The following is a 71,684-nucleotide window of genomic DNA, read 5'->3' as shown; positions in this document are numbered from 1 at the left end:
GAGGTAGGAAGGGAAGTTTTCTCCCCATAAGACTTTTTATTTGGGAACTTTACAAAAAAAAAAAAAAAATTCTCCTAGAAACCGCCACCATTGGTCAGGGCCACATGTGACCAGTTAAAGTTGCAAGGAAAGTTGGCAAAAAGAATGGATTACAACTGGGACCTCCTGGTCCCTTCTCTCAGGATGGGAGGAGAAATCTCTGGTTCCCTAACATCACAGGATCTCCAGCCTACCATGAAGGGAGGGAGGATAACGGCAGTTGCTTAGGCAACAAACAGTTAGCCATGGCTGCCAGTGATTATGGCTTTAAGGCCACTACACTAGTCCCAGAAGTCCCTGGTACATAAAATGGCTATGACCCACCAAACCTGACTGCCTGCTTAGGGCAGCCCACCAGCGCTGTGTTGTTGGTAAGCACCTACAAACAGAGCACTTAGGATCCCACGAAAGAAGTGCTGGGAAGGGGGCACCTGAGTGTCTGCCTTCAGCTGGAGTTGGGATCTCAGCATCCTGGGATCACGCATCTCTTTAGTCGGGCAATCTCCCAGTCCTGGGATCAGCTGGGTTGGGCTCCCTGCTCAACAGGGAGTGTGCTTCTGCTTCTCCCTCTGCCCTTCCCCACTCCCTCCCCATGCTCTCTTGAATAAAATCTTAAAAAGAAATGCTACGAAGAATGAAATCTAGCCATTTGCAACAACGTCAATGTAGCTAGAAATCATTATGCTAAGTGAAATAAGTCAGAGAAAGACAAATACCGTATGATTTTACTCATATATGGAATTGAGAAACAAATGATCATAGGAGGGGGGGAAAAAAAAGAAACCAAGAAAGAGAGTCTTACTGATAGAGCACAAACTGGTGGTTTACAGTGGGATGGGGGAAGGAGGGGGAACAGATGATGGGATTAAGGAGAGGACTTGTATTGAGCATGGGGATGGTACCTAAGTGATGAATCACTAAATTGTTCACCTGAAATTAACACTTCGCTGAAGGAGCTGGAATTGTGTAAAAAAAAAAAAAAAAATGCTGTCAGGTTGACCCTTGCATACCACAAATTTGAACTGCTAGGGTCCACTCTATGCAGATTTTTGACAAATATAATGCCATACTGAAAATGTCTTTTCTCTTCTGATTCTCAACATTGTTCTCTAGCTTACTTTAAGAACACAATGTTTTGGGGCACCTGGGTGGCTCAGTTGGTTGAGCAACTGCCTTCGGCTCAGATCATGGTCCTGGAGTCCTGGGATCGAGTCCCGCATCGGACTCCCTGCTTGGCAGGGAGTTTGCTTTTCCCGCTGATCTCTCTCCTCTCATGCTCGCTCGCTCGCTCTCTCTCTCTCAAGTAAATAAATAAAATCATTTAAAAAAATTTTTAAAAAAAAGAACACAATGTATTATACACGTAACATACTAGACGTGTTAACTGTTTAGGGAAGATTCCTGATCAACAGTGGGCTATTTATTAGTTGTTAAGTTTTTGGAGAGTCAAAAGTTACATGCTGAGGCACCTGGTGGGGGAGGGGGGCTCAGTCAGCTGAGCATCTGAATCTCGGTTTCTGCTCAGGTCAGGATTTCAGGGCCCTGGGATCAGGCTGGGCATTGGGCTCCCAACTCAGCAGAGAGTCTGCCTGTGGATTCTTTCTTCTCCCTCTGCCCCACCCCTGCTCACACATGTGCTGCTGAAGACTTTCTCTCCCTTTCCCTGCCCATCCCCCACCCCCTCACACTTTCTCTCTCTCAAATAAATAACCTTTAAAAAAAAAACAAGTTATATACAGATTTCCAACTGTGCAGGGGGTCAGGAGTTAGTACCCCTAGCCTCCCCACCCCCAACAGTTCAAGGGTCAACTGTACTTTCTGTCAGAAGTTGCGAGGCCCATGGCTGGGGGCAAGTAGCCAGCAACCCGAGTGTCTGCATCATAAGTCTCTTCTTCCTAACTAGACAGTCCCCAGCCTATGACAAGTGAGCCTCAACGTGCCCTACTCTGACGGCAATTCTTATTTTCTTCTCCAACAAGACTAGGCTCAACCCCAGTCACTACTTCCACTTCCTTTGCATCTGAATGTCAGGGGCTCACCCTGAGGAGGAAAGGAGAAAGCCCCAGAGAGCCTCAGGCAGATGGAACTCCCCATTCGTCCTGACGTCTGATCGAAGCACGAGGGCAATGAGCCTTATGCTGTCCTCACCACGTTCTAAGTATGATGGACTGTACTGGAAGCACAACCCTTGAGTAAGAACTTGAGATCAATTGATCTGGAAACTTTCTGAAAAATCGTCTCAACCTGAGAATGCCAGTCTTTCTTCACCATTTGGAGGACTTATTTCTACCAGCCGTTTTTCAAAAGTCACCACTAGCCAGAAGTTTAGAGCATTCATTTCCCAACTCGAGCACTTTTATGCAAACTTTTCCTCTTCCTAGGCTTGAGAAGCCCAAGGAAAACACTGATGGCATGGGCTGAGTGGTAAAGGCCTGCCCCACCAGAACGCAAGCTCCATGAAAGCAGGGATTTCCACCTGGTTGGCTCATTCGGTGGCCCCCAGTGTGGGGGACACCTAACCCAGTGTGTCCACATCCGAAGCGTGGGTTGAACTGATGTCACAAGATGACGGTCCTTGTGCTGTAGGTTATGTCCTGCATCCCTCTCCCCTGGACAATTAAGGTATTGATGGAGCTTCCTTCAAAATCAATGGCATGCCCTGATGAGAAATAGGAATGTGGAAGGGAGGAAAGCATGTGAGCCAAAGCTATCTATTTAGTCTTAAGTGGAAACTCTCAAGAGACACGTACCGAAGATGCTGGTGGGAGGCTCCAAGTCACAGCTCTCTTCAGGAGGAGCTGTGTCATGCTAGGAAGTCCCTTAACATTAATAATAGCAAATCCTTACACAAATGCCAGGCTTTATTCAAGTGCTTTGTGTAAATCACCTCACTTCATCTTCAAAACAGGCTGTAAAGCAGACACTATTACTATCATGTCCCTTCAACAGACTGGAAAACTGAGGCAGTGAGTTCAATGAACTGTCCAATTTCACATATCCAGTTTGGGTCAGAATCAGAATTTGAACCAGGCAATCTGGCTTAAGTATCTGGGCTCCTGGCTTCATCACTGTGCCCACATCAGCCTCCCAGAACCTCTAGAATCCCCTTTTCCTGTCAGGGGGAGGCCCAGGTGGGGTAGAGTGAGGAAAGAGGGATCAATAGCCTCCCAACCTCCTCAGGTACCCCACTATGTTCTTAAAAGAACTCCCCCCGGGCTAGCCAAATCCACAGAAACAGGAAGTGGAGGGGTGGCTCCTCTGGGCTTGAGGGAGTGCGGAGGAAGGGAGGATTGTCTTCGAAAGGGGTTACAGTTCCAGTTTTGCAAGAGGAGAAAGTTCTAGAGATGTGTTTCATAACCACATCAACATGTGCTCACCCACCAACCCAGCAGGGAAGGCTCCTTCTACCCTCACCCTAGTGGCAAGTGGGGCTCTACCTCTGGGCCACAGACACTCCTGCAGGTGCTCAGTTTCCCCCAGCCTCTACCCGTGCTGGGGTCGTTACAAGAGCCCAGGACTCCCAGATGGAACAGTAGAGGGACCAGCTCAGAAGAGACTCCAGCACAGAGAAGCGTTAATGACACCCCATCCTTCCCTATCCCCCGGGTCCCTGCACAGCATGGTTCTGAGCCTAAGGATCAGGGAAGGAGTGTATGGGGGCAAGGCAGCCTTGGCCATAAGCTCAGAGCAATGAAAACCAAAGAACTCCAGCACCAAAGCAAGTGAGGGCATTGGCACATCTCTTTCATTAAAAAAACAAACAAACAAACAAAAAACCACAAAACAAACAAACAAACAAAAACCACCTAACTAAAAGAACAATTATCATCTTTATGAAGTTCTTAGCATCTTCCTTAGGTCCTCAAGTGACCTACTTCTTTCTAGCACACGTATGTCCCACCTGTACCTGAAAACTAGCTCAGCTCTCAGGTTATATTCTGACCCAGATTACACAGAGCTGACCAGGAGGAGGCACAGATCAGGAAAGTAAGGCCCCTGAAAGGAAAATCCAAGCTTCCTCCTTTAGATCTGCACCAACTCTCTGGCCCACCACGGGAAGTTATTTGGTTACTCATCCAGAGTAACCCATTTCTCTTTGTTTGGGAACATGGCGATTATACTCACAAGAGGGAATAAATAAGATAAAGGACATAATGAGCACTGGATTTCTCATTTGGTGAGCAGAATGAAAATCATTTGAACATATCCCTGTGGAAAAAAATAATCAATTTTTCATACACTTGTTATAGTTTCATAAAATATATCGCGCACATATTTTTAAAAGAAGATGGCTTTTTAATGATATTTAAAATATATGGCACAGCAAGAATTATTTAAAGTGCATTTCTGAGGCCCGAAGTTTGGTACTCCCTGCTAAATTATAGATGATCTGGATAAGTCTGTCTTCTTGGGATAAATGTGAAACCTGGCTCATCCTTCTATAAAGCTCATATGACGGAACTCGATTGGGGCAGTTATATAATTGGGATAAATCCTCCCAAGATATTAGACCTTCTGAACCTCTCCCAGTGAGCAGTTGCCCATTGGCCTGTGTGACACTGAACTATCTTACCCTAGAGGACAGCAAGCCATGCACACACAGAAAAAGTCAACACAGAACAGAGCAAGAGGAAGCAGAGATGAATCCAACCGAAGTATGAACACCGTTCATCCGAGAAGTGTTTCCTGAGCGCGCAGCAGGCCCAGGAATGCAGGGATACAGGATGGAGGTGGTCTGGGGTCTCGATCCCTGATCCAAGGAGATTAACTTCATTTTCAGGAGCAAATGGCTTGATTTCCCACATTGGTGAGCATGCTTTCAACAGGCATACATGTCCAATCTAGTGGAAGACGATGCCTCGTAAGCATTTCGTGTTGGTCTACAAAAAGGCAGGTAAGAATCGGAGAACCACGTTATCCCCACAACTGCAGAAAGAGGCATCTTCAGAGTCATGGTAGTAAGTCACGAGGATCTTGTCCCTAGAGCATGGGCGGCCCCATTTATCACCGTTCCAGAAAATCAAAGTATTTTCTCCACTCTCTGCCGAAGAGGGATTGCCAGACATGTATCTGGCTCTATGTGTTCATGCACATGACTGAACGGGTGGATGCATGGATATTTAAAACCTATCTGAAGCAGATCCAATATACAAAAACAAGTTTGGGGAAAAAAAAAAACTTGGCTTTTTTTTCTATCATGTAACAGGCTACTTAAACATTACACTATTTTTGTGTCTAACATCTTCAAGAAGCTATAAGACATTCAACATCAGAACTGATGATGTAGCTAAGAGGAAGGGACATGCCCAAAACGAAGGTCACATCAAATATAGGACCCCAGCTTTAAAGCTTCAAGAGTTTACAGAAGAGAAAGGCACTCCAGGACCAGGTTGACAGAGAGGACAAGAAGTAGGGTGCACTGAGGACATGGCACGATGGTAGACTGGAGATTACTAACGACGTGGAGGTAGAAGAACACAAGCAAAGCTTTAGCAGCAGAAACAAGCATCCTGTTTTGCTGAGAGCTAGGACAGCCCTTGTCCTGACCACAGCTGCAAGGAAACAGGCTCATTATAGGGGAGCAGCTTGTAATAGAGGAAAGGGTTAACAGGCTGCCTGAGAAGTTGATTTGTTACATTAGGGAATCATTTTAGGACCTTAGAGGAGGAGTAACAGGGTGTTCCAACAGTAAGGAGAGAACTCACCCCAAGATTGCCTTAAAGAACACGCACCCCTTGGGAGCCTGGGTGGCTCAGTGGGTTAAGCCGCTGCCTTCGGCTCAGGTCATGATCTGAGGGTCCTGGGATCGAGTCCCGCATCGGGCTCTCTGCTCAGCAGGGAGCCTGCTTCCCTCTCTCTCTCTCTCTCTCTCTGCCTGCCTCTCTGTCTACTTGTGATCTCTCTCTGTCAAATAAATAAATAAAAATCTTTAAAAAAAAAAAAAAAAAAAAAAGAACACGCACCCCTTGACACAGAGTTGGGGATCTCATTTGCACTCAACTTTTCAATATCCTGTCTCAGTGGTTCCCAACTTACACGCCACAGAGTTATGGCAGAGGTCCCCGAAGTCCAATAAGCATTGCCTAGAAAATGACTTGCTCCCGGAACATTGCCACTATCTGGTTCTAATAAACGTAGATACAAGGGGAGATATAAAATGCAAATTTACTCAAAAGCAACAGTAACCAGAATTGCCCCCAGGCACCAGCCCGTGGCTGCACGTGGAGTCACTTTGACAACAACCCCAATGTCAATGGCACCAATCTCCCTGCTCATGCAGTACCTCGGCCTCCATTAAAATGCCCCTCAAAACAAAATAAAACGCCCCTCACTTTTCTAGTAGTTTCCAGGGATTTTGCTTGTGCCTGCAAACAGGTTCATTCTCTCCAGACAGCCACTGGGTGGCGCTGCGTCTGCACAGCTCCCTCTGGGGCTCCTTCCCGTACCCCTTGCCTCAGACCCCAGCTAGACCAAAGCTGCGGGATGGTTTATACAGAATTGGGGAAAACGCTGCACTCCTCTTTTGAACTACCATGCCCAAAGCAGGCGTATTTGTGCCACACACTATTTTACCAAGGAATTTGGTCTTAAACAAAAGGAGTGCTTCCAGGTTTTACTTAAAGCCCCTAAACTAGAAATGAAAACTGTATTTGAACGTGAACCCGGTGGTGGGACAGATCCCATTCTGTGCTCATCGTTGTCTCCTGTAATCTGCTGTCAAAATGTCCATCCCTCCTTGACCCAAATTAAACTTCTGTGAGAGTGAAAAGCACCCATCTGGCACAGAAAGGGTTAAATTAATTACCCAGTCCTAGGGAAGGAGATGAGGGGCTGTTAAAAACAATGAGGTTGGCTTTTAAGTACTGCTCTGGAAGATTCAAGTTGTATTAAATGAAACAAGTCAATTGAAACCGGTAACCAAAGAGTTAATAGGGCAGGTGGGCACAGCCACAGTTGTTTTACCAAAATTTGCTCATTCTGGGAGTGCAGTCTGCCACCATATTTCTCTAATATTCTTGCTGACACCCTGATAACCAAGTATTAATTTAGTTGTTTTGCAGAGACTCGAGGTTTCATCAAGAAGCTGGCCAGCACCGGTCAGGACCCCTGACCATCTCTCTGAACACAACAAATTAAAGAAATCCTCCCCTGCTCATTAACTTTCTTTGTCTGAGTTTGAGTCACATAGCCTCTGTCCCTTTTATCCAGACCGTTTTCCACTTGCCTTTAAAGATCCCGGAATCTCCCCCTTCCCAGAGGGAGACCTGAGGCTTGCCTTCCATATCCTCCTTTGGTTGCCTCTCCAATAAACCCGGTCCTTGTTTCCTATTCCTGTCTCAGTGACTGGCTTTTGCTGAACAGGTGGACAAACGTGGGCGTGGTTCCACCATCAGAAGACATTAGGTATAGCATGACCCCATTTCAAATGGAGGGAGGGGGGGTGGGCAGGGAGAGAGGTACACATGGATATTACATGTCAGGAACAAAGTCTATTATAGTACTGACAACCTTTCCCCCCAGCCCCATCTAAAGAGAAGTGGTTTGTTACCACCCTGACCCATCTCGAACTTATTTGGGAGACAAATACAGACAAGTGCTGGAGTTCTCAGTTGGCCTAATTGTCTTCAATTGCTTAAGACCTGGACCGTGGTAGGGAAATCTGGCTGAAGTAACATTTAACCATCTACTGCTTGGTCATGTGCCATATGACCCAACCACAGAGTCTGCTAATAAACCCTTGACCAAGATCTAGAACACCACTGAGGTTTGGGAATCAGATTGCTTTCTTTTGAATGTTTCTGAGCTACCTATGAGAGGAAGATAAGAAGCCTAGTTGAAAGGTACCTGGGTGGCTCAGTGAGTTAAAGCCTCTGCCCTCGGCTCAGGTCATGATCCCAGGGTCCTGGGATTGAGCCCCTGCTGAGCAGAAAGCCTGCTTCCCTTCCTCTCTCTCTGCCTGCCTCTCTGCCTAATTGTGATCTCTGTCAAATAAATAAATAAAATCTTAAAAAAAAAAAATTCTAGTTGAAGGCTACAGGTGAAAGAAAACAGCCAGGAAAGACATCCCAGAAATTGTGCCAGTGGTTACCTCTGCAAAGTTAGATGAGGTACTAGCGTACGTTGTTACAATGAGTATATATTTTATTTATGTCTTTAACAGACGTGTCTTTTACTCATACTTGGGACAGGAACTTGGGTGAGGCAGGTAGGGTGCAGAATTTAAGGAAACACTGGCTCTCAGGGTCTTGCCAGCTCACAGCTGGCAAACGCCCCTGTGAGAGATGGCTTACTTAAATTTAGCACCCTCGTCCCCCTGTTTGCTTCACCCCTGTCCTGGCCCTGCTCACCTCTCTCCTAGTTCATGCTCATAGTTCTGAATCTCAATTCAAGCTGGATGCCATCTGCCACACACATGACATACAGAGGAGGCTGTCATTTTCAAAAGTATTTTCACATACATATTTCACTGATTCTTCACAACAGTCTTGGAGGAAAACAAGATAGGTGTGAGAATTCCCATTCTATAGATGCAAGATTAGAAAGGTTAAGGCACCTGTCCAAGGTCAGACTGCTCAAGTGGTGGTAATTTCAACCCAGTTCAGCTGACTCATTCCAACGATTTCCCATCCCCCTAGTGTTTCCATGATACCAAGCACACACACAAATTGATATTGTTCTTCCATCAGAGAAACATGAACCTCTGAAGTGAACCTAAAGCAGATACTCTTGTCTTCCATCAAATAAGGCTATGCGTCCCTCCTTGACCCCTTCCAAACCACAGCAGGAAGAAGCCCACCGGAGACCAAGGCACCCTCCCGCCAAGATGGCCGCCCCCCCACCCCAGGCGCAGCCCCTGAGTTCTCCATTAGAGCCGCCTTCCACGAGAGCCTTTAGGCAGATCTGTGGCTGCTGGTTGGCACCAGGTGTGAGCCACAGAAACAAACACTCTGGAAGTCTGGGGGAGGGGTGAATCTGCACAGAATACGTGAACCTAAGAGAAATCTCGGACTTAGAAAAATCTAACAGGAATGCACGCCGCTACTGGAGGTCAGTACTTGCTGCTTTTCTCCTCAAAATGAGCAAAAGGGGTAATATAGCACCAGTAGCCGCTAACCTAGAAGCTCAGCCAGGTGGCCTGGCTACCTGTATGTTTGCTTAGGGAGTGAGTTCAGGTGGATGCTGAACCACTCTGTCCTTCCTGCTGCATTTTGGAGTACTGAAGATCTCAACACTGCATTTGATAAAACCGAAGTCCATCCCTTGCCTTGCCCTCTGAGGATTTGTTTTTCTGGGTTCCCAACTGGTACTATCTTTTAAAACTGAAGTCAACAACAACAAAAACAAAATTAAGAAACTGAAAAAACACTCTGGCTTGCTAATTGTGTGTGTTTTTTTATCCATTCGCGGAGGCTCTGTCATCCCTGGCAGAATTCATCCTGTTCTTGTTGACCTACTCCTCTAAGAAAATGGATATATTTCTCTCTGGCCTAGGGTTTAGGTAAGGTGTTTAGTCAAGTCTTTGCCTCCCTCTTCTGTTGAGAACAGAAATAACATGCCACCAATTCAAATTCCGTATTTGAGAAAACTTAGAAGGAAACTCTACCCCAGGATGTTTTACATAAGCAGTGTAAAGTGTATTTAAGGAAAGTGGGGTATTAGTGTTACCCACAGAACACTCAGATTAATACTTCCCAGAAAAAATAACCTTTAAATCAGATCAAATTAGGATAAATGGCACACTACCTGAGTCGTTGAACAAAATCGATGCAGAGACTCCTTGATCACTGGACTAAAAGGTTCAAGATTGATTTTTCTCCCCCTTTTAGGAAAATACAAAACTCCCTGGTAACCCAATGTATTACTGGAGTCCAGTATCTTGCAAGAATTTACGTGGCAAAGGCATAGCATTCTTTCAACAGCTCTACCGATGGCTGAATTTGCATGATCTCACCAGGCAATGATTCTTAAAAGCATTAACCTCACAAATAGGGGGTAAAAAAGATTCAAGTTTCCTGCTGAGTATGAGAAATCTCAGTAATGAATTCTTTTGCAAACTCCGTTATATCCTAAAATAATCAATTACGACCTCTTGAGATATTCAGTGATATACAGGGAAGCCTGAATTTATAAAGGGCCCCCTACTTTCCAGAACGTAATGGCAGATTCGTTTAAGGGAGTTTTTCTTTCTGGGGAAGATGCCCGTACACCATGGACTACTAGAAGTTTCTGCTGGGGCCCCTGCCACTTAATGATGAGCTGTATCCACAGTGGGGTCCCCCAGGAGGGGGGCCACTAGCGAGCCTTGTGTTAGTCACTGTGCATATATACAACGAGTTAATGATTATCTTTGTCTCTCAGGTTAGGAAATAGAATATAAAGGAACTTACCAGGGCATGTGGGTGGCTCAGTTGGTTAAACGACTGTCTTCAGCTCTGGTCATGATCCTGGAGTCCAAGGAACTAGTCCTGCATCAGGCTCCCTGCTCAGCAGGGAGTCTGCTTCTCCCTTTGACCCTCCCCTTCTCGTGCTCTCTCTCTCTCAAATAAATAAATAAAATCTTTTAATAAATAAATAAGTAAAGGAACTTACCTGATGTGGCAGGTTAGGGGAGAGGCAGAGCCACAACGCCAATCGACAGAAACTCAACATCTAAGCTCTCGACGGCAACACCTATGGCCTTTTAAAAGCTCTGACGTGGCAGGAAGGCATACCTGAGACCAGTATTTCTCCAGGGATAACAATCACCTGGGAAGCTTGTTTGCTATACCTCCCCAAACTCCCTACCCTAGAGATTCTGACTCAGGAAGTCTGTGTTCAGCCCAGAAATTGTGCTTTGAACAAATGAGCCAGGTGATTCTTATCCTCAGAGAACTATGGGAGTGGCCTTAGACCAGTGGTCAGCAAGTTAGACGGCAAGAGTGTATTTCTGGCTCTGTTGAACCCATGGTCTCTATCACAATACTTTGGTTCTGTCACAGTAACCAAAGTAACCAGAGAAATGTCATCAATGAAGGGCATGGCTGGGGTGCAGTATTTTATTTGCCCAAAGCAGATGGCTGGCTCTAGTTTGCTGTCCCCTAACATAGACTCTTCATAATACTATTAAAAAGACACATGAATGCTTGCTATCTGTCACCTTACTAAGGTTGTTTCTCAAATGGCAGCTGATCCAATGGAAATCTCCCCAACGCCATGACACGTCACCTACGGCAAGGGATGAAGACAGGGTTTGGTCTTCTCTCCCTCTTCAGGGAGCTGTACTTTTAATGTTGGAGGTGGGTTAGCGACTAACTCTGTCGACACAACTCATGACATTAGGGGAGGACATTCAGGGGTCAGGCACAGGCCCATAAGCAAAGCTTTCCCTTCTGCCTAGCGGGATGTGTGGTAGGTAGAATTCTAAGATGGCCTCCAAGTTTTCCAGCCCCTGTGGATTCACCCCTTCTTCCCTGCCACTCTGCAGGGATTTTGCAGAAGTATTTAAGGCACCAAACCAGGTGACCTTGGGATAGGGACATCATCCTAGTGGGCCTGATCAAATCGATGAAGCTCTTTAAACCTGAGTCCAGAAGTCACAGAGGAGTCAGAATCAACCTGAGAGGAAGAAACAGCTTGAGGGAAGAGTCTCCATTGCTGGTAGAGAGAGGGCCACGAGGCAGGATCAGTGGGTGACGTCTAGAAACTGAGAGTACCTGCCTGACAGCCAGCCAGGAAAGGGGTCCTCCCGCCCTACGACCTCAAGGAAATGAATTCTTCAAATGACTCATGAGCTTGGCAGAGGACACTGATCCCCAAATGAGCGCCGAGCCCTGGCCAACACCTTGACATCACCTGGGTAAGACTCCAGCAGAGAGGAGATCTAGCCATGTCGTGCCCGGCTGGGCTTACAACCTACAGGAACTACAAGAGAATTAAGGAAGGCACAGCAGGCTGCTGAGTTCGGGCTCATTTGTTACACAGCTGTAGAAACCTTATAGAGAGACCCAGGGCTTTCATGTCTCCACTACGGCTGGCGATTTTTAAGTCCAAACATTTCTGGATTTAAATATAGGTAGAGGTGTCTTTTTACAGCCACATTCATTCATTGTGCCCAGATCCTCCTATGACCCAGGCCTATGTCCACTGCCTGCCTTTCAGAAATATAGTTAGGGCTGCCTGGGTGGTTCAGTTGGTTAAGCATCTGCCTTTGGCTTGGGTTGTGATCCCAGGATCCTGGGTTCGAGTCCCACATTAAGCTCCTTGTTCAGTGGAGAGCCTGCTTCTCCCTCTGTTGCTCCCCCTGCTTGTGTGCTCACTCTCTCTCTCTCTGATAAATAAATCAATAAATAAAATCTTAAAAAAAAAGAAAAAGGAATATAGTTAAAGATGACTCCTGCAATGATGTTTATCCAAGATCAACTTGCAGGTTTATTTCAACACACCTGTCCTATGCAAAGCATCAAATCAGATATTGGGCGGTGGATGGGTGATAGGGGATGACAAGGTAAATAAGAAGTTTACATCCTGGGTGAGGGACAGATGTTTGAAAAACTAACTGTCAGGCAGGCGTTATAATTGAAATCTATTTATTTAGACTCAATTACAGGCGTTTAGAAAACAGGACAGTTAATTCTGATCCAAAAAAATGGAATTTACATGAGAGGCCACTGTCTAAGCCACAGAACAGAAGTGCACAGTATTTTAAAGAAGTAGAAGCTGGGGCGCCTGGGTGGCTCGGTGGGTTAAGCCGCTGCCTTCGGCTCAGGTCATGATCTCAGGGTCCTGGGATCGAGTCCCGCATCGGGCTCTCTGCTCAGCAGGGAGCCTGCTTCCCTCTCTCTCTCTGCCTGCCTCTCTGTCTACTTGTGATCTCTCTCTGTCAAATAAATAAATAAAATCTTTAAAAAAAAAAAAAAAGAAGTAGAAGCTGGTTGTAAGTGTAAAGGAGACCGGTGGTGGGGGTGGGCTTTAGATTATGTTCTTCCTGTAAGGGACCCCAAGGACCCCCCCCCCCCGATCTCTTCCTGCATCCGGGGATTTAGTAGCTCTGACCACCACATAATCTTTCAGGGCACCTGTTGTTATAGCCTTTATTTTTATTTATTTATTTATTTGTACTCTTCCATCAGAATGACTGATGCTCAGCTGAATCTAAAGGAGCATTTGATTTCTAAAGGTGTCCTCTGGGGATGCCCCTGCCTAAAGGCATGAAAAGTCACTCAACATCCACAGATCATTCAGCCACAAGGGTAAGAGCCACTGTCACCTCATCCCACTTTCAATAGCCAATGTCCTCTTAAGAGTCTCCCTAGTGCAAGATACAGAGGTGGGAGAGGAGAAGGAAACGAGGGCGTGTGGCTTAATACAGTGGAATTTCTATTGGCACCGGCTCCCGAGCAACCTTTTAACAGAGACGTTTAATTGATCTTTATGGAGCAGAACCTTCCCTTCTGCTTATAAAAGAAAGGATCGCTCTTCCCCCTGGTTCTATCTGGAGGTCTTAATAGCCCCTGTTTTCTCTTAGAGCAGAGACACTTAACGACCGGGAGCCCAGCATAAATAGAGTTTATTGTCCAAAATACAAGCCATGTTCTCATCAGGCTTCACACCGAGATCGCCGTGCTTGGAGGTGCTGACTTTTTCAGCGGCTTTTTCCTCACTGACAAGTGCATTGTTCTTGCCACTCCGGGTCTGCTGTCAAATTAACAAATGCCTTCAGCAAAATAATCTATAGGCCCTTGCCAAAGACGCTTGAGGATGCCCTAATGTATATCGATTGGATTCCCTCCTGCGGCAGCTCTTGGATGAGGCCCAAGAGCTGAGCCATCATCATTTGCCTGCATCGTGCGTGAATACTGCACAGGCAGGAAGACGATCATTGCAACAGACCCAGGATTCAGACATACCTCCCCAGTCAGTACAAAGAGAACCACTGCTCGGTGAGCTATGAAGAGTGATTGAGAGGAAAAGGAATATTTTCTAAGTTCCTTTTGTTCATTTTTGAAGGGATTTATTGATATTAGCATTACTCCTTCAAATAGCCTTCAAACAAGCAAGTATTTCTATTTCCACGTTAGCCAGGAAATTTTGTCGTAAACGTTCCTACTAGTACAGTATTTAAGGAATAAACTAGAGGCTAATACTTGATGCCATAGAAAAGCATTATTATTTGGGGACTGGTTCTAGGGTTATGGATTTTCTGGCTCTTTTTTTCTCTCCCCCTTCTGGCTCGCCTTGCCCCCCCCCCCCGTCACCAGCCCCTCCCTCCTCAACCTCCAAGCTGTCATCTTGGCACGGTAGGCACCGTGGCCATAATTCCTGAACCAAATTTTGGAAACTGTTGTGTGGAATATACAAGTGTTCTTAGAGGGACAAGAAGACAGAATTTTTGAAATCATCACTCTCCAGAAAAATCTAAGATATGTGATCACTCTAATCGCAAGGCTCTAACATAACCCCGAAAGGCTACCAAAAGAAGATGTGGGAGGGAAGGACCTGCCCTTATTGACATACGAATATCTTTTTTTTTAAGATGTATTTATTTATTTGAGAGAGACAGAGAGCATGAGTAGGAGGGGGAGAGGGAGAGAGAATCACCAGCAGACTGAACAGAGTGTGGAGCCCTCTGCGGGGCTCAGTCTCAGGATCCTGAGATCACGACCTGAGCCGAAACCGAGAATCCAAGGCGCCACCCCAGGTGCCCCAACTCAGGAATATCTTTAAAGCAGCCATAAAACCTGGATCTGAGGTCTTACCTGAAGCATAAGGGGGAGAAGGGAAGAGGCTTTATCCCTGAGCTGTTGGCTTTTTTCCCAGTGTTAAGATATAACTAATGCATAGTGTTAGTTTAAGTTATACAGCATGACAACTTGATATATGTATATTTGTGAAGTGACCACCACACTAAGTCTAGTTAATACCCATCACCTCAGGGCACCTGGGTGGCTCAGTCAGAGGAGTTTGCTGCTCTTGATCTTGGAGCGAGGAGTTCAAGCCCCACACTGGGTGTAGAGATTGCTTAAATAAATTAATTAACTTAAAAAATCCATTACCTCACATTGCTGCAATTTTCTTTTCTTGGGATGAGAACTTTTAAAATTTATTCCCTTAACAAATTTCAAAGAAACAATACAGTATTAATCACAGCTATCATGATGTATGTTACATTCCCTGGGACTTGTTTTATAAGTGGACCCCCCCCATACACACACACCTCTGACAACCACCAGTCTGTTCTCTGTATAGAGCAGTTCTGTTTTTTGAGATTCTGCATTTAAGTGAAAACACATAGACTTTTTCTTTCTCTGGGTTATTTCACTTAGCATCATGCTATCAAGGTCCATCCTGGCTTTTTCAGTCGGTATCACAGTCAAACATTTCAGGACCATGTTCGTGTTATTACCAGGCCCTTGTCAGGTGTGGAGGGCTGAACCGTATCTCCCCAAAATTCATACTAAGCCCTAAACCCCGGTACCTCAGAATGGAACTGTATTCAGAGTTAGGGACTTTAAGGTGGTAATTAAGTTAAAATTAGGCCATTAGGGTGGGTCCTGCTCCAATCTGACTAGTGTCTCTCTAAGAAGAGGAGATCAGGACCCAGAGAAACCACAGACGCCCACAGAAGAAAGGCCCTGTGAGGACATGGGGAGAAGGTGCTTGTCTGATAGCCAAGGTGGGAGGTCTGAAAAGTTCCTTCTTACAGCCATCAGAAGAAACCAACCCCGCTGACACCTTCATCTTGGACTTCCAGCCTCCAGAACTGAGAGAAAATAAATGTGTTATTTATACTACCCCAGACTGCGGTGTTTTGTTATGGTAACCTTAGCAAACCAATACAGTGCCCCAAAAATGAACGTGGGAGAAGGTCTGGAACATCTGGCATGTGACAAGCACTGTTCTGAACACATGTGCTGTGCAGGGGGCACTATCATTCTCATCCCCATTTTACAGATGTGGAAACTGAGGCACAGAGAGGCTCGGTGAATTGCCTAAGGCGATACATCTGGTATGTGGAAACACCAGAATTTGAACCCAGTTACCAGCCTGGGAGTTCTGTTTTTCCTCAAATTTCTGCCTGTATCCCCCAACTGATCATCTACAAAACCTTCCAGAAAATCCAAATACCATCCAAGACTGGTCTAGGAGGCAGCAAAGAAGGCAAATCTGAGGATACTATGCCCCTCTCTTGAGAGGCAAGGAATCCCCACTTGGAAAGCTTTGGAGAGACAAGGAAAATTGGTTCCTCTAGAAGCCCCATGGGATGGAAGGAGATACGTGGGCCTGGTCAACTGAGGGCCAAGAGGTTTTCCCCACAATGGCTGTTGTCCCAATCCACAGCCCTGCAGGGATACATCCGGCCCTGAGCCCTTGGCTTCCTTCAGGCCCACTGGCCCTGACAGGCACAAGATGTGGAGTCAGAAATGGCTCATTCCCTCTCCAGCAGCTCTTTCTCCAGAACAAGCAGGGACAAGATGCCAGACTGAGAGGCAGGGAGGATTGCCTTCATCCTCCAGACCAGAGTTTCTCAGTCCTGGCTCTAGTGATGGTTGGAGCTAGATCTTTATTTGTTGAGCTGGGGTGGGTGGGGGAGGGGGGACAGTTGTCATGTACACTATAGGTGTTTATCAGCACCCCTGGTCCCTACCAACTAGATCCCAGTAGCACACCACCGACTCGTGACCACCAAAAATGTCTCTAGACATTGCCAAAGATCTCCTAAGGGACAAAATCACCCCCACTGAGAAGGATTTTCTATCCTTGAAGAGAAACAGAAAAAGATACTTCCTCAAGACACTTATTTCCATCTATTAGAAAGCTTTCATAATAATATATGCAAATGTTCTACATCTATGATATTGTATAGTGCACAACCTGCCCAAATGCCCATGGCAATCCTCCTTCTCTCCCTCTCAAGTCATTCTCAGGAGAATGAGACTAATCTGCCATACACTTGATCATTCCTCTCCACTTCCTAGACTCTGAGATACCACAAGGAAACCAAGGGCTGACTATACTGTCAATATCCTTTCTTCCTGACCTAAGCTCGGGGCTGGGTTTGGGACTGACCTTTCTCCACCCTGAGGTAAAGATGAAGAAAATAAAACCTATACTAATCCTGATTTTCTAGTCCAGCCGTTAACATGACAGGCATGAGGCGCTAATAATCCTTTTTCTCCCTCATTGCTGAAGCGATAGATAAAACAATTTTAGAGCTGTGTTCCCCTATCCCTAAAGCAGGAAGTATTAATTAGGAAATAAAGCAGTGACAGGGTGTGCGTTAATGGGCTATTAATGCCTGCCATGGGTGCCCTGCACGGTCTGGAGCCAAAGGCCAGACAATTTCCACCGCCCAGTACGCACACTAATAGCCAATTAAAGTCTATCCTAAATCGGCTCCTTTCTCTTGGTCAGGAGTTTTTTCCATTTAAAAAAGTGGTGAAGTTTCCAAGTAAACATGCATTTGCTTTAATGCATGTTCCTTTTCTCGTCTTGCAATAAAAGGTGAATCTACCCACTGGGGATCAGGGGAAGGAAGAAGTGCAAGAAAGAACAGGAATGACGGGGGCTGACGTTCTTTTTTTTTAATGTTTTATTTATTTATTTATTTATTTTAAAGATTTTATTTATTTGTTTGACAGAGAGAGAGAGAGCACAAGCCAGGGGAGTAGCAGACAGAGGAAGAGGGAGAAGCAGGCTCTCCACAGAGCAGGGACCTCAGTGTGGGGGGTCGATCCCAGGACCCTGGGATCATGACCTGAGTCAAAGGCAGATGCTGAACCATCTTAGCCACCCAGGCGCCCCTTTTTTATTTATTTGAGAGAGAGAGAGAGAGACCAAGCAGGGGGAGCAGCAGAGGGAGAGGGAAAAGCAGGCTCTCTCCTCTGTGCAGGGAGCCCAACGCGGGGCTCGATCCCAGAGCACTGGGACCGTGACTGGAGCCAAAGGCAGATGCTTAGCTCGACTGAGCCACCCAGGCGCCCTGGGGAGTGACATTCTGACCCTGAAAGCAATCCTTTGGGCCTGGTGGCTAGAGGCAAGGGGCACCTCTCTGTAGGTTTATTTACTTCCCCTAGAAGAAGGCTCACATGCTGTAGGAGATTTTGTTCTAGAGAATACTTAGTTCTGTTGACACCTTATCTCCTAACAATACTTGTCTCCTGGTAGAAATCAGAGCTAAGGTAACACAGACTGGAGGGTTACTACGTACCTGGGCTATTTATCTCATTCAATCCCCATAACGGCCCCTGAGAGATTACGGTGATGGAGAAACAGACACAGAAGTTTAAATAATTTACCCAAGAGCAAACAGCCAGAGGGCAAGAGAGCCAGTTTTTAAACCCAGACTACCTGCCTCCAATTCCAGGTGTGGGGAACCAGAGCCACAGCCTACAGGTTACCTCTGCTCCCCTTGACCTGGTGGTACAGGCTTGTGAGGGAGGTGGGTTATAGAATTCCCGTTACAGAAGTTTTCTCCTTCAGCAGCAGACATCTGGCCCTCCCAGGAGGCAGCTGCAAAGGCAAGAGCTACAGCCTGGGTATTTCAAGAGCGACCCCCGACCACCACCTGGGAGCTCGCTGGAAACAGATGCAGACCCACAGGAGAACGATCAGGTCCCCTGTTCTAATAAGATCTACAGGAGAGTCATACACTTCTTAAAGTTTGAGAAGCATGAAGCTGGAGCCCAAGTATCCCATCCCAGGGCCAAGTTCTTCTCTGCAACTAGTGAAAAGGAAGCGAAGATTCATTCTACACCTTCCACGCCTACTCTGCCTCAGTCACCCGGATATAGCACAAGCTCATCGCATCCTCCCCAGGACTGAAAATGATCCTGAGGGTCAGAGTGGTTAAGCACCCATGGTGAAGAGGGCACACTGGAGCCCAGAGCCCCCATCAGAAGAGCCCCTCTGCACAGTGCCTCAGCCCAGCAGCCCAAGCTGTGGGTCTAGGAGGTCCTCAGCAGAGCACAGAGCAAAGGTGAGACATGACTTCTTTTTGTGGAGTCTCTGACTTTTGAGATTTAGAGAAGAAAAAGTCTTTTTCTGGGCTGGTTAAAACAGTATTACCAGGGAGTAAAGAGAGGGTGTCTCCAGGCCCCTTCCGGACTTAGAATTTAATGCCTATTTATTGAGAACCTCTCGGTGCATTTGCTCAGCACTACATCAAAATGGAGTTGTTCTCGGTGCCCTAAAAGCTTATGATCTAAAAAGGCCACAGAAATGGGGGAGACATAAAAAATGGCAGAACAATACAACAGCCTTAATCAGACCGTCTTTGCTTTTCTTTGCTTATAAGTCACCGGCTTTAAATTTAATATAGTGTCATGTCTTTATTTTTCTTGAAGTTTTCTTAAAAGACCATATAAAGATTTTCTTCCATGGTAAGACTTTTATATTGTATTTTTCTTAAAATGGAGTATGGTACATTTACCCTTCATCAGATGATTGCTTATAAGTCACCTTGCTTTATTAAGAACACTGCTAGAGGCTTCTATGCCCCTAGTAATAAAAATGTATTTTCAGGCCCATTCAAACCAATGAAAATCTGAGTTTTCAGAGCACAAGATAATGAAAATTCTCTAGATCAGTGTCTTTTACTACTTTTAATCTGTTAACAGACCCTGAGTGTCTCAGATGAAAGGTACTCTAGCGTGAATTGCTATCATTAATAGCATTCCATACAGGTAACTCTTGATTATTCCAATTTCTCACAAATTTGGACACTTTTACTACCTCTATAACATCTCTAGGGGGTGTGAAAGAAAAGAGGCCTGTACAATTTATTTCTCAAAATATACACAGAAATATAATTGCACATGCATAGAGGAAACCTTATAAATATGTATGAGGAGCCATAGACTGTCAATCCTAGAACTCCTCATTTGGAATGACAGCATCGGTCCCAAAATGGCTCCTCACCAAAAGTGACTGGGAATTTCTAGGGACCATCAAACCAGAGATGGAGAATTGCAGGAATCTGAGACGTTTGAAAAATGAAGGTTCCCAAAGACCTCTTTGTTGTCTTCCAAAATGGCAAGAAAGTTGTCCACATAATCTCCTTGTATCCTCACCCTTGGCGAGGTGACTTTCACAGCCTCTCCCATGGAGAGGCATTTTGCTCAGTTTCCCCATCCTGGAATCTGGGTTCACCGTTTAACAGGCCTCAGCCAATGGAATGGAGCAAGGATGACGGTGTCTCACTTCGGAGCCAGGCCTCAAGACACAGTGTCTACCCTTCCCTCCAGGAGCCCTGTCACCACCATGAGGAGAAGCCCTCGCTCTCTGGCGGCTGGAGGTGGGGGATGCAGGGGGATGACCAACCTGCGGCCCCCGCCCCGCAGACAGCCGGCCCTGAGCTGACCCCACTGTGATAAACTGGGTTTTGAGGAAGAAGAAACAGCATACAGTAGGCTGTATAAAGTGCTCCCCATACGTAAGATACTACTTTTCCAAAGCATTTTGCTGCAGTGGTGAATCCCTGCACGGCCATCTTGAAAACATCCCTCCAGTCAGTGACAACAGAGAGTAAAGAAGGCACACCGAAACTGAGAGGAAAATATATTAGCATACCCAAATTCACTGAAGATGTTTATAAATGAGCGGACAAATCGTCTGAGGGAAAACAGACTCGAATGAGAAAATGGTCCAAAGAACAAGGAGGGTAAGGAAACACACGGGTGGACACCAACTAGGCCTCAAGGGCATAATGGAAAGTGTATGTTTGGTTCTTCTATTGTTCAGATCACCGAAGCATTATCGGATTGTACAGTCTTAGAAGAAAAACAAGCATTAAGATTATCTATGGGTTTGCAAACTGGCGGCCGCCAGAGGGCCGGGGAAGAGGGCAGAGAAAGGCAGGTCCTGCAGAGGGGCAGGCGGCAATGTTAAGCCAGGGAACTTACCAGGCTTGTCTTGGGTGGACGCGAAGACGGAGCACCAGAACCTTCGGAGTTCGTACAGAAGCCCTAAATGGTTTCAGACGATCCCGAGGACCCACTCACTGCTCTGCCAGGGTTGTGTCCTTGAAAGCAGCTCCTGCTGTGGGAACAGCAGGCAAGAGGGAGTGGGGAGCCCCCACTTGCCCAGATCCACCTTGCGGGTCAACTGGGGGTCAGGACCTCTCCATGACCTCTGCCAACGTTATCAGTAAGAACGAGGAAAGATACCAGAAAAGAGAGCCCACAGCGGAAACCGCTCTCCACGTTACGGCGAACGCCAGGGCAACACAAGGGGGTAGATAGATACACAAGTCTAACTAGGGCTTGGAAAATGGAAGCATCCGGGGACGAGCCCTAGGCTGGTACCGACCTCCCTCCCCTCAGGGACAAGGATGGCAGGAAGCTGGATGGGGTCAAAAGGGAAAACAAGGAAAGGCAAGTTCGGGGCGTGCAGTGATCTGTGGATCGGAGGGCGCATGTCTCCGAACCGGAGCCCTCGGACCTGCGATCTCCCCCTATCCCCTGGATCCCCAGCCCTCGGCGCTCAGCCTCAGGCTTGGCTCACGCGGTGGCCTCCTCACCTCTGCCCACCAGTGTGGATGGCAGTTCCCTCCCACAGTGAACCAGCCTGGGGACCCAAGAGCTGCGGGGGAGGAGTGAGGCCACCAGGAGTCAGGAGAGGAAACAGGTTGTCGACAAGGACCAGGTGGGGAGGAAGAAGTAGCATTTAGTGAACTCCCCTTCTGATGGGGGGGGGGGCGAAAAATGGGAGGGGGATCCTGACAACACTGTTAATTTACATATTATATTTCATATAAATTCTGTTAAAACCGTTCTGAATACCAAAGGGGGAAAGCAGGATCCTTTAAACCATGTCGGTGATTGTACCTCCCACTGCTCTCCATGAGCTCCCAGCCAGAGAGAGAGGGAAATGGGGGGATGTGAGTCTGGCCCTCGGTCCTTTCAGGAAGCTTCAGGGCTCGGAGCCTTGTCCTTGCAAAGTGTCTCTCCTTTTGTATTTTTCTTTTAAATGTTGTATTTATTTATTTGTTTATTTGTAGGTGAGAGAGCACAAGCTAGGGGAAGGGGCAAAGGGAGAGGGAGAACCCGACTCCCAACTGAGCAGGAAGCACACAATGGGGCTTGATCCCATGACTCTGGGATCAGGACCTGCGCTGACAGCAGACACTCAACCAACTGGGCCATCTCGGCGCTGCTGTCCTTTTGCGTTTTTCAAGCAAATACTCACCAGAGCTCGTTTCTGCCCCATGACACTCATGAAAGCACTCCACTTGATGCCCCAGGGCTTTATCTGCTGATGAGTTCAAAGAAGTGCTTCCCAAACCTCATTCATTCATTCATTCACTCACTCATTCATTTAAAGAAGACTCCATGCCCAAGCCCAACGTGGGGTTGGAAATCACAACCCTGAAGAATCCCACACTTAACCATCGTAGCCACTCAGACTCCCCCTCATCTATTTGACTTCTAAGGAAAGTCACCAACTCACACAGTTTCTAACGTGACAGTATCTTCTGTCTTCAGTTTCTGTGCTGGCCAATCCTCCCAAAGTCGTTCTCTCTTGCCGGTCTCTTTCTGAGACTTCGTCTTTGGGACCGTCTCTGCTCTCCTTCCTCTCTGCTGTCTCTCAGAGGATCTCACCCACTCCCCGGTCTCCACCCAACCCCACTCACTGCGGCTTTCCACCTATGCACGTGACTGCCTGTTGGACAACCTCATTCCAATGTCTCATACAGGCACCACAAACTCAACACGTCCATATTACTCAAGGCCCACTCAGGAAAATACCCCAAGACAGGCAGTTCCATACAGCAAATTTCATATGGCGACAGAAATCTAAAAGGTGGGACAGGATGGCGAGACCGCCCAGAGAGTCACAGCCGCAGAAGCCATAGCTGCCCCATGGCTGGAGGGACTGAGAAAGGGATGACGTTGCCATGGCCAGAGCCAGGCTGCCAGGTGCGAGCTGGGAAAGCCTGCCTGGTTGGGACAGGAACTCAGAGGCCCAGCCGCAGGTGCCTGAAGAGAAAAGAGAGGGAGGCAGGAGACAAACCTGGCTTCGACCTTCCTCCCACTCTCCAAACTCTTGCCAGTGCTTTCCACTGACTGAGCCAACCCGGACAAGAGTTGGCAAGGAAATCAGAGCAACAGGAGTTGCAGGGGCTCTCAGCAGAGCCATGGAAAGGCAGGTAGCAAATGGGCAAATGACAGCACAGTACCCGTGTCTCCCTGTGTCCCTGACCCCGTTGAGTGGAAGCATCTTTCACTCATCACTTGTACCACACTTGACCTTTCCCTTCCCCTCACCTCCCACATCTGGTCATTGACCCTGTAAGGAGCTCATCCATCCCCCTCTCCTCCCCACAGCCACCACCATCACTCACTGTCACCACCGCCATCACTCACTGTCTCCTGTCTCTCGACTCCCCCTCTCGGATCAGCCACCACACCCGCCAGGACTCTTCTCAAGTGCACATCTTCTGCTGCTTCATGTCCTACAGCGGCTACCCACTGTGCTTAGGATCAAGTCCAGATTCCGAGGTAGGACTTGGCTGCCTCTTCGTCTTCTTGTGGTGACAAAACTCCTCCACCCACATCCTGAACTTCATGTTTGCCCTTGAGTTCCCTGGGGGCAGCTTGACTTCTGGTCTTTATGTGTGCAGAATAGCACGTTCTTCATGGAACACTCCCCCCACCCACCACCCCGATCGTCTCCCTCCTTATCCCTGTCTCGTGGGTCTCGATGGGAATTCTCCTAGGAAGGCTTGCCCTGTCCCCGTGTGTGTGTGTTTCCTTGCGCCTGACCCTTTCGCAGGTGGTGGGGTTACCAGATTTAATAAACAAACCATGCAAGTTTAACTGGACAGCTTGTTTTATCTGGCAGCCTGGCCCGGTTTACTTGTCCCAGAGTATGACAATTGCATGTTCATATTTTCCTTTACCTACCAGGCTCCAATCCTTTCGGGATAATGATCTTGTCAACTCTGTTCCCCATTTCATTAAATGAATAGATTAGTGTGAGTGCCTTGGGTGGATGGATGAATGACTTGCCTGGCTCTGTTCTAAGAGTCCATCGCCCAGTTATAAAGCTTGTCTGTGCTTCTGCAGAGCTGAAAATGGTACAAGAGGCTGGAAAGATGGTACCAAGGATAAAACATCTTACACTTTTTGCCTTGGGATGGTTTTCTAATAGAAAGTTCAGATTTTGCTCTTTGCAGACCCAGTACCCAAGGGTCAGGTAGGTAAAAATTATGACCAAAAAAGTGGGCAAGGTCGGGGGCACCTGGAGGCTCAGTCAGTAAAGTGTCTGCCTTCAGGTCAGGTCATGATCTCAAGATCCTGGAATTGAGCCCCACGTCATCAGGTTCCCTGAGCAGTGGGGAGTCCACTTCTCTCTCTGCCCCTCCCTCCACTCGTGCTGGCTCTCTCCCTCATGAATAAAATCTTAAAAAAATAAAAATAAAAAGTGGGCGAGGTGGAAAAAGGCAAGTTAGAGCCTTTCTCGCCATCTAAAGAGCAGCACCTACTGGTTCCAGACACATGTCACCACACAGGAATGCAGGCCCAAATGTTCTACCCCTTTAAGAAAAGACAAGAATCAAGATATTAAGGCTTCATCTCATGATCTTTTAATATAGCAGTTAATTTAATAATAAGTAGTAGAGGAGTCAAGATGGCGGAGAAGTAGCAGGCTGAGACTACTTCAGGTAGCGGGAGATCAGCTAGATAGCTTATCTAAAGATTGCAAACACCTATAAATCCAACGGGAGATTGAAGAGAAGAAGAACAGCAATTCCAGAAACAGAAAATCAACCACTTTCTGCAAGGTAGGACTGGCGGAGAAGTGAATCCAAAGCGACGGGAAGATAGACCGCTGGGGGAGGGGCCGGCTCCCGGCGAGCGGCGGAGCAACTGAGCAAAATCAGGACTTTTAAAAGTCTGTTCCGCTGAGGGACATCGCTCCAGAGGCTTAACTGGGGTGAAGCCCAGGCGGGGTCAGCGCGGCCTCAGGTCCCGCAGGGTCGCAGAAGGATTGGGGGTGTCTCAGTGTCGCAGAGCTTACCGGTATTAGAACGGGGAAGCCGGCTACAGAGACAGAGCCGAGAAGTGACTCTCAGCTCGGGGTTGCCTTGAACCGGTCGCAGGCTCGGTCGGCTCGGAGCGCGGCTGGAGGCCAGGGTGATGGGGGTCATTGGGCGCTGTTCTCTGGGGGCGCACTGAGGAGTGGGGCCCCGGGCTCTCGGATCCTCCGGGCCGGAGACCGGGAGGCCGCCATCTTCATTCCCGTCCTCCGGACTCTACGGAAAGCGCTCAGGGAACAAAAGCTCCCGAAAGCGAACCCGAGCAGATGACTCAGCGCGGCCCCGGGTAAGGGCGGTGCAACTCCGCCTGGGGCAAAGACGCTTGAGAATCACTACAACAGGCCCCTCCCCCAGAAGATCAACGGGAAACCCAGCCAGGACCAAGTTCACCTACCCAGGAGTGCAGTTTCAATACCAAGGAGAGCGGCGGAATTCCAGAGGAGAAGAAAGCAAAGCACGGAACTCATGGCTTTCTCTCCATGATTTTTTAGCCTTGCAGTTAATTTAATTTTTTTTTCTTTTTCAATTTCTTTTCTTTTTCTCTTCTTCTGCTAATTTTTTTTAACTTTTACCGTTTTCTTTTTTAACGTTTTTTAAATAGTTTATCTAATATATATATTTTTTTTTCCTCTTTTTATATTTTTTCTTTATCGGCTTTCTTTTTTTTAATAGTTTCTTTTTTTTTTTTTCTTTCTGAACCCCTTTTTATCCCCTTTCTCCCCCCTCACAATTTGGGATCTCTTCTGATTTGGCTAAAGCATATTTTCCTGGGGATGTTGCCACCCTTTTAGTATTTTACTTGCTCCTTCATATACTCTTATCTGGACAAAATGACAAGGCGGAAAAATTCACAACAAAAAAAAGAACAAGAGGCAGTACCAAAGGCTAGGGACCTAATCAATACAGACATTGGTAATATGTCAGATATAGAGTTCAGAATGATGATTCTCAAGGTTCTAGCCGGGCTTGAAAAAGGCATGGAAGATATTAAAGCAACCCTCTCGGGAGATATAAAAGCCCTTTCTGGAGAAATAAAAGAACTAAAATCTAACCAAGTTGAAATCAAAAAAGCTATTAATGAGGTGCAATAAAAAATGGAGGCTCTCACTGCTAGGATAAATGAGGCAGAAGAAAGAATTAGCGATATAGAAGACCAAATGACAGAGAATAAAGAAGCTGAGCAAAAGAGGGACAAACAGCTACTGGACCACGAGGGGAGAATTCGAGAGATAAGTGACACCATAAGACGAAACAACATTAGAATAATTGGGATTCCAGAAGAAGAGGAAACAGAGAGGGGAGCAGAAGGTATAGTGGAGAGAATTTCCCCAATATGGCAAAGGGAACAAGCATCAAAATTCAGGAGGTTCAGAGAACCCCCCTCAAAATCAATAAGAATAGGTCCACACCCCGTCACCTAATAGTAAAATTGACAAGTCTTAGTGACAAAGAAAAATCCTGAAAGCAGCCCGGGAAAAGAAGTCTGTAACGTACAATGGTAAAAATATTAGATTGGCAGCAGACTTATCCACAGAGACCTGGCAGGCCAGAAAGAGCTGGCATGATATATTCAGAGTACTAAACGAGAAAAACATGCAGCCAAGAATACTATATCCAGCTAGGCTATCATTGAAAATAGAAGGATTAAAAGCTTCCAGGACAAACAAAAACTGAAAGAATTTGCAAATACCAAACCAGCTCTACAGGAAATATTGAAAGGGGTCCTCTAAGCAAAGAGAGACCCTCAAAGTAGTAGATCAGAAAGAAACAGAGACAATATACAATAACAGTCACCTTACAGGCAATACAATGGCACTAAATTCATATCTCTCAATACTTACCCTGAATGTTAATGGGCTAAATGCCCCAATCAAAAGACACAGGGTATCAGAATGGATAAAAAAACAAAACCCATCTATATGTTGCCTACAAGAAACTCATCTTAAACCCGAAGACACCTCCAGGTTTAAAGTGAGGGGGTGGAAAAGAATTTACCATGCTAATGGACATCAGAAGAAAGCAGGAGTGGCAATCCTTATATCAGATCAATTAGATTTTAAGCCAAAGACTATAATAAGAGATGAGGAAGGACACTATATCATACTCAAAGGAAATAGTCCAACAAGAAGATCTAACAATTTTAAATATCTATGCCCCTAACGTGGGAGCAGCCAACTATATAAACCAATTAATAACAAAATCAAAGAAACATATAGACAAGAATACAATAGTAGTAGGGGACTTTAACACTCCCCTCACTGAAATGGACAGATCATCCAAGCAAAAGATCAACAAGGAAATCAAGGCCTTAAATGACACACTGAACCAGATGGACATCACAGATATATTCAGAACATTTCATCCCAAAGCAACAGAATACACATTCTTCTCTAGTGCACATGGAACATTCTCCAGAATAGATCACATTCTTGGTCCTAAATCAAGTCTCAACCGGTATCAAAAGATTGGGATCATTCCCTGCATATTTTCAGACCACAATGCTCTGAAGTTAGAACTCAACCACAAGAGGAAATTTGGAAAGAACCCAAATACATGGAGATTAAACAGCATCCTTCTAAAGAATGAATGGGTCAACCAGGAAATTAAAGAAGGATTGAAAAAATTTATGGAAACAAATGATAATGAAAACACAACGGTTCAGAATCTGTGGGACACAACAAAGGCAGTCCTGAGAGGAAAATATATAGCGGTACAAGCCTTTCTCAAGAAACAAGAAAGGTCTCAGGTACACAACCTAACCCTACACCTAAAGGAGCTGGAGAAAGAACAAGAAAGAAACCCTAAACCCAGCAGGAGAAGAGAAATCATAAAGATCAGAGCAGAAATCAATGAAATAGAAACCAAAAAAACAATAGAACAAATCAACGAAACTAGGAGCTGGTTCTTTGAAAGAATTAATAAGATTGATAAATCCCTGGCCAGACTTATCAAAAAGAAAAGAGAAAGGACCCAAATAAATAAAATCATGAATGAAAGAGGAGAGATCACAACGAACACCAAAGAAATACAGACAATTATAAGAACATACTATGAGCAACTCTACGCCAACAAATTTGACAATCTGGAAGAAATGGATGCATTCCTAGAGACATATAAACTACCACAACTGAACCAGGAAGAAATAGAAAGCCTGAACAGACCCATAACCAGTAAGGAGATTGAAACAGTCATCAAAAATCTCCAAACAAACAAAAGCCCAGGGCCAGACGGCTTCCCAGGGGAATTCTACCAAACATTTAAAGAAGAACTAATTCCTATTCTCCTGAAACTGTTCCAAAAAATAGAAATAGAAGGAAAACTTCCAAACTCATTTTATGAGGCCAGCATCACCTTGATCCCAAAACCAGACAAGGATCCCATCAAAAAAGAGAACTACAGACCAATATCCTTGATGAACACAGATGCAAAAATTCTCGCCAAAATACTAGCCAATAGGATTCAACAGTACATTAAAAGGATTATTCACCACGACCAAGTGGGATTTATTCCAGGGCTGCAAGGTTGGTTCAACATCTGCAAATCAATCAATGTGATACAACACATTAATAAAAGAAAGAACAAGAATCATATGATACTCTCCATAGATGCTGAAAAAGCATTTGACAAAGTACAGCATCCCTTCCTGATCAAAACTCTTCAAAGTGTAGGAATAGAAGGCACATACCTCAATACTATCAAAGCCATCTATGAAAAACCCACCGCAAATATCATTCTCAATGGAGAAAAACTGAAAGCTTTTCCGCTAAGGTCAGGAACACGGCAGGGATGTCCGTTATCACCACTGCTATTCAACATAGTACTAGAAGTCCTAGCCTCAGCAATCAGACAACAAAAGGAAATTAAAGGCATCCAAATCGGCAAAGAAGAAGTCAAACTCTCACTCTTCACAGATGATATGATACTATATGTGGAAAACCCAAAAGACTCCACTCCAAAACTGCTAGAACTTGTACAGGAATTCAGTAAAGTGTCAGGATATAAAATCAATGCACAGAAATCAGTTGCATTTCTCTACACCAACAACAAGACAGAAGAAAGAGAAATTAAGGAGTCCATCCCATTTACAATTGCACCCAAAACTATAAGAGACCTAGGAATAAACCTAACCAAAGAGACTAAGAATCTATACACAGAAAACTATAAAGTACTCATGAAAGAAATTGAGGAAGACACAAAGAAATGGAAAAATGTTCCATGCTCCTGGATTGGAAGAATAAATATTGTGAAAATGTCTATGCTACCTAAAGCAATCTACACATTTAATGCAATTCCTATCAAAGTACCATCCATTTTTTTCAAAGAAATGGAACAAATAATCCTAAAATTCATATGGAACCAGAAAAGACCTCGAATAGCCAAAGGAATATTGAAAAAGAAAGCCAAAGTTGGTGGCATCACAATTCTGGACTTCAAGCTCTATTACAATGCTGTCATCATCAAGACAGCCTGGTACTGGCACAAAAACAGACACATAGATCAATGGAACAGAATAGAGAGCCCAGAAATAGACCCTCAACTCTATGGTCAACTCATCTTCGACAAAGCAGGAAAGAATGTCCAATGGAAAAAAGACAGCCTCTTCAATAAATGGTGTTGGGAAAATTGGACAGCCACATGCAGAAAAATGAAATTGGATCATTTCCTTACACCACACACGAAAATAGACTCAAAATGGATGAAGGATCTCAATGTGAGAAAGGAATCCATCAAAATCCTTGAGGAGAACACAGGCAGCAACCTCTTCGACCTCAGCTGCAGCAACATCTTCCTAGGAACATCACCAAAGGCAAGGGAAGCAAGGGCAAAAATGAACTATTGGGATTTTATCAAAATCAAAAGCTTTTGCACAGCAAAGGAAACAGTTAACAAAACCAAAAGACAACTGACAGAATGGGAGAAGATATTTGCAAAGGACATATCAGATAAAGGGCTAGTGTCCAAAATCTATAAAGAACTTAGCAAACTCAACACCCAAAGAACAAATAATCCAATCAAGAAATGGGCAGAGGACATGAACAGACATTTCTGCAAAGAAGACATCCAGATGGCCAACAGACACATGAAAAAGTGCTCCATATCACTCGGCATCAGGGAAATACAAATCAAAACCACAATGAGATATCACCTCACACCAGTCAGAATGGCTAAAATTAACAAGTCAGGAAATGACAGATGCTGGCGAGGATGCGGAGAAAGGGGAACCCTCCTACACTGTTGGTGGGAATGCAAGCTGGTGCAACCACTCTCGAAAACAGCATGGAGGTTCCTCAAAATGTTGAAAATAGAACTACCCTATGACCCAGCAATTGCACTGCTGGGTATTTACCCTAAAGATACAAACGTAGTGATCCGAAGGGGCACGTGCACCCGAATGTTTATAGCAGCCATGTCTACAATAGCCAAACTATGGAAAGAACCTAGATGTCCATCAACAGACGAATGGATAAAGAAGATGTGGTATATATACACAATGGAATACTATGCAGCCATCAAAAGAAATGAAATCTTGCCATTTGCGACGACGTGGATGGAACTAGAGGGTATCATGCTTAGCGAAATAAATCAATCGGAGAAAGACAACTATCATATGATCTCCCTGATATGAGGGAGAGGAGATGCAACATGGGGGGTTAAGGGGGTAGGAGAAGAATAAATGTAACAAGATGGGATTGGGAGGGAGACAAACCATAAGTGACTCTTAATGTCACAAAACAAACTGAGGGTTGATGAGGGGAGGGGGGTTGGGAAAGGAGGGGTGGGGTTATGGATATTGGGGAGGGTATGTGCTATGGTGAGTGCTGTGAAGTGTGTAAACCTGGCGATTCGCAGACCTGTACCCCTGGGGATAAAAATATATGTTTATAAAAAATAAAATTAAAAAAATAATAATAAATAGTAGATGGTTCAACCAAAACACAACTGAACTGATCATTCAGTACAGGCTTCCAAAACTGCACAACAGAATCAAAGTGTATCTCCAGCCTGAGGTCCCCTCACTCGGCAAAGCTCTGGCAGATGTTAATCCCAACTTCCAGAAGCTTCTAGTAGAGAATCAATGCCTAAGACACTTCAGAGAATATAAGAAAGCATTTGTGAAATCTTACCAATATCAATCAATATGAACATAGATTATTTTCCCATGGCTATCAATATAGTCGTCGATATGCTCGGTCAACATTTACTAGATATCACCTACAGAAGGTTTGGTGGTCCTCGGGCTGTGGGAAGAGGCTGAGAAGAACAAGATACACTCAGCGCTGAAATCCAGTGGGTACACACCTCTGTTGCCCTACCAGCTGTTTACCTATTTATGTATGTCCAACCTACTTGGTTAATTGTCCCCATCCAAACTCCAGCCCTGTTGGCCCTCAGATCCTTGCAGGAAGGAGAGGGCCCCAGGCACCACAATGGCTAATGCTGGGTGCTCATCTCACCCCCTGTGGTTGTGGCCACAGGTGGCCAGGTGGCCCTTTCCTGCAGTTGCCCTCCTGTGGCCATTCGTACAAACTGTGGCATCACAGACCAATTCTTCAAACAGAAAATAAAATGATAAATGTCCCCCCAAATGCCCAAATTGCTCTTATCTCTCCCTAATCTCTTTTCCCGATTAACTCCTGTTCTACCATTCAGATATCAACTAAAACATCACTTCCCACTTCCCAGTCCAGACTGCACCCCCCTGGCAGTCTCACAGGTCTGTTCCTTTACTTCCTATCTTGGCTCCAATTTGTTTACTGTCTGCCTCCCCTTAGTAGGCTGTGAGCTCTATGAGGGCAACAGAAAGAATTTATTTGGCAAAGCATGTAGGCTTCCATAGGGTATAGGTGGGGTTGGCTGCCCACCCAGCCCCAAGGACGAGCTCTGATGTAATGTAGCCACTGAGCATATCCCCTCTTCCAAGTCCTAATATTTGGTTCAGGAGAAAGAACCTGACTAGGGCAGCCCAAGCAGAGCGAGCCTGGACACTCATTGGAGAGGCACAAGTACAGACCTCTTGTCATCCCCTGGTCAACCGAAGTACTCAGAGCCAGTGTCTGGTCGACCGCTGCCTCCACGGTTTTTGTGAAGCCAGGGATGAAGGGCAAAATATCCCAGAAAGGTGAACCCAAAGGCCACATGTCTTGGGCCTCTGGAGCAAACCAGACCTGGGCTGGAACTACCTTTGAATTGTTCAGTTCTACAGCCAATGGATTCCTTCCTCTGCTTTTGTTGGTGTGGTTTTACTTTAGTCAGTTTAGATCAAGTTTTCTATCTACTGTGACCAACAAAATCCTAAGTGATAGGATTTTGCTTTGGTTACTTTACTTGCCCCTGTGGCTACAAGAACCTTGCTTGTGGAAGACACTGAATTTAAAAAAAGCTGCTAAACGGGGATGCCTGAGTGGCTCAGTTCATTAAGTGTCTGCCTTCAGCTCGGGTCATGATCTCAGGAGTGGGACTCCCCGGTCAGTGGATAGTCTGTTCATCCTTCTCCTTTGGCCCGTTCCCTTGCACTCGCATGCACACTCTCTGTCTCTAATAAATAAAATATCCGCTGAACAATGTGCTACTGGGAGATCAGAAATGGCTTAATGGGGGAAATGACTGGGTGAAACCCAGGTGGAGCATTAATTTAAGAGTATTTCTTTGGAAACTGTAAGATTACCCAAGATTTAAATGCATCAAAAATTCAGAAATGTTTCCCCCAGTGTATCTTTTATAGCAGAATGTTTGCTACCTGAGGTTATTAACCTGCTCACCTGTCATTTCCTAACAACTTCTGAGGATTTCTGCTTCAACCCCTGGACTTTCACCCTAAAGAAAATATGGTTTAAAGTGGGGGAAGGGAGCAGGAAGGAATATGAGCCAGGAGGAAAACTTTTACTCTGCTGGGTAAGATCATTATTTTTCCCCCCAGAATGCCCTATAACCTCTTATGTTTCTTACATTTCAACTTCAGGTTTTATTTCTCAGACATTTAAGATGCTTTCAGCTCTTTACCTGGCTAGGTAGAAGCCAAGATTTTATTTTTCTCTTGGGGGCTATTCTGCTAGGCTAGAAACATCAGAAGCAACCTTAACTTTAGGTTTTTATAGGACATCTTTCAAAGTATAATCAGGCTGTGTGGTTCACAATCCGGCTATTAGGTTAAGGGTCTGTGTTGCCAAGGGGATGTTCTTCTAAAAATATTGAGAATTAAAGAAACCTGACTGGACAGGGAGGGAAAATTCTACAAGTTGGTCCCTATATCCTGATCAGAAGATTCTTTTCCTTCTTTCCTGTTTCACCAAAAAGCACACTTGCCCATAATATTCACGTTCTCAAAAACACATTTGTTACTCTCAGGGCTCCTGGGATCTATAACCCCAACTGTTGACTTTTGACGTTCCAATGTATTTTTTTTTTTTTTACACACCTTTGCTTATATGTTAGGGTTTCTTTTCCCTCTGGAAGAGAGAGGAGCAGGTTGTAGAAATATTGGTAGAAAATTAGCCATAAATCACTTTACCGTCTCATGATGAAGAACAGAATAGTCAGAACCTTGAAATCTCTCTCCATAAAATACTTATTAACTACAAAGGGACAAATAATAACTTGACAGTGGAGAATCCTCATGGACACCACCTTAAGACAACAGTAAGACAGACGGACATCAGGTGCTTCCTGTCAGGGTACACAGAGAAGGACATCGCTTCTGTGGTACCCCTGCCAAAACAGGAAACAGGACCAACTCAAACCCACTCCATGATTTTCTACTACAAGTAGCCTGCGTTCTGCCATGGTCAATGACGTGAAAGACAAAAAGGTTGAAGAACTGTTTCCTATTTAACGTAAGGAGACATGAGAGCCAGGTGCATGGGTGGCTCAGTCAATTAAACATCTGCCTTCAGCTCAGGTCATGATCCCAGAGTCCCAGGATCAAGTCCTACATCGGGCTCCCTGCTCATCAGGGAGTATGCTTCTTCCTCTGAGCCTCCCCCTGCCCGTGCTCTCTCTCCTCTCTCAAATAAATAAAATTAAAAAAAAAAAAAAGGGAGACATAAGAACTAAGTACCATACATGCTTGTAGACTGGTTCTTGGACTAAAATAAATAGCTATCAAGGATGTTACTATAATAATTGGCAAAATTTGAATACGAACTGCAGATGAGTCAACGGTATCAACATTACATTTCTGATTTAGATCATTGCTGTGGTTACACAGGAAAATGCCCTTATTCTCTGGAAATTGTCACTATTTGGAGGTAAAGGAGCACAGTGTCTCCAGCTTATCCTTAAATGGTTCTGGAAAAAAAAAAAGTATAGACAGAGAGAGTGACTACCATAGCACGTGAAGCTAAATGTTAATAATTGATGAATGTAAGTCAAGCAAATACAAGAGCTCTTTGTACTAATCTTGCAACTTCCCTGTAAGTTTGAAATCAGATCTATCTACATCTGTACATTGACAACTAGATAGATAAATAAAATAAACCACACAGATTCAAAATACATTCATCACCAGGGCATCAACCTAGAATCCACCCTATTCCTCGGGTGTTCTCAAGCAATCTGTACAGAACCAAGGCTAGGATACCCATGGTGACCAGGTCAGCAGGCTCACTAATTAGTCTGTCTACATTTCTACTAGCTTAAACTATGTTTCATTTGAATAAAACGTATCAGACTTCCTTAAACTTAGTACTGATGACTTACATGCTTAAACACTCAAAATACAAATTCCATACTTTTCCCCGCAGTGAGGCCCAAGGTTGTCAATCTTCTCACGCCCTAACAAGTAAGCAAGGCTACTTGGTATAACCAAATGTAGAACTTCTGTGTACATAAACTTTTTCCATTATGCCCAGTTCCCTACTTTCCGAGAAAATCCAACTTACATCCCCAGGATGCCAGATACCAAAAATACCATACATCAAATGAACCATTTTATTCTTTATCCTTCTTAAAAAGAAATTCAATAAATCTTTGCTCGCTGTTGGCTTTTCTATCTCTTCCCCAGCACCTCCTTCTGTATTTAAGCTTTTCCATCCACTCTGGAATAATCCAGGGGTAATTAGAACTTCTTACCTTCTTTAGCCCAACAGGAGCCAATTTATCACAAACTGTCATGAATTCCGAATCTAAATTACCAAGAGTCCAATTACCGACGGAGGCAAGGAATCTTCTTTCCAATTACAGTGATTGATTTCTTCCCAAACCCAGTAACATTTGACTTTTTAATTATGTTCATTCTGATCAAATGTGAGAAAATTCTTCCTCATTTTATTTTCTTTCCAAAGAACACGTTACAACAAACATTAATCACGAAGTGATACAAGGCCAGACCTGCTAATGCCTTCAGCGGAAATGAACATCTAATCTATCAGTGGGTCTTGTCCATTTTGTGGGTCTTAGTGGTTCCTTCAGCTTGGAACTGGGGGAAAAGGAATAATTATTTGTTACATCATCTAGTTCACCAAAGGGCTTGTCAAACCTGCCAGCATCAGCTAAATGGTAATGAAGGCTCATTGGACCGATAAACACAGACCAGTGGGGAATGAAGACTTGGGGACAGAACACGATTTGTTTCTTGTACAAAGAACAGAACCACCGTGTTGGGAGACCAAGTAGCGTGTGGAGGTAAACATAAGGAATATGGGGGCATCTGGGTGGCTCAGTGGGTTAAGCCACTGCCTTTGGCTCAGGTCATGATCTCAGGGTCCTGGGATCAAGTCCCACATCGGGCTCTCTGCTTGGCGGGGAGACTGCTTCCCTCTCTCTCTGCCTGCCTCTCTGCCTACTTGTGATCGCTGTCAAATAAATAAAATCTTAAAAAAAAAAAAAAAAAAGGAAGGAATATGGAAACAATTTTGTTTTTTCTCACTCAAGCAGCATTAGAATGACTATGTACTGGGAACAATTTTGAAGGAGAAAAATAAAACCTCAAATTCAGTTTGCGGGGGGTTGGCGGGGGAGTAGAATTTGGGAGTATCTGGAGGAACGTGAGGCCGTTGTGCCTTACAGACTCCCCGAGGCCTGAAAGACACTGATTTTGTCTGCTCTGCTTATCTTCAAGGGAAGGCTGGCTGGTTCTGGCTCTCGCAGCCTGCTGACCCGGGAGCCTGTACCCTTATCTTCCCTCACACTCCTCTCCCTGTGGTCAGCAGACTGGCACCAGTTCATTCACCTGAGACACACAAAGGCCAAGGTTTTCACTTGACAAGCATCTTCCAGCAATCTGTGTCCCCACAAGTGACTCCCCTTTGTACTTGTACGGACGCCGTCCTCTGACCATTTTCACAGATTTATAACGATGAGTCAGGGAGCTCTCCAAGACTTTAAATATCCCTGTTCAACCACGGAGTCCTAGTTGACCATTGTAGTGGAAAGTGAAATTGTATCATACACTAAGGTTTTAAAAAAAATTAAAAAAAAATCCATATCTGTTAAGATTGTGCGTCTGCCTCTATTCCAGGTTAAGTTCGTGAAACTCAGGAAGACCAATACAACCTGCGTTAAGACTCCTCATTCCTCAAACAGACAACTATTGAGTACCCCTGAAGGGCTTAGGATGCCGGGTGCCAGAAGTGGAGAAACAAGGCTCCTTCCGTGATGCTCTAAGGGGAGGGGCAGAGAAGCAGACACCTTGGTAGGGGATGCAGGCCTGTGAGGGGCGAAAGGGTCACCCCATAAGAACACCATTCCAGGGGCACCTGGGTGGCTCAGTGGGTTAAAGCCTCTGCCTTCAGCTCGGGTCATGATCTCAGGGTCCTGGGATCGAGCCCCGCATCAGGCTGTCTGCTCAGCAGGGAGCCTGCTTCCTCCTCTCTCTGCCTGCTTCTCCCCCTACTTGTGATCTCTGTCAAATAAATAAGATCTTAAAAACAAAACAAAACAAAAAAAAAAGAACACCGTTCTGATGGAGGCGGGAACTCCAGGCCCACTAGCTGTGCAAGGGAGGGGGTCTGGGGGAGACCAGGCTGCAGAAATAATCCGCCAAGGGCCAACATCAGAGCAGACCCTGGAGACGGGAATGGAAGTAAGTGAAGTTTGAGACTTGGGGTCTTTAGCAAGCACAGGGGCTTGCAACCACCAGGAAAGGATGAGAAAAGTGAGGTCGATGAGCACTGTTTCATGTAAACACTGAGGAGGATTCCATGGACTGGCTGGCTTTGCTATATAAACATTTATTGTAGTTATTATTCATATCGTGCCTTGACTCCTTCTTTGAAGCTCTTAAACATCTCTGGGACAAATGGGGGAGTTACTTCAATCCTTCTTTTTACAGATGAGAACGAAGACAAGGGAAGTGTAGCACTGACCAGGGGAATGCAAATAACCCAATTAATTGATGCTAAGCTAGAATAAGAGATCAGCACAGTCCTTGTTACATAATCCAACAAAATAGAGAGATAGCTCAGAAGTGTCCTATGGGCATGTTTCTGGTCTATGTGGGACAGAGTTCATAGACCTTTATACCATGAGCTGTGCTGGAAGGTGGTTTCTTGATAATGTCCATTCTAAGAGCCAATGGAAAGCCACCATGGTATACCGAGTCATTAAAAAAAAAAAAATGGATGCACAGGACTCAAGACTTAGACCTTTGGTGGAACTAAATTATCCTTATCAGATGCTACTTTCAGACTCAAGTTTTTCCATCACAAAGTTTTTAACAGAACAATCTGTTTAAAAGCAGGTAAAGTGGGATGCCTGGCTAGCTCAGTCAATAGAGCACATGATTCTTGATCTCTCCAGGTTGTAAGTTCAAGCCCCACACTGGGTGTAGGGGTTTCTTAACATACACACATACATTAATAAATAGCAGGTAAAGAAATTTATTGACAAACGTTTAGATGTTTTAGGACTTTCGTGTCCTCCACACAGTCAAGAGAAAATACTGACAATGGACAAACAACAGGGAAAAAACTCTTCAGCAAAGGTTCTCCAGAACTCACAGCATCACTGGTCAAACACTATAAAAAGCTGTCAAGTGAACCAACGAGAAGAGAGCTTAACAGAGAATTTTAATTTAACAGCCTAACCAAAAAATAAAGAACATAGCAACCAACCAACCTTTTCTTCTATCCACTAAAAGGAATATAAAAGGAAATCAGAGAACTTCTAAATCCTGTGAAGTAGGTTTTTTGGAGAGGGAAGAGGGAGGGAAGGGACACACCGTTGCAAGCATTAACCAGTAATACGTGAGGTTAAGGATTCTAACAAATTCTCTTCAGTCTCTACATGCATCCCCAAGAATCGTATTATTAGAAACAGACTGCATAGAGATATAAACTATTTGGTATTAAAAACAGACTTTGCTATGTGAACATATAGTATGTCACTTTTATCTCTTTAATGAGAGTAACAGGATAAAGAAAGATACCCCAGCTTGCCCTTGAGCCTGGAACCCCTAAACATCACCACACAGGCAGTGTGGACCTGAATTACCAGGTGCAGAACCCAGGAGACTCCACCATGTCATTTTGTAAAGGATCAAGATTCAGCACCTGTTGAATCCCGGTCCCCACCCAGCCTCCGTGCCATGTCTGAGTGTCTCCAGAAATCAGTAACTTCAATTTGCACAATTAAGTCCACAGGCAGGTTTGAATACTGAGATCTAGCTAGAAAAAGTAGCAGCAAAGACAAAGTTAGTCGGAATTCGCTAGAAAAGCTAAAGGGAGATTTTTTTTTTTTTTAAATGCTTCCAGTTCACATCAGAATTAAGGTGGGGGCCGTTAAGACCCACCAGCTTTGCAGAGCTGTGGATGTTTTGCTGTCGTTCTTTAAAAAAAAAACTGAGATCTGTAATAAGCATGTTCACTCGAGAAAAATACCGTGTTTGCTAGGTTTCTATCCTCATTCCCAAGTTACTTTAGATTTTATACACTGTTCAAGAGCAGAGTATATATTGGTCAAGATGGGTTCATAGCTGATGCATCTCCAGAAAGTTCTTCATGAAGGCCGCCAGCTTTTGAACATCCTCAATCGTGACAGCATTATACAGAGAGGCCCGGATGCCTCCCACAGACCTAGAGCAACCAAAGATGCAGCCAGTGAGAACAAAAGCATCTAATTGAGCATCGAGACAATGGTCTTTCCAGTCATCCACTCCTGAGAGAGACACAGCACCTGAGGCCATCATGTCCAACCTGTCACCTGAAAGCCCCCAGGTGGCCACCAGTTTCAAACGTTCTCATCACAAGAAAATTCTCCCTAATGTAGTGACAGACCATCACGCCCACACGTAACCTGGATTAACTCAGTCAGGTATCTGATGGGCCTGCCTGGGAGGAAGGCGGGAGCAGGCAACCACCGGGGGCCGGTGTCTCACCTCCCCTGTGGTAAGGACACACACTTTTTGTACAGCATGCAGGATTAACTATTTGATGTTCAGCCAGAGCAACAGTGATCTGTTCTCTCCAGTCAAAGGATGGAAGCCTCAGGGCTGTAAAAGCCATTTCAGATTTGTCAAAGGGAATTATGACAAAAGCCTGCACAGGTGGCCCCACCGCACACTCAGCCAGGGAATCATGCTAAGGGTTCCACAGGCAAAAGGAGAAGGGCGCCTGCCTGGCTCAGCTGGTAGACCATGTGACTCCTGGTCTCGGGGTTGTAAGTTCAAGCCCCATGTTGGGTGTGAAGATCACTTAAAAATAAAATCCAAGGGGCACCTGGGTGGCTCCATTGTTAGAGAATCCAGCTCTTGATTTCAGCTCAAGTTATGATCTCAGGGTCATGAGATCAAGCCCCATGTTGGGCTCTGTGCTCGGCATGGAGCCGGCTTAAGAGTCTCTCTCTCCCTCTCCTTCTTCCCTTACCCCCATTCTCACTCACGTATTCTCTCTCTCAAATAAATAAATAATAAGATCTCTTAAAAAAAGGATTATCCTGTGACAACTGGTCTTTCCAACAGTTACAACAGCTGCTACTCCAAGCTGGGAGACTCCTAGATGGATAGATAGGTTTTGTTCTACATTTGAAAAACTATGGGGCACCTGGGTGGCTCAGTCACTTAAGCATCCAACCCCTGATTCCTGCTCAGATCATGATCTCAGGGTCAGAGATCAAGCCCCACCTCAGGCTCCGTGTTGGGAGTGGAGCCTGCTTAAGATTCTCTCTCTCTTCCTCCCTCCACCCACCCCCACTCCCACTTATGTGGGTGCTCTATCTCTCAAAAAAAAAAAAAAAAAAAAAGGAAAAGAAAAAGGAAAAAAAACCACTAAACCAATTCTATGGTGAGTTTTTGGATTGATGTGGACTCACCTATGTCCTTTCAAGGAGATCATATTGAGTTCAAGAGCTTTATCGAGAAATCTTTTTTCTAAAGCATCGTCTCCTTTGGCATTGCCAATGCGGAATGGAATATTCATCTTGCTTCTATACTTGGGCTCCACTGGACATCTGAAAAACATGATTGTTCCAGCTACTTTTCTGAAATGGGCAACAGCCACTAACAAATCAACAGAAACACTGCTTTAAACATTTTGTCAATACAAACAGAGTTTAAAAAAAAAAAATCTGCCCCAGGACATCGATAATTTTTAAGGAGACCTCTCTTGCATATGGAACAGTGAGTTAGCATTCTCTTGTATGACTTGTACTTAATTTCCATGAGCCTCAGTTCCCTCACCTGAATAATGGAAATAATACCTTCATTTCAGACCAGTTGTGAGAGCTCAGAGGCATAACGTATAGGAAGCTTTCAATACATAGCAACCACACAGCGATGTGAGTGACCCTCTCTCTACAAGACTACAGAAAAAAATACATATACATGCTGGTCCTAACAGTGGCTGAGGGACTCAGCCATTAACAGCTTTCAAAGCCCTTGTCACATTGCACTGCCCCAAGCTGTGTGACCCTGAGCAACTTACTAAATCTCTCTGTTGTGTCTCACTTTCCTCAAGAATACTGGGAAGATTAATGGAACCTACCTACTAAGGTTGATGTAAGGTTTAAGTGAGCCAGTATTTATAGGGGGAGTTTGTGGCTCCTAAGTGGCCACAAATTCACTACAGCCCTCCAGGCAAGAAGTCGGGTCTAGTTCTTCACACCTTTTTTTTTTAAGATTGATTGATTGATTGGTTGGTTGATTAGAAAGAGTGAGCATGAGCAGGGAGAGGGGCAAAGGGAGAAAGAGAAGCAGACTCCCTGCTGATCCCAGGACCCTGAGATCATGACCTGAGCCAAAGGCAGCCGCTTAACTGACTAAGAAACCCAGGCACTCCTCTCCACACCTTTTGAATCCAGCTGGCCTTGTGACTTGCTTTAACCAAGAAACCGCACCATCAGGGTTGCTATGCAACCTCCAAGCCCAAGCCTCAAGGGGAATACAGCCTCTGTATCTGCCCTCTTAAAACATGGCTGCCATGTGGGCAAGCCTGAGCTAGCCTGCTGGAAACAGGAGACCAGCAACAGCCAGCACCAACTCCCAGTCATGTGAGTGAGGTCACTGTAGACTGCTGGCTGCAGGTGAATTACCGTGGACTCTGAATACATATTCCAGGTGAGAATGGCCAAAGAACCACCCAGCGAAGCCCAGCCCAGCCTGGTGACCCAAAGTCAAGAGCAAAAAAATTATTACTAAGTTGTTGCTTTAACAACAATGGCTTGTGTGTTCTGTGATGCAAAACCAGATAACTGATACAGTTTAAAACAGTGTCTGAGGGGGTGCCTGGGTGGCTAAGTCAGTTAAGCGTCTGCTTTCAGTTCAGGTCATGATCTCGGGGTCCTCGGATCGAGCCCCGCTTCGGGCTCCCTGCCCAGTGGGGGAGTCTGCTTCTTCCTCTCCCTCTGCTGCTCCCCCTGCTTGTGCTCTCTCTGTCAAATGAATAATTAAAATGTTTAAAAAAATTTTTTTAAATAAAAATAAAAATAAAACAGTGTCTAGAACATAGTAAAACAAGCTAAGTATCAGTTAAATTCAACAAATTCATCTTTTTGGTCCCAGCATTTTGCAGAAGGCTTCTCCAAACTCTCAAAAATGAAAGATGTGTGAGTTTTTATCTAGGAGAGGTTAGTATTTTGACTTCAGTTTCCGATTTGAAAAATTGGCAGCCAAAATTATGGTCCATTGACAATCAAAGGAGACAAAGGGAGGAGCGGGCATCCACTCCAGAATAAAAGTAGGAGGAGAACATGTAATCACCCCTTCTCCATTTTTAAGCTCACCCTGTTTTATTTTTACACTTGTACAGGATGTGATTCATTAAAATTAAACAGCAAATAAAAGCAGTGTGAGGAAGTCCCCCGTGAAAAGTCATGCTCTCCCCTAAGGGCACATACATAATTCCTGCTAAAGTTAATAGGAGTCAAGTGCGCACCTACAGGCAAAAGAGACACCAAGCAGGGAAACCAAATATCTGGAATGGGTTTTGAGCCTGAATTCTGTGCACCCCCCCTTCCATGAGGTGGTAGGTTTCGTGGCTGACATTTAAATTAAAAATTCACTGGCTACCCTCCTGATATCCTGCTGCCTCTGGCTCCCCGAAGGAAGGTCTAATTATAGAGGTGCCAGGCAAAGAGCACGTCTAATTTAAGGGGAAAAAAATTAAAAGGAGGAAGACTTATTTATAGTTCAGCCCCCCAAATGGACCCATCCTATCATGAAAGTGGATGGTATCACGGGAGCCATGAGTCGGCACACAACAAATTATTTACATGGCGCCCGAGTCGGTCTCTGGGAGAAGGATCAGGGAGGGAAACAAAGATTCTAAGGGATTCACTGCTCCCGATCTAGTGAGATGGCTGTGTAGGGAATTAACATGCCACGTGAGAGGTCAAGAAGCACACAGCCGAGCAAGGAATTCTGCCCAAGAGAAAGCTGAAATGTTTCAGAGTGACATGGCAAGGTTAGGAAGGGTGAGCTGGAAGGAAGGCCATTCTGGCAAAACTGCATCTACAAAGCCCTGGGGACCCCCAGCAAGAACTCCGGGAACTGCAGTGTTGGGCTTCCTGGCCAGGGGCTGGGCCCGGACGGTGGGGGGCCCTGCAGATACACCGAGGGGAACTAGACTGGGCCCTTGAGCCATGAGGAGCCATCAGGTTGCCACAACATGAAATGTGAATTTTAGAAAAGGAACACTAGCACACAGAGGAGAGAATGGAGTGTGGGAACACCAAAAGGTGGAGAGACCTGTTAGAAAGCTCTTATAAAGAAGTGTCCTGGTCAGGGAGCACCTGGGTGGCTCAGTGGGTTAAGCCTCTGCCTTCGGCTTAGGCCATGATCTCAGGGTCCTGGGATCGAGTCCCACATCCAGCTCCTTGTTCAGCGAGGAGCCTGTTTGCTTGCTTCTCCCTCTGCCTGTCGCTCCCCCTGCTTGTACTGTTTCTCTGTCCCCGGCAAATAAAGAAATAAAATCTTAAAAAAAAAAAAAGGACCCTGGGACCAGCCCTCCATGACACCCCTCATGTGCATATCCTGGCTTGTCTTTAGTGTCTGCTTCACAGGGCTGTGCTGATAAAGGGTTAGTATCTGTAAAGCACTAGGGCTCTGCCTGCTACCCTTTATGTTAGGGTTATCGCTAGACCTGTCACACACTCCTCTCGTTCCCAGGGTCTGGTCCCCACATGAAGGTAGAGAGAAAAGTGATCTCGGGTCTCGATATGGACGCTATCACTTGGACATCTTTTGAATGTCAAAAGTCAGCATTCTGAGTGCTTTCCATTGTAACCCAAAATAATACTAGGAAATAACTCTTAAGGAATGTTCCTTAGATGCCAAGTACTGCTTCTAGTGCTTTATGCAAATTAACCCACACGGGAGCCGATGTTCTTAAGCCCTGTTATATCTTCTTTATTCACATGGATTTTCACTTAAGTCCTCAAGGCAGTCATAAGAAGTATGTACCATCATTTTGCCCATTGTACAGATAAGGAATCCGAGTCTGGAGCAGTTAGATCGTTGGCTCAAGGTCACATGCTAATAAATGGCAAAGAGGGGGTTCTCCACCCAGAATGCTACACTGTCCACGTGGGCTCAAGTTAGGGTCGACCGGAACCACGCGGGTGGTTAGGCCGTATGATGAAGAGAGGGACTTCGACGGCTGTTTCATCAAGTCTCGGCATCCCTACCTGGCTCACAGCCCCCAGGAAACTGACCAGGAACTGGGTTCAGTCTCATATTTCTAGGTTATTTGGTATTCCTCTTTAAAACTGTTCACCTCCAGAGCACCTGGGTGGCTTAGTCGTTAAGGTCTGCCTTCGGCTCAGGTCATGACCCCAGGGTCCTGGGATCCAGGCGGACATCGGTCTCCTTGCTCATCGGGGAGCCTGCTTCTCCCTCTCCCTCTGCCTGCTGCTCCCCCTGCTTGTGCTCTCCCTCTCTCTCTCAAATAAATAAAATCTTAAAAAAAAAAACTGTTCACCTCCCTTTTGGCGCCGTATTTCTATAGTTTAAAAGAAAAGTGGAGCATTTCCTGAAAATCCAAGTGATCCCAGAAACAGCTATCAAGCACTCCACAGGGAACGTGGAGGAGGGAGCAAGCGAAGGCCTGCGGACTCCAGTAACAGCATCCCGCGTGAACTCAGGCACCAGGCTGACATTTTCTGGGCGGGCAGCCCAGGGTGGATGGAAGTTCCCAGAAAGAGGTTTACTCTGAAGAAGATAAAAATTCTGGGTCAAGGCTGTACATAAGTAAATGAGAAATTTGGGGGGGGGGTGGGAGGGAAGGTGACCTGATTGCCCAGGAGACAACCCACCCACCGTGCTGGCTACAGCAGGCTACCTTCCGAGAAATGCCGGATTGGGTGCTTGGAGTTTAAGAAGCTTGGGGGAAAAGGAATTCCAGGGATTCCCAGGCTTCGTCCTACGTTCTGTTTTGTTTCTAATTCCTGGATTTTTCCAGAGGCATCATTATTCTTTCTGTCTCCCCGTTTTGTTCCTACACATCTCCTGAGAAATAAATGGAATCAAAAGCTACTAGAAAATTTGGCCTCCACAATAACCAAGTGCTTTTACTCACATTCAGGTTCTGAGTACTTTTGGGGAGTCAGGAGAGATGCCTGTTCTTCTGGGCATCCCAGGGTCTAGAACAGTTAGCCCAGAGTAGGTGCTCAGGAACATGGGCTGGATGGTCGGACGGTGGATGGATGAACGGACGGATGGGTGTGTGAGTGGATGACGGATGGGTGGGTAAGCGCGTGGGTAGACGGGTGGGTGGATGGATGGATGAACAGGGGTGTGGGTTGTTGCCGGAGAGGTAGGCGATATCATTGGTGGCTGGATAGATCACAGATAGAAATGTGGATGGTGGGTAGACAGGTAGAAAGGTGAACAGAGGACTGAACAGGTGGACGAAACATGTCTTCAGACCTTTCCCCACCTTCCTTCTAAGTCAGCATAATCATCACCTCCAGAAAACCCACTCTTTGCTCCCCAAGCACAATAACCTTTCTTCCCTCAGTACCTTTGCAGGGATCATTCCCTGCCTTCCAAAAAATCCCTAACCGTAGTTTTGCCCTCCTCTGACTAACTCTACTAAAACTCATTAAAAAAACAAACAAACCAAAAACCAAAAAACCAACAACAAGCCTACACCACCTACAGGCAAAGTCGTTGTATCCTCTTACTGCTCCAAGCTTCTAACTACTATTTAGCCCTTGGCTGGGAACTTCTTGGACCATCTGCCAAGCCCCCAGTCTGCACTTGGCTCTGTGGCACAGACCCGAAGCGGGCAGAAAGCACAGTGTGCACACCTTCCCCCAGCCGGGAGAGGAGCCTAAAGGCTAAGGCATCCAGCCAAACTCAACTCCCCCAGGGCCTATGGCTGGAGGGTCACTGCACACCAAGAACACAGGGGAACAGGCAACAAGTATTTTAAGGGCAGAGGTAGCAGAAACATGCTGCTTTATCCTATCTGCTCCGAAAATAGCCCCCCCACCCCCCACCCTTGGGTGGTCACGGGGACATATTAGAAGTCAGGGTTAAAGCACCATTTTATCCATCCCATGTGGCACATGAATTCTCAAAGAAGAGTGTACACTCTCCTGTTACTATTGGTCAGTTACTATCATTGAACCCAAAAGAGTAGTGGTCCCTGAGCGGGAGGTCCCAGGCTTGGAAAATGAGTATGTGTTTATGTATATGCGTGCAAATGTGTACATTGTGCGTGAGCGCGTGCGCGCGCGCACACACACACACACAGACACAGCATAAAGCCTCATACATCTGACACTTTGAAGGCAGGGAAACGCTAACGAAAGGAGCCATCTGTCAAGCTCCCCGTGTGCCGGGCACTGTACTGGGTGCGTCACACCCAGCATTTTGGTGAGACGTCTCTGTTAGGGGACTGGACAACCCCCAGAACTTGTGGATGTGACCTATTTGGAAAAAGGGTCTTTGCAGATGTCATTAAGTTACAGGCCTCTAGTTGTGATTAATCATCCTGGATTATCTGGGGAGGCCCTAAATCCAACAACCAGAAGTAAAGACACCCAACAAAGGCGAAGCCAGAGACCAGGCTGACAACACCCACAAGTCAAGAGCTACCTGGGGCCACCGGAAGCTGGAAGTGACCAAGAATGGATCCCTCCCTAGAGCCTCTGGAGGGAGCAGGGCCTTGCCAACGTCCTGCCCTTCAGGCCTCCAGAGGAGTGCAAACAGATTTCTGTTGTTTTAAGCCACCAAGTTCCTGCATCTTTGTTCCAGCAGTCCTGGGAGGCTAATGCAAGACCCATACACTCTCGTCCAGCGGTCAACACATATTCATGAATTATCTGGTCACAAAAATGTTTAACTAGAGTCTCCTCATACCATAGCCAGTTCCATTCACAGATGGCAGACCTGGGATGGTAACATCCGTCCTAGAAGGGAAGCAGTGGACTTTCCTAAAAAAGGTAAGTGACCTAGGGGCGCCTAGGTGGCTCAGCTGCTTGAGTGTCCAACTCTTGATTTCAGCTCGGTTCATGATCTTAGGGTTGTGGGATCGAGCCCCGGGTAGGGCTCTGAGCTCAAAGTGGAGTCTGCTTTAGATTCTCTCTCTCTCAAACAAATAAAACTTTAAAAAAAAGGGAAGTGACCCAGCTGAGGGGCCCAGGAATGGGTATTTATACAAGGTTCTCCAGTGGAGTCCCTAAGTAATGCTGAGAGCTTTTAGCAAGTACACATGTTTTTTCCCAGGAGTCCTACAGAGGAAGCAGACAGTGGGAGAAGGGGTCTGTGTGTGCTGGGAGGAAGGTGAGATCTTTGGTGTGAGAAACATCCCGGACTTCCCAGATCACCACACTTCTAAGAGCTCAAGAAAGGGGACGATGGCCACTCCTCAAAGGCACATGACATATACACATTTTAAAATGCACAAGAGGCAAACTGTGAGATGAAAGCGCATCAACTTACACATAGAATCCTTGAGAATTATCAATAATATCATAAATCATCTGCGATTTGATGGCACTGAGCTTCTCCATGGCTGCTGCACCGCCATTGTTCTTAATCCACTCCAGGACCAAGCCCATGACGTAGATGCTGAAATAAAGATTAAAAATCCATCTAGTTCTGCTTTGCAAAAGGGCAAAGACATTCAGAAAAAAGGTTTAATTATAGACTCCTCTCGAGCTCACACCAACCCCTACCTGTCCAGCCCCAGCCCTAATGCAAACTCTCCTTTCATTGCACCAGGCGTCCTCAGGACCCTGGCTCCCCACCCCCACCCAGTTAACTCCTTCACTTCCTACACTCACAGAGCCCTCTGCCCATCTATCCCATAGTTTGTACCATTCACTCCCTTACTTTCTATTTCTCTGTGTCCATGACTTGGACTCCATGACTGTGGAAGACCTGAAGCAGCGTTCACCTTTTCTACCCCCGAGCCCTCCCATGCAGCCCTCTACTTGGTGGGAGGCAGTGTGGCAAGATGCTAGGAGCCCAGGCTCAGAGTCAGTCCTGACTCTAGTCCCACGGCTGCTGCCACTAACTAAGAAGACCACTCAGGATTATTCACCTTGGGAATCCAAACCTTGGCTTTCCCACCTGGAAAGAGGGAGGCCTACCACCCTATGGGGGACACCTGACATTTTAGCTGCCCTGATCCTCCTAACCCCACCCCCACCCAACAGGCAGAGCCAGCTGGGTCCCTTGTCCCCTGGTCTCACAGCAGGGCTGGGGACCTAACTGGGACAATCAGAGCCCTCCCTGGGACTCTCTGACTTGGGAGTGAGGACAGAGAGGCAGACCTGTGTGTTGGTGACAGTGTGAGTCTCTGAAGGAGACTCATCTAAGAAAATGAAGTCAATATTCCAGCAGAAAGAAGCAATGATCAGAAACAGAGAGCAGATGGGGGGGGGGGGGGGGCGGAATCTGGGTCCCTGGTTCCAGGCTGGGTCCTCGGCTGCTCGTGGAACTTGGGAGGGTTCCTTTCTGAGCCAGAATGTCAACTCTGCCAGCTGTAAGACCTCGGGGCCTGAGAGGACTAGAGAAGAGAGACTAGGAGATGGCTTGGGGAAAGTGCTTAGTGCAGGGTCCAGCACCTGGTAGCTAGGTCACACAAGTGTAGATAGTGGCATCTTCATTACAAAGCCCCCAAAACTAAACCAAACACACACAGTGTTGAAGCGCAGTGGGTAGTTTCCCAGCCGTCTTCTGAAAGCTTGTCTCTTAAAAAGGTACCAAGGGCTCCGTGTGCACCTCCCTGAAAGTCTGTAGGGGCAGGAACACAGGTGTCCAAGGGAAGAGACTCCATCCTCTTGAGCTGGGAATATGAAGACCAGCTCTCAGCTAGGCACTCTCAGGGGTGAGACAAAGCCAGTACCCCCATGGGAATCTGTGCAAACTGAGTTGCCAGGAGTCAATGACCAGCGACGATCCAGGATGCTAACCCCTGGACAAGAGCTACCTTGTTTATTAACACCACGGGTCTCTTTCCACCATGACATGTTGAAGCAGGAGATCACTGGATCTGGAAAACACTCTAACAGCCAGAAGCTGGTGCCAGGGGAAGCCCGAGGCTCTGGCCAGTTCATTCACTGTCTCAACCTGGTAGGTAGATGATCCAGGTGTTTCCACACCCAGAAGTTAGCAGAAGTCAATGCCAGGCTGCTCGGTAGGCAATGGGCATCCAAAACCATGTAAAAGGCTTTCCGGAGGGCGCCTGGGTGGCTCAGTGGGTTAAGCCGCTGCCTTCGGCTCAGGTCATGATCTCAGGGTCCTGGGATCAAGTCCCGCATCGGGCTCTCTGCTCTTCAGGGAGCCTGCTTCCTCCTCTCCCTCTCTGCCTGCCTCTCTGCCTACTTGTGATCTCTGAAAAATAAATAAATAAAATCTTTAAAAAAAAAAAAGGCTTTCCGGAGGCTTCCATGCTTGAGGAATGAGAAACAGTAGCTAGTGGCAGAAAAGGAAGGAAGGAAGCAGAGAACAGTCCCTGAGTAATTTAGGGCCACAGCTGTAGCTCTCTGGATCGAGACTGAGAATCAGAGAGACAAAGAGAAAGAAGAAAGAGGCCAGAGTATTTCCTAACATCTGTTATGGGGCCAGACGCCCTGCTAGCTGTTCTCCCTTTTACTCATCACAATAATCCTGAGGTCAGAGCTACCAACAGCCCATTTTACAGATGAGGAAACTGAGCTTTGGGGATCTTAATTTGGCCAAGATCACCCATGAAGTGGCCGATTAAGCCAAGATTACAACCGGGTTGCTCTGACTCCAAAGCCCAAGCTCCTTCCACAGTAACCAAGGCATCTGGTTCAGGAGGGGCTCCGGGGCCCCCCCACTACCTCCCCTACTCGTGGGGCAGCCCAGCTGGCACCAAACCTCCCAGACACAAGTGCCAAGTGCAGGGGCTACAACAGCTTCACAGCACACGTATGTGCATGTGTGTTCCAGACAGGATGCTGCCTGCCCACCCCTCTGTTCAGGAAGATGCTCTGGAATTCCCATCTAACCCCAAACTGCTCACTCCCCCACAAACCCTGCCCTGTGATCCAAGCAGAGCCACGCGTGCCCGTTCACTACTCTTCAGAGGCCACATTTTGCTTCTACCCATAGCCCTGTGACCCTGGAGTTCCCTTACTGCTTTCTCGCTATTCAAGTCCAAGGCTGCAGCAAGGCCCAGGGCAGGCCCCCAAACCCAGCCAGTCCTCAGCCCCAACACACCTCCCTCTCTGTGGCTGTTGGGCTCAGACTCACGCCCACGCTGATCTTAATGAAATCTGATCTTAATGAAATCTGAGCAGCCGATGAGCAGAAAGCACCCCCCACCCCCACCCCTGCCCCCACCCCGCTTCACACGCTGGCTGCCCGGAGCGGGTGCCCCGAGCCTCCTGTGAGGCCTCAGCCTGACGCTGACCCCTCAGAAGGAAGCAGGTTCTCCCTGAGGCTTCTCATTCATGATTAACTCAGATTGCTACCCCCACACAATGCAAACTCTTCAAAACACAGGGGACCTCGATGCTTATGCAGTTCTGCAACTTCATCTCAGTTCTCCCCACACATCGGTGGAACGTGCCTGATTTCTGCCTTTACTTCTAAAATGCACCGGCTTCACACAGCAGCTAGTTCACCATCTAAAGCCGCCTAGTGATAAGTAACTCAATAAATCACAGGAGATCCACAGAATACCATACAGCACCTCAAAGGGGAAGAAAGAAAAAGGCAGACATTTAAGCCGTATGAGTGTAAGAGTATACTGCACGTGGCGTATTGCTGGGGAGAAAAAAAGAAATCCACAGAACAGCCCATATGGTAAATTTCCACTCGCAGAATATATGGCTCTGGGTACTTGCATAGGCCCAGGACACACAGCAGTTAACAGCGGCTACCCCAGCAGTTTCTGCTCACTCCAGAAACCTTTGCTAAGAACACATTAAATTTTTTTAAGTAATACAATGTACTCTGTGTGCTGAGGCTTACAGAAGCAGAACAGAGGGGTGCCCGGGGGCTCAGTCGGTTAAGCATCGGACTCATGGTCATGATCTTGGGGTTATGAGATTGAGCCCCCGGTGGGGCTCCATGCTCAGTGGGGAGTCTGCTTCCCCTCTCCATCTGCCCCTCCCGCGCTCACACACACTCCCACAAGTGTGCACGCTCTCTCTCTCTCTCTCAAATAAATAAATGTTCAAAAAAAAAAAAAAAGAAAAAGAAAGAAAGAAAGAAAGAAAGAAAAGCATACCAGGAAGTCCTTGGGAAAAACTCTCCCTAGCTGTTTGTTCTGAAGAATCTAACTGCAGAGGCATATTTGCCTCTGGGGTTCATGGTGAGTGAGGCTAAGGCCCTAGGGCAGCCCTACGATCCTAATCTGCTGAGAAACATGGGCTTGATAGATGATGGGGTTATTTTGTTTCTTCTTGGTTACTTTACTTACCTCCTACTAGAGCAAAAACAAATTAATACTCACAGGTTCAGTTAGTTGTGGTAAATAACTGTTTTTGTGGGGACAGAAGGGAAGCTTAGGCATCTTATTGCCTGTTCATTCGTGGGCTCCAGTGTGATCTACTAAAGGGTGAAAACAGAATGACCACATGATCCTTTCTTCCACCCCAATTCACTGCTCAGGGCTACGGCCCACTACGTGAAGGCCCGTTTACCCAGCCCAGTTCACACAAAATGCCCAGAGCCTGTGGTCATTCAGCTCTGGTTTTAAAAGAAAATACATAAGTAAATAGAGGCTTCTTTTCAAATATGGGGCCTTTTCAAGGACTTCTGTTTGACACAAAGTTCGGAAGCCTTTGGGCTGCCTTATCAGCTCACCGTCAAGAACTCGGGGAGAGAGGGCGCCTGGGTGGCTCAGTGAGTTAAAGCCTCTGCCTTTGGCTCAGGTCATGATCCCAGGGTCCTGGGATCAAGCCCTGCATTGGGCTCTCTGCTCAGCAGGGAGCCTGCTTCCTCCTCTCTCTCTGCCTACCTGTGATCTCTGTCTGTCAAATAAATAAATAAAATCTTAAAAAAAAAAAAAAAAAGAACTCGGGGAGAGGATGTGGCACGAATCTTCCCCTCTCTACCTTGGAGCTTCTTCTCACTGGACAAGCTGTAATTTTCTAATCTTGAGTGTTTAAGTACCACGAATGAATCTGAAGTTTTTCGAATCATAGATTTAGGGTAATTGCTCAATTGTACACACTTTTATTTTTCTTTCAGGGTGAAAGAAAGCAAAGCGACACCCAGTGGGGGGTCTTGGTCAGCACACATTTAACCCAGACTCTTCCATCTGCTCCATTTTGACCTTTCTAATCAACATTAACAATCCTGCCCTGGGGTGGTCTCAGTTAACACTATTCTGATCTGCCTAGGGGAAAAAGTTTGACCCCTTTTATTTTTTTTTTAAATTTTCACTTTTTTTTTTAAATTTTTTAAATTTATTTTCAGCGTAACAGTATTCATTGTTTTTGCACCACACCCAGTGCTCCATGCAATCCGTGCCCTCCCCAATACCCACCACCTGGTTCCCCCAACTCCCCCCCCCCCCTTCAAAACCCTCAGATTGACCCTTTTCTGCCCTTGTTTCTGGCTCAGCAACCCCCTTAGGGCAGGAAAGCTCTGGGGAGGCAATGTCCACCCTCCCCTACCGCCCACCACACCACCCTCCCCACAGGCGACTAGGTGAACACCTGACCTGACAGGTCCAGGCCTGGGGCTGATGCCTGCGAGGGGCTGGGAAGGCAGTGCTCCTACAGGAGAGCCACTGAGAGGAGCCCTTTCTCTCTGTGTGTCTAGGTCTGACTCCAGACCTTGTTATCTCTTATCATTGTCATATTTATTAGACAGACTGACCTGCTTTCTCGCCGACTTTTCACCCTAATATTAACAAACAGCATTTTAACATATTCATTGCCTTTTTCAGAATTTGCTTCCCAGCAACTTGTAGTTACCAGAGAAGGTAGCAGAGGGTGTGCCCTCCCCCAGCTCCTCTGGGCGTTCCTCCAATCTGAACTTGCCAGCTTTCAAGCCACATTTTCAGGGACAACATTCTCCTTGCCTCCTCCTGGAGAGCAGGGTGGCCCCTGCCTTGCCCGGAAGGACTTGCCTAACTGCGAGCCAGGCCCTGGCCCCAGGGTGGGGACAAACACCCCCTGTCACTGTGCAACGTGGCATCTAAGACGCTTCCCCAGGGTCCCTGCACCCGTGTCTTCACTGCTCAGCACAACCAGCTCCCGTGTCCAACTTGGCCAGTGATCCCTAGTTGTTTCACTGGCTGGAACCCCCAGAGACAGGACAGATGGGGTCGAGATTCAGCCCCACTGCCCCACCCCCCCCCCCCTTTTTTTTTTTAAGATTTTACTTATTTCATAGACAGAAATCACAAGTAGGCAGAGAGGCAGGCAGAGAGAGGAGGAAGCAGGCTCCCCACTGAGCAGAGAGCCCCATGTGGGGCTCGATCCCAGGACCCTGGGATCATGACTTAAGCCGAAGGCAGAGGCTTTAACCCACTGAGCCACCCAGGCGCCCCTGCCCCACCCTTAACAGGCATTTCAGAAACCCTTTCAACCACGGTGAAACAGCGGGGTTTATAGCTGACCGAGAGGGTAAGCACCAGAACACCCCATTCCCTGAGGAAAGCAGGAGACACAAATGAGCTGCTGTGCGTCCCCGTCCGCTGTGCAGAAATCCAGCAGAAAGTTCCATCGGAAATCTAACTTTGAAAAACAACCTTTCTTTGCTATAGCCAAGTAGGGGGGAGATTTTTCTACAGGCAGCCCCATGGGGGAGAGCTCTGACAAAATCCCAGCCTGGATGGAACCACTGCCTGACTCAGCCCGAGCCCACCCTTCCCACCCGCCACAGAAAAATCCATGAGTGGGAGAGCTAGACTCTAACGGTGACCTAGTCCCCTAACACGGGATCCTTCAGACACAAATAAATCCAACTGATAACTGCGCTTGTGGCGAGCATGAAGGTACAGGGTATACAGGCCCCGGGTCTGGAGCCAGGCTACCTGGGTTCAAATCCCAGCTCTGCCGTGTCCTCCAAGTATGGCCTCTGCTTCTTTGCTTGCAAAATGGATGCTACTTCCTAGGGTGCTTGGGAGGATGAAAAGGGTCACACACATTAAGTGTTGGCATTCTACACCATTATCTGCCCTGTGGCTCTCCCCTCCCCTGCCAAGCCTCTGGGAACTAACACCGAGGCAAACAGCAATAATAGTAATACAGCAGCTAGCTTGCATAATCACCAGTGCCAACCATGAAGTGCTTTTCGTATATGTTCTCTCCTCACAGCAACCCAGTTGGCAGGGTACTGTTCTTACTCCTGGAGGAACTGGCTGCAGAGAGGTTAAGTGACTTGCCCAAGGTCACACAGCCAGTGAGCACTACAATCCCCCAGGCAACTGTTAAATCCTAGGTGTCACAAGATTTTCACAAAATATCTGAGGCCAGCTGTTCAAAGATCATGTGAGGGCATGGGGGGCAAGCCTTGCTCTTCCTGAATGTGTTTCAACACCCTTTTCTCACTTGGTTAATGGGAAGCCAAGCTTACAGGGCACCTGCAGACTAGGTGAAAAACCAGAATGGTGTTTTTTTCCAAGCCAGTATGTTTGCTGCCACGGCGGCCAGCTTCGGGCAGGCCTAGCAGGGCAAGAAAAGAAAGCGGGGGAGGCCTGGCCTTTCAAAGTCCTTTTCCAAAGCTTCGCCAGTTGTTTGAGATACAAGCCTGCCACTTCATCTGCAGAGAGTGTCTGGGTTAATGGTGAACCACTAACGCTATGGAGATCAAACAAAACACCACCCCCAAAAAGAAAGGGCAGGAAAAACTGATCTGACAGTGCACAGAAGGTTAACAGAGAGAGAGAGAGGCGGGCTGGGCAGAGAAGCCAGATAGGATGTCTGAACTACGAGGTCACTGGCTCATGAAAACACTCTCTACCTTAAAAAGCTATCTGTCTCCGCTTTGATGGGAAACAGTGAGACCCCTTCCATCAGTCTCCTGCCCCCTGCCGCCCCCCAAACCCCCACCAGAGTTCACCTGAAGCACGGGGGCGTGTTGTACAAGGAGCCGTTTCCAGCCTGTACTTTGTATTCCAGGATCGAGGGGCACTCTCGGAGCGCGAACCCCAGCAGGTCTTCGCGGATGATCACTACAGTGACCCCAGCAGAGCCCACGTTCTTCTGCGCACCGGCAAAAATCACGCCGAACTGAGCAAGAGAAGACACGCTATTGTAGATACACACGGCCATTATTCACACATGTAGCCCCATTTCCTGGTCTCTTTCCAAAGCACGAGGAGCCAATTTTATTCCAGTTCTGCTCAAAGTGCATTCCGTTCTCTACTGGCATCTCCACCTGGGACAGCACATCCGTCCTCCCCAGGTCTGGGGCCTGCAGGTTAAGTACATGCCTGGTCCTTTTCGCCAGCAAGGGGCTAGTCTGAGCATCTCTATAAAGATCTTATACATATTCATCTTCGCTCTGTATACCTCCTTTCTACACCCAAACCAGTATTTAAAATGAGGCTGCTGGGGCACCTGGGTGGCTCCGTCAGTGAAGCATCTGCCTTCAACTCAGGTCATGATCCTTGCGTCCTGGATCCAATACACATGGGGCTCCCTGCGCATCGGGGAGCCTACTTCTCCCTCTGCCTCTGGCCCTCCCCCTGCTAGTGTGTGCATACTTGCTTGCTCTCTCTCACTCAAATAAACAAATAAAATCTTTTTAAAAATTTAAAATAAAATAAAATGAGGCTGCTAACTGTTCCTGGTAACCAAAAGAAACCATTCTTAACGTATTCATGTTTGCGTAAAAGGACAGTCAGAAGATGCTGAGAAATAATAGACAAACTACCTGAGAAGAAATTTTAGCAAACAGAAATTAAGCTAAATGAACCTTTAGCTTAAAGGAACTTCAGAAAACGTTGTCCTATAAGACACACAGCCCTCTCCCACCTCCCCCCATGAAACGCTTCTAAACAGCGAATGGCATCCCAAGTCTGAGGGAAGAGGGTCTGGCCCGGAAGGGAGTATGTCACAGTTAGCATTGTTGAGAATCGCCAGTGCACAGATCTGGTAATAAAAAGCAAGCTACAGGGGTGCCTGGGTGGTTCAGTGGGTTAAAGCCTCTGCCTTCGGCTCAGGTCATGATCTCAGGGTCCTGGGATCGAGCCCCGCATCGGGCTCTCTGCTTGGCAGGGAACCTGCTTCCCTCTCTCTCTCTCTGCCTGCCTCTCTGCCTGCTTGTGATCTCTCTCTCTCTGTCAAATAAATAAAATCTTTAAAAAAAAAAAAAAAAAAGCAAGCTACAAAGAGAACGTGGGAGAACCACCCCCTGGAATATTATTCAGCCTTAAAAAGGAATGACGTTCTGACACCAGCTACTGCATGGCTGATCCCTGAGCCATTACTCTAAGTGAAATGAACTTGACACGGAAGGACAAATATTGCATGAGTCCCGTTTTATGAGGGAGCTGGAGAAGTCCAATGTGGAGAGTGGAGTCTCCCGGGACCTGGGGCAGGCCTGAGGACTTACTGTTTCAGGGGCAAGAGTCCCAGTTTGGGAAAATAAACAGTTCTGGAGACCGATGGAGGTGATGTTTGCACGACAGTGTTCATGTACCTAATTCCCCTGAACTGTACATGCAAAAATGGTTAAAACGGTAAATTTTATGTTATATGTATTGTACTACAATATTTTTTTTTAAAAGGCAGGCTACAATTTAGTGTGTTTGTTTCTAAATGCTTTACAGTTATTACACACCCTCACGGCACTCACCTGAGCTCACTGCTTCCCTGCCCGCCTTGACGTGCCGCCTGGAAAGTCCACGTGTCCTGTGGATGCTCTTGGAGTTGAGGTGGGCTCAAGGTAAGGTGGAGCCCATTCCCAGATCCCCCAAGCTTGGATCATCTGCAGCTTCCCCAGAAGTCAGTGAGCTACTCCCAATGTATTGACCAAAACATTTCCCAAGAGGCACCCTCAAAGGCAGATGAAATTCCCAAGGACTCCGTGTGACTCTGTGAGGCCATCATTAACATAAGGTGGAACCCATCAAGACTCACACGTCCCGACAAACCACCATAAACAAGCAACTTTCAGCCAGGGTATCGTGAGTTGTCTTGGCTTCAGGGTCTCTGTTGGCCCAAGACATTCTGGGCCTTTCCTTGTTCTCATATTTCTTAAAATGCTCTCATGAAATTCAAGACACAGGGGTTCCCCAAACAGGCCCCTTTACACTCTACCTTGGAAACATCCACCGGCTTGGAGAGGAAGTTTGAGGACATGTCGCAAACCAGCACTGCCCCCTTGACGTCAGGGATGAAGTCAAACTCCACTCCATGCACAGTCTCGTTGGCGCAGTAATACACATAGGAGGCGTCCGGGCTGAGGTTCCAGGTGCTTGGATCTGGGATTTCTATCACAGAAGAAGAGGTGGAGAGTCTGTGCTTTCATTCCTCTTTGCTCATGTAGATGGGAATGGCCAGGAAGGACAGCCCTCCCCTAGCTGTGAAAGGCTGATTCCAAAGTCCTCCCAACAGAAACCACCGTATCCATCTTATATTATAATTCCCATCAACAACCTAAAAGGATGATCCATCCCATGCTCTTGATGGTTGTTGGGGGCAACTAATCTTCAAGAATGGTATGGTGGAAATTTTTCCTATTACCCAGTATCCATCCACCCTATGTCCACTGATTTCCTTCTTGGGGCTCCAGCCGCCTCAACTCAGTCCATGTAGTTCCGGTGCAGTCAGTTTTACCCGCAGCCACATGACCGAATGGGAATGGGACACAGGACATGTGAGGCTGTGATTGGGAATGCTTGAGCAAACGCATTGAAACTTGGGAGAATATGAGGTCAGGAGCATCCTCTAAAAGGGAAGGGACTGTGGAGCCATCACAGAGGAGACCGGGAGAGACATCAGGACCTGCAGACATTACTGGGGCCCTTGATCAAGCCATACCTAAAGCCAAATCAGCCATAGGCTTTTCAGCTGAGTAAATCAAAGAATACTCATTCTGTAGCAGCCAGTTAGTAATCTTAACAAGGGAGACTATCCACTCTAAATGGTATCAAATCAGCTACCAACCAGAAGGAATTAAAAACTGCAGGTTGCCCTGGGCAGGGATAACCAGGTATTTGAAAAGGGACCACCCACCCAGCAGCATTTGTCTACCTTCTATTATCACCGTAGAGCTCAGATCCCAGCACTTACTCGTGTAACTCCCAAGTTTGGGGTGGACGATATTCACAGTCCCAAACTTCTTGGCTTCTTCTGCGGCCTTAGCTGACCAAGAGCCTGTTACCACATAGTCAGCACACCTTCCTGCTTTCCGGCCAATCAGGTTTAAGGGGACAGCACTGAACTGGCCAGACCCACCTCCTTGCACAAAAATCACCTTGTAGTTATCTGGAATGGCTCTGGGCAGAAGTGTAGGAGACAGTAAACAGAGACACACAAGGTCAAAGAAAGAATGAGCAAGGCTCTACCAGCACTTTACTTTGGGTGGATATACTACAAGAAATGTGGTAAAGTCCCAGCCCTGCTTTGCCTTCCCCAAAGCCCTTCCTTGGGCTCCCTGTAGAAGCCTATGGGTACTTTTTGGAGGGAAGCTAGTCACACCCTGCTGTTCCATTAGGGAATCACCTTGCTATCACTCTCAGTCCACACAGTTCTAGGGTGGCCAACCTGACTCCAGAGGATGAGCCCACAAGCCAAGATGGCCAGCGGAGTTCAGTTCTGAGACCTTCGCTCAAACTTCTGGAAAAGATAAATGGTCTCTATTGAGGGAACAAATAAACTAGCTAATCCTGCAACCACTGGTGGCCATCTGTTGAGGCCAACACATCGAAAAGCAAAGCCAGGAGATGGAAGAATAGACCTTCCTGGACATCACCTGAGCTCCTCTTTCATCGCTCCTGCACTGTCTAGTTACACGAGGTAATACATTTCCTCTTCTGCTGAGAGTTGGGCTTCTGCAACCAGAAGTCCTAAAAACAGACATGTGCTGGTCCATTACAGGAACCGAGTGGACCCTAGCAAAGGATCTGAGATAATGTGTTAGGCTTAAGCATGTCATCACATATTGATAAACATCGAGATTACCAGTGAACATTTTTTTATTACAGCGTACAAAATTAAGATGTTTTCTGGAATAGCTGCAGGCAGTAGAAGGTCAGCCCCAGAGGGACTAGGCCATGGAAACTGGACCCCAGCCTTTGAGGAAGCTCAGAACTTAGGAACAAAGGCAGATGGCTGGGGACAGAGATCCAGCGCAGAGGCCTGAGTACCAAAGGGCACGGCAATGTGAGAGGGTTTGAATGGGTGGTGTGCAAGTAAGTATTTGGTCCTGAACCCTATCTGCCCGCGATCACGCAGGCTAGCAGGCAGGTTGCACTGGGGGGCTCTAAACACGAGGTTCTCAGCAGCTGGGAGGACTGGCAGCCCAAGGCACCATTCCAGGTTTATGTTATTCAGACACCAGATAGATAAGCAGGCCAACACCTGGATGGAAGGACATGAGACACAGGCCCAGGTACAGGGACACAAGGCAGGCACTTGGTTAGGAAAATAAAGGATAGGCCCAGAAACTGAACTGGGAGTCCGGTCCCAAGAGGTTTGCAGCCATACGGGTCAAATGCCACATCTTCTGGGCCGGGGCTCCAAATACCTGTTCCATGAAGGATGGCCTTGTGCTGTGAACATGACATGGAACCCAACTGGCACAACCCATGTGAGGCGCCAAGCAAAGGATGACTGGTTCTGGCCACCCACAATGCAATGGGCTCTAGTGCTCCTCACAAAAATGGCACCAGAGCAGGGGAGCCTGGGTGGCTCAGTGGGTTAAGCCTCTGCCTTCAGCTCAGGTCATGATCTCAGGGTCCTGGGATGGAGCCCCCCAGTCAGGCTCTCTGCTCGGCGGGGAGCCTGCTTCCCTCTCTCCCTCTGCCTGCCTCTCTGCCTACTTGTGATCTCTCTGTCAAATAAATAAAATCTTAAAAAAAAAAAAAAAAAAAGGCACCAGCCAGCCCCACCTGAAGACTTTTATCAAGGCAGTTCAAAAGGAAAGTAATAGTCAGTACAATTCCAATCGTGTTAATGAAATCATGCAAACTTGCACCCTTAAAATGTTAACAATAATTACTTCTGACGGATGCGGTTATGGAAAATTTCAGTTTAGTTTGTGATATTCAGTTTTTCCTAAACTTTCTACCATGAATATACACTAGTTTTATGAGCAGAAAACATAGTTTTTTTTTTTTTTTAATATTTTATTTATTTATTAGACAGAGATCATAAGTAGGCAGAGAGGCAGGCAAAGAGAGAGGAGGAAGCAGGCTCCCCGCCAAGCAGAGAGCCCGATGCGGGGCTCAATCCCAGGACCCGGAGACCATGACCTGAGCCGAAGGCAGAGGCTTTAACCTACTGAGCCACCCAGGCACCCCTGTTTTGTTTTTTTTTTAAAGAATACCGTATTTGTAACATTTATGTGACTATACTTAGACAATATGTAAATCTATCCCTTAAACAGCAATCTATTTAAGAGTAAGGTTTCCTGGGACACCTGGGTGGCTCAGTTGGCTGGACGACTGCCTTCGGCTCAGGTCATGATCCTGGGAGTCCCGGGATCGAGTCCCGCATCGGGCTCCCAGCTCCATGGGGAGTCTGCTTCTCTCTCTGACCTTCTCCTCGCTCATGCTCTCTCTCACTGTCTCTCTCTCAAAATAAATAAATAAAATCTTTAAAAAAAAAAAAAAAAGAGTAAGGTTTCCTCTGGGTAAGGAGAGTAGTGCAGATAAGCTAAGAGGGATCATTTGAGAAGTTCCTGGAGTGAAGAGCTCTTAAAATTACCCAAAGAGTCTGTTAAAGTTGAAGTTTCTACAGAGATTCTGATTCAGCTGGGCATGGTCGGCCCTGTACTTGAATTTTTTAAAACCTGCCCACAGGCAGGTGACTGAACAGGTACTATGAGGCCCTTGCTTTAAGAACCAGTACACTGACCAAGATGACCATTTCTGTTATTTAAATCCCTTTTAAGCCTGAAAAATCTTTCTTAGATATAATGATTTCAAATCATTGGAAACACCATTTAAAATAAAAACACACAGGGGTGCCTGGGTGGCTCAGTCAGTTAAGCATCTGACTCTTGATTTCCATTCAGGTCATGATCTCAGGGTTGTGGGATCGAGCCCCACATCGGGCTCTCTGCTTGGCGGGGAGCCTGCACTGGGCATGGAGGCTGCTTAGGATTCTCCCTCCCCCTCTCTCCCTCTAAAAATAAATAAATAAATAAATAAATAAACAAATAAAAAATAAAAACACAAACGCAGGATGGCAAACAAGTAAAAAGCATTATATACTAATTTAGTGAATTGGGGAAAACTCTTCAAAAGATTATTTTTAACTATGAAATATTCTTAACACACAGCCAAGTAAAACTGTTAACAGATACTCACATACATAGATTATCAACCAAGGGTAACGATTCTGTTTAAAATTTTAAACTTACAACAATTCCCGCACAAGATTCTCTGCGTTGTTAATAATCTTGGCAAAATCCGACGACCTGTGGCTCATTTCTGTGGAAGGAAAGATAAATAACAAGAAAAAAAAGTTCCTGTTTAAAACCAATCACAAAGAAGGAACGTTAGAAGTAGCTACACAGGGCGCCTCAGTGGCACAGTGGGTTAAAGCCTCTGTCTTCGGCTTAGATCATGATCCCAGGGTCCTGGGATCAAGCCCCGCATCGGGCTCTTTGCTCAGCATGGAGCCTGCTTCCTCCTCTCTCTCTCTCTGCCTGACTCTCTGTCTACTTGTGATCTCTGTCAAATAAATAAATAAGATCTTAAAAAAAAAAAGAAGTAGCTACACACTTTGCAAATAAGATGATAAAGGGAAAACTCAGTTATTCTGCACTCAAATTGTGGGCCAAGGCTCACTTCGTTTAGGGGGAAAATCCAAACTAATTTTCAAATTGCAAACATTGGTCACAGAAGAATGATTTTCAAGCGGCATACTCATTGAATGAGCCATTTACTAATTCATCTTTCCATCCCTGTGATTTCTCAACATCCTTCTCACAAATATGAATCCGTGTGCAAGGACTGCCCCATAGAAACAATCGCACAAAATTCTGCTCTGTGGCTCTCACTGCGCAGAAACCCCAGCGTGGCTGGGACCAAACCCACAGGAACAAAATTTAATAGCAGTGATCCTACAGTTAACCCTATAATCTCTCCATATTGTGCAGCCTTGGGAGTTACAAAAAAAAAAAAAAAAAAGGAAATTAAAATTTAAAATGTTTAAAATTCAAAGGGCCCCTTCCTCAATGATAAAGGAGAAACTTAATGCAATTATTAAGGTGCAAGATCTGAGCAAAGGCTTATAGACTTTTAAACTTTTACTAAGTTCATTTTCAAGTTCAGTAAAAGAGGGCTGGAGCCCTGGGATGCATATGTTCGGCATCCCTCTGATCTCAGATGCTATAAATAGCGAAAGTCATCATGAAGTGGTAAACGGACATACAAGAACCTCTCACCAGCATGTATGCTGATTTCAAAATTGCTTCTAGGAGAACATGGGTGGCTCAGTCAGTTGAGCGTCTGCCTTCGGCTCAGGTTGTGACCCTGGGGTCCTGGGATCGAGCCCTGCGTCAGGCTCCCTGCTCAGCTTAGTGGGGAGCCTGCTTCTCTCTCTCCCTCTTCAGCTGCCCCCATCCTCATGCTCTCTCTCACTCAAATAAATAAATAAAACCTTTAGAAACAAATTTTAAAAGGTTTCTGTCAAACATGCCACCAAAGTTACTAATATTTAAAAATATATTTACAGGGGCACCTGGGTGGCTCAGTGGATTAAGCCTCTGCCTTCGGCTCAGGTCATGATCCCAGAGTCTTGGGATCAAGCCCCGCATTGGGCTCTCTGCTCCGCAGGGAGCCTGCCTCCACCTCTCTCTCTGCCTGTCTCTCTGCCTACTTGTGATCTCTGTCTGTCAAATAAATAAATAAAATCTTTAAAAAAAAAAAAATATTTACAAAGGCCTAAAGGAGACAGAGGTGAAAATTCAAGGCAGATGCATTTTCATCAGTTCTCTTTGGAACCTGGATATTTAGAGTCAAAAAGTGAATCTTACCAAGAACACTAATCCCAATTCCTTTGTAGTCTAACAGTTCTTTTTGGATCTCTAACAATACCTAGAAGAAATAAGAGAAAATAAAATGATTTGAATATTCGGCCCAGAGCTCTGCCTCTGGACATCAGACCAGGGAGGGAGTCTACCCATAGAGCCTGTGAGGTCTGGAAACTTCTGTACCACCCACGGCCAATCCCCTTCCTTCCAACCAGTCCACAGAACCCTGCTGATGCAACTTACACACAAGTTAAGTGTGAAATTATGTCATGTGATTGATATTAAAATACAATTTTCCCAAAATGAATTTACTTAGAGAAAAAAAAAATGCACCTAGATTCAAAAAAAAAAAAAAAAAAATTCAAATAGAGAATTTTTCTGATGACAACCCTTAACTATCAAGATAAGACCTTTGGGAAAAACCAGATTCCCCAGACAAGTCTGCTCCACAGTTACGCTTACCACTCTCTGAAAGCAAAAGTGCAACAAAATGCATTGAGTCCTGGGTTCAGGGAACAACAGATCAACTGGGCTGAAATTAAACAGATAAATCAATTTCCCATCTTGCCAGTCTAAGGTGCTCAATTGGGACAGGTTGGGTGTACAGAAATTAGGAAGCTTGGCCTTGAATAAGATCAATCCAGGAATAATGACATACTGATCCCTCTTGCCAACAGAGCCATGCGGGTGATACTCCTGTCCCCAATTTGCAGAAGAGAGAGATCAGCAGAGGCTCTGAAGGGTAGGCACCTAGCCAGTCTCTTGACCCCTCTACTAAGATGACTGCAGCCCCTTAATCACGTTCTACCTTACAGGGACACATGGGCAGGTGGGACCCAGTGTACTGGCAATCCCAAAGAGTCAGGAAACAGGGGCACGGCTCACCACCCCTTGCAAAACACAGCTGACCTAGGAGGAGCCCGATGGCTGTTTTCTCCCCCAAAGTGCGTAGGATGCAAGTAACTACACAATGAAAAAAAAAAAAAAAAAAAAAAGACCAATCCTTTATTTATTTATTTATTTTTAAAGAAGACAGATAGAAAGTCTTATCAGAGATGAATGCTAAAGTGTTTTTGTGAAATGACATGATATCTGGGATTGGTTTTAAAATAATCCAGGGGCGGGGTGCCTGGGTGGCTCAGTGGGTTAAGCCACTGCCTCCGGCTCAGGTCATGATCCCAGGTCCTGGGTTCAAGCCCCGCATCCGGCTTTGCATCGGGCTTTCTGCTCGGCAGGGAGCCTGCTTCCTCCTCTCTCTCTGCCTGCCTCTCTGCCTACTTGTGATTTCTCTCTGTCAAATAAATAAATAAAATCTTAAAATAAAATAAAATAAAATAAAATAAAATAATCCAGGGGCACCTGGGTGGCTCAGCCGACTAAGCATCTGCCCTAGGCTCAGGTCATGATCTCAGGGTCTGGCTCTCTGCTCAGCAGGGAATCTGCTTCTTCCTCTCCCTCGAAAAAATAATAATAATAATAATAATAATAATAAATAAAAAAAAAATCCAGGGGCAGGTAGGGAGAAAGAGGGTGTAGATAGGTGCTGCAGGTTAAAATCCTCAGAGATGTGTGCATGGATTCCCCTGCCTACTTCTGTGTCTGTGAGAACTGCCATAACATGCAAAGAGAGGGAGGAAAGCTCTAAAAATGTACACGAAACAGGTGAGACAAGCTCTCTGTAGAAGCACCCTGCCATCAAATTTCCTTGAAAGACAGAGACTAAATCAGATGTCACACAACAATCTAAACTGGATGGCAACTTGTCTGAAATACAACATTTAACAATAAAGAATTAGGCAAAAGATTTCCTGGCGGGGGGGGGGATAGTTTAAGAATTTGTCATTGTTGGGGCACCTGGCTAGCTCAGTCTGTGGAGTATGTGACTCTTGATCTTGGGGTAGTGAGCTCAAGCCCCATGTTGGGTGTAGAAATTAATTAAAAATAATAATAGGGCACCTGGGTGGCTCAGTTATTTAAGCGACTGCCTTTGGTGCAGGTCATGATCCTGGAGTCCCAGGATGGAGTCCTGCATGGGTCTCCCTGCTCAGCAGGGGAGTCTGCTTCTCCCTTTGACCCTCACCCCTCTAATGCTCTCGCTCTCTCTCAAATAAATACACAAAATCTTTAAAAACAATAATAATATTAAAAGCTAGCATTTAAAAAAAGTATTTGTCACTGGTTTTGCAAACTATGGGATGATTATTATTATTATTGATGATTATTATTATTAGCACTGGCCGATTAAACACACTTAATGAATCCTTTCTTTGGTGAACACAAGCAGATAGTAAAGGCATCTTTGAACCCGTTTAAGACGGGATTTCTCTTACAGGCAGTATCCCTTGAAATGAGTTTATGATCCAAATCATTACAAAGAGTTTTAAAGACTTCTACCCAAAAAGCATGCCCCTCTACTCCAGTGGAGTTTATTTTTTCAAACTGAAGAATGCAATCACTCTTATGGGTCACAACACATTTTTTAAAATAGAACAGACTAGCATGGAACACAGTACAAAAAGTATGTATGTCATAGTTATTTAGGCTAAATATTTCATAAGGCTTCAATTATCATTATATACATACACTTCATCATTTTGTAAAATATATTTCTCATTGTGGTCACAGTGAGCAATGAAGTTTGAAAAGCTTCTCTAATCCTTACAATCAAATCAAATCAAAACTCATAAAAAATAACATCTGCCACTTCCTCCCACCCCCTCACCCCTCAGAGAAGGCATCTGAGGAGAAAAATCCTCCCAAGAAAATAAGAAATAACTGTATTATTGATGACAACTTCCATTATAACAAAGGCATAAGAAATTGCACAGGGAAGGACACCTGGCTGGCTCAGTTGAGATTCTTGATCCCCGGGTCCTGAGTTCGAGCCCCACGGGGGAGAGAGTACTTTTAAAGAAAAAAAATAGAAAAGAAAAAGAAAAAAAAAAGAAAAGAAATAAAAAGAAATTGCACAGGGGAACAGGGGAAAAAAATAGAAAAGAAAAAAAAAAAAGAAAAGAAAAGAAATAAAAAGAAATTGCACAGGGGAACAAATACTCAGAAGACTCCAAACCACGGAGACAAGACAAAGGTGAGGAGGGTACAAGAAACACTTCCACAGCTCTAAGCAGGGAAGGAATTTCGCCTCAAACAGGTTGCAGGAAGTGGGAAAAACCAAGCCTTGCTCTTTCCACTACTATGAGCTCTGCCCCTAGGAAAGCACGAAGTCCTTTCCCTTCTAAAATTGTTAAGATTCTCTGTTCTTACAACACAGAAGAGGCTCTATCCCACGGAGATTTCTACTCTGTTCAACAATAGATAATTGTGAAGCACTTGGCTAAGCCCCATGTTGCTACAACATAGTATCAGAGTCAATGTGGTTAGAAAAATAAAAATATAACAGCAGAGATAGCAGTTTGTCAATCAAGGCACACCACGAACTGTCTTCTTCACAGTTGGTGGAGGGGGGAGCGAGGGTGGACTGAAGAAGATGTGGGAAGGAGAATGGGCGTTTGCGGGGAGGAGCTGAAACCTGGCTAAGGGCCTAGGAAGGCAGGGAGTGAGTTCCACTTGCACTTGAAAAGTCTGGTCGTGGCCCCGGGGAAAATTCAATCATTCCATTTCCTCCGAAACAAAGTGAAGCAAACTGGGCTGGCAGCCCACTGCCTACCAGAATTTGAATACTCGAATGCCTTTAGGAGTCAAGCCAGTTAAAATTAAAAAAAAAAAAAAAAAAAAAAAAAAGACTGAAACCGACTGAAAAAGGCGGGGTAAGGGAAGGTTCTCTTGGGAAACAAGGAAGGAAAGCCAGGACTGAAGGCTTTCAAATTTACATTTCTGAAAAGCAATGCTCCCAAGTGCTGGCTAAACCAAACACTCCTTACAAGGGGTCAGGCGCGGGCCTCCAGTCTGCAATCCCCTCCAGTTTAACGCGCGATCCCCATTCACCATTCACTCAGTGTCCATTCACGTCCAATACTGCCTGGCTCGCAGCAGTGCCCTGCAAGGAGAACCCAGCGATGAGAGCTTTTTGCTTTGCGCCGGGCCCGGGCCCAGGACTGGAGAAAGCACAGCCTCTGCAGGTGCGCTGCGCCGGCGAGCCACGTCGTGCAAGTCGCTCACCGGCAGTCGGCGCCAGGGGCAGCTGCACAATCATGTCGCCCAGTTTCCTTCTCCCAAGTGCATTCTTCCAGAAGCCCACTCTCGAGGGGTCCCGAACTGGGCGTGCACGCTGGCGCAGAGGGTTCGGAGGGCTCCGGGTGGGGAGAGGGGATCCTAAGACCTCGTGCAGAGATGCACAGCCACCCGAGCACGGGCTCCCGCTCGGACCACACTCCCGGCGCGCGCCCGTGGGGACTTACCGAGCGCGGTAGCTTGGCAGGCCCGGGCCCGAAGTTGACCACCTGCGTCGGGGCGCTCATGGTGCGGCAGCGTAGGCGACGAGGACAACGGAGAGAAGCGTGCGCGGCGCGAGTCTGCTGCGGGCGCAGACCATCTGTCTTCTTCCAGCGCCCAGCCGGCGCCACCATTGGCCCGCGCAGTAGCAGGCCCTGCGCTAATTGGTTCGCGCTACGGGGCTCGCATCCCCATTGGTCGTGCTCAACAGCCAAGGCCCAGGAGCAGTTGCTCCTCCTCTCGTGTACTGTTTCAACTCTTTTCTGATGAATGCAAGGCGCGCGGGAGATTGCACCAGCCCTCGGACTCCGCAGAGTGCCCGCCCTGGCATCATGGGCGGCGGGAAAAGGCTGCCCCTGCCAACGTGAGTTAGTGCTTCTGCATCCTGGATCAAGTCCGTTTCCGCCCTCCAACCTTGACCCCAGCCCCCCCTCTCTCGGTCGCACCGGAAGATGTGGAGGAAATCGCTCCCAATCCAACCACCTCTCCTTCACCAACCCTTGGGTTCTGATGCATATTTCAGAGCCAGCAGTTATTAATTCACCAAGCTTTTCTGAGCTCCCCCGCGGACCCCAGATACTCCAGTGGAGAGGCAGGGCTCCCAAGAAAGAAACTGGCGTGTGAAGGATGGGCCGGGAGTGGGTGGGTGGGGAATGAGGTTCTCCGCACGTGCCCGGCGGCCAGGAGTTCCAGCAGGATGAAAGGATGGAGGCAGCCAAGGACTCTGGGAGGGGCACTAGCCTGGGACACCTGGATTGCACCCTCCCCCGGGAGTCCTTGTAGGTTGCTGATTCTCCGTTTACTCCTGTGAAAAGAGCGAGCTAGAACTGACTTTAGCTCTCAGTTTGCGCCACCGCAGACAAGCTGTGAGTTTAGAAACGTGAGGAGGTATTAACTGCAGTACGATATCCCTAGGGACTCAGCGCAAGCCTGGGGGAGAGGCCCTGAGCCAGGCCGGGCACAGAGCCAGAGCTGGTCAAACTTTTACACAGATGCATCCCTCTCAAAAGAACCCCCATGGGGTTCTGAAACAAGGAGGCCCCCTTCCCTATAGGAAAGACATTTCTTTGAAGTCTGGAATTTCATCATTTTTTAAACTACAAAGTTTGCCTTCTACTCCATCATGTAACCTAGTTTCTTTGAACATAAAAATATTGTACCAAATCTTTGAGCAAAATTGATGCTCCAGGAATATAAGCAGTGCCCATCCTGGAACTTTCTTAACACCCTCCACAGTGTCAATTACCCCAGTGTGAAAAGGCTTGTAAGCTAGCAGGGTTTGGGGCTTTTGCTTGTTTTTTTTGTTTGTTTGTTTGTTTTTTTTTTGTGGTATGTGGCACATAGGGCAGGGGGCAGAGGTCCTGCTTTGGATTTGTGAGTTGGAGGGCAAAGTTTCTAGAAAAAGCTGAAGTGAACAAGGTCACTGCTTTCCATAGCACCTTCTGTTAAAAAACTGCAAAATTGAGCAAAGGATATGAATCTCAGTCCATAAACTAAGATGTGCAAGAATCATCACTTATCCATTATTTTATATCATGACTTACCTGTAGAGCCTTAGCAGCTAGTCCCCTGGGGAAGTGGGGGAGCTGGCCTTCCTCCTTCCTGGAGTCCCTAACCACGGGGATTTACATGGTCCTAAGGTTTGGGATGGAGGGGAAAGCAGACATCCATTTAGTAGTCCTCCATCCCCAGAAAATATGGCTGAGTTGTGTCCGCCATCCAGGTTTATATGGCGGATTCAGCCAGTTAGCTCTCTACCACTTCCGTGTCTCACAAGGTGATGAAATGTGGATGTTTTTGGGTTTGTAAGTGAAGAACGAATTCTTGAGAGCTTTTTGGGTCCAAAAAGGTGATTGTATTATAGCACAGAAACAGAACCCATGGGTAGAAAGAGTTATACCAGGATTGTGAGGAGATTATATATACATATATATATAATCTATATATGTATATATTATATATAATACACACACACACACGTTTTAATGAGCGGGGTTTAGGGATAGTGTATGTCTCCAAGGAATGTGGAAACAAGGCTGTCTGGTCCTTGAGGGGCTCAGTGCCATTAAGATAAGGTTATTTTTAGTCTTTCATAAAACATAAACGTTAAGGCACCAAGGCAGCTGTGAGTTCCTTGAGGAAGGTCAGGCTCTGCATGTCTCAGGTATCCATCAGTGGGCTGTCCCCTCAGTGGACTGTCAGAGATTAGGAGATTTAGTTCAGGCTGGATTTCTCTTGCCTTTGTTTCCCTCATCAAAGGGACACAGGAAATTTGGGTGGGGGGTTGGGGAGGCTATCATCTCACCTGCCAACACCTGTCACATTCAGTCATTCCACCTAGGGCCTTACAGTTTCTGAGATGATTACAGGGAAGTGAGGCACATAGACCCTCAACTCAGGGACATCATTGTGAGTGTGCTTGCTATAAAGGCGCACACACAACTTGTGTCTTCCCACAATGTCAGATTTATTCAACCATAAAGCAAAGTTAAATCACAATTAGAAAGTGGGGGTTCAGGATTCCAAACTCAGTGACAGTTCACCATATGATTCAACTTGGTTTCTTACACAGTGCACAGAGCAGGACAGAAGACAAACCACACAACAAACAGGATAACAGAAGGGAGCAGGAAGTTAATGAACCAAATGCGAAGTCAGTCTGGGGGTGTGAGGCTGAGATAAGGCCACAGCCTGGTCCCGGTCAATTCTTGGCACTTACTGCTTCTGATGTTCAAGCAGGGAAGGCTTCCAGTTCTGTTCGGAGATCAATCAGGCAGAGCCTTTGGCATCAATTGCCTTTTTTAAGTGGTCAGACATAGAGGTGTCAAGTCTGAAGATTCTGACCGTTTACTCCCAAATCCTCCCCTTTTCAAAGGGATTTAGTCAGTTTTGGGTCTCTGCAGACCTCCTCTGGTCCTGCTGCTTCTCAGTTCTGGGGTGTCAGCTGACATTGGTCCTGGTGATTTCTCCTAGCTGTAGTACCTTAACTGTTTGCATCTTTGCTGAACACGGGTCCTTGCTTGACACAGGCTCCTGCTTGACGTGACAGACTCCATTTTGCCCTCTACAGACTTGTAGACCTCTGCCTCAATCTCTCTCTTCCTCCCAGCCCAAGGGAGCCTCTTTTTCATCCTAGAGAGAATCCACTTCTTTCTGTTTCTTCCTCACACTCTGTGCACAAATACCTTTGGTAACTGGTTCTAAGTCTCCCCTGCTGATTTTGCAATATAGATATACAAGGACAGCCCGGAGAATTCCTGCATTTCAGGAAGGTCCCTATCCCCTTTTAGTGGGCTGTGTTGAGTAGGTAAAAAGAAGCTTCTTTATGAAAGACATGTGTTGTAAATGTTAATTTCCAAAAGTGTTATTTATTGGGCCCTTATTCTACACAGGTGAAAATGCTGCCGTTTCCAGTCAGATTGGCCGTCCCATTTCCTGAGGCATGAGGAGAGAAGGCAACTGAAGAGAGAAGAACCCCATCTGGAATGAGGTGAGATTATTTCTGTTGCCCTTTTTGTAGCTGGAGCTGAAGATCCTTTTTCTGTATCATTCATTATTCCCAGAGGAAATGAGAGATGGACAAGGCAGTCATTGTAGTTTAAGTAGCAAAAAAGAAACAAAAAGTCAAATCCTAGAACATTCTTCATTCTGATCCCAAAAGACAGAAAAAGTTACTCATCCTACTCATTTTGCTTACCTCAGTTTATTTCTGTCCCCTACTTTGCTTCATTTTTAAAAATTGTGATAAAATATACATAACACGAAATTTACCATTTTAACCATTTTTAAGGGTAGTTCAGTGGCATGAGTACATTCAGTGTTGGGCAACCATCACCACCCTCCACCTCCAGACTTCTTCATCTTCCCCACTGAAACTCTGACTGTACCTATTGAACAGTAAGTCCCCACTCCCCTTCCCCCAACCCCTATAAACCACCATTCTGCTTTCTGTCCCTATGCACTCGATGGCTCTGAGTATGGAGTGGAACATACAGAATTTGTCTTCTGTGACTGGCTTATGTCACTTAGTACAACGTCCTCAAGGTGCATCCATTTTGTTCTATTTTTTTAAACTTCTTTTAGGAGACTCTATTTTTAGAGCAGTTTTAGGTTCAGAGGAAAATTGAGAGGAAATTACAGAGATTTCTCATCTACCTCTTGCCCCTACACACGCATAGATTGCTTCCCTGATTATCAATATCCCTCACCTGAATGGTACATTTATTACAAATCAGTGAACCTATATTGACACGTCATTATTACCCAAAGACCAGA

At 46.2% G+C, this 71,684-nt stretch overlaps 1 protein-coding gene and 1 long non-coding RNA gene across 2 annotated transcripts; both read right to left on the bottom strand.

Moving 5' to 3' along the window:
- Positions 1–14,221: 14,221 nt before the first annotated feature.
- Positions 14,222–35,770, bottom strand: LOC125083525 (uncharacterized). The gene is made up of 3 exons (XR_007122293.1): positions 34,970–35,770; positions 26,846–26,851; positions 14,222–14,232 (listed from the first exon to the last, which is right to left on the bottom strand). It is a non-coding gene; the product is annotated as an uncharacterized LOC125083525 (long non-coding RNA).
- A 2,086-nt stretch (positions 35,771–37,856) lies between these two features.
- On the bottom strand, positions 37,857–67,533 carry LOC125083524 (phosphoserine aminotransferase). The gene is made up of 9 exons (XM_047700213.1): positions 67,376–67,533; positions 63,021–63,081; positions 61,401–61,470; positions 58,106–58,311; positions 57,131–57,303; positions 54,927–55,096; positions 47,373–47,501; positions 40,301–40,438; positions 37,857–39,066 (listed from the first exon to the last, which is right to left on the bottom strand). Exons 1-9 carry the CDS (start codon positions 67,433–67,435, stop codon positions 38,961–38,963), a joined length of 1,113 nt encoding a protein of 370 aa, XP_047556169.1. The 5' UTR covers positions 67,436–67,533; the 3' UTR covers positions 37,857–38,960.
- Between the last annotated feature and the right edge of the window lie 4,151 nt (positions 67,534–71,684).

Source organism: Lutra lutra, chromosome 13 (assembly GCF_902655055.1).
Source record: "Lutra lutra chromosome 13, mLutLut1.2, whole genome shotgun sequence".
NCBI classification, from domain to species: domain Eukaryota; kingdom Metazoa; phylum Chordata; class Mammalia; order Carnivora; family Mustelidae; genus Lutra; species Lutra lutra.
This window is presented reverse-complemented; position numbering and strand designations above follow the sequence as displayed.

Excerpts from the sequence above, each read along its gene's own strand:
- LOC125083524 (XM_047700213.1), bottom strand. The coding sequence starts at position 67,435 with ATGAGCGCCCCGACGCAGGTGGTCAACTTCGGGCCCGGGCCTGCCAAG. Across the intron at positions 61,471-63,020 it reads AATTGGGATTAGTGTTCTTG|AAATGAGCCACAGGTCGTCG; the intron begins GTAAGATTCACT and ends TTCCTTCCACAG. Across the intron at positions 58,312-61,400 it reads AATCTTGTGCGGGAATTGTT|AGCCATTCCAGATAACTACA; the intron begins GTAAGTTTAAAA and ends ACTTCTGCCCAG.